Source organism: Lactuca sativa, chromosome 5 (assembly GCF_002870075.4).
Source record: "Lactuca sativa cultivar Salinas chromosome 5, Lsat_Salinas_v11, whole genome shotgun sequence".
Taxonomy (NCBI): domain Eukaryota; kingdom Viridiplantae; phylum Streptophyta; class Magnoliopsida; order Asterales; family Asteraceae; genus Lactuca; species Lactuca sativa.
Window position 1 is genome coordinate 14749078 of NC_056627.2, and position 72089 is coordinate 14821166.

General features: G+C 35.0%; 5 protein-coding genes across 6 annotated transcripts; 4 read left to right on the top strand and 1 right to left on the bottom strand.

Annotated features, from left to right (window-relative positions):
• The first annotated feature begins 1145 nt into the window (after positions 1-1145).
• On the top strand, positions 1146-3998 carry LOC111878107 (B3 domain-containing protein Os07g0563300). 2 transcript variants are annotated; one of them, XM_023874622.3, is made up of 8 exons: positions 1146-1529; positions 1869-1950; positions 2030-2128; positions 2204-2325; positions 2405-2504; positions 2587-2761; positions 3002-3081; positions 3748-3998. In XM_023874622.3, the coding sequence occupies exons 1-8, from the start codon at positions 1411-1413 to the stop codon at positions 3748-3750; spliced, it is 780 nt and encodes a 259-aa protein (XP_023730390.1). In that variant the 5' UTR covers positions 1146-1410; the 3' UTR covers positions 3751-3998. The 2 variants fall into 2 exon arrangements, with proteins under 2 accessions (XP_023730390.1, XP_023730389.1); XM_023874621.3 differs by having other exon boundaries at positions 1150-1529; positions 2192-2325.
• Positions 3999-5393: 1395 nt separating this feature from the next.
• LOC111878094 (cytochrome c-type biogenesis ccda-like chloroplastic protein) lies at positions 5394-8417 on the top strand. Its single transcript, XM_023874611.2, has 12 exons — positions 5394-5596; positions 5730-5864; positions 6166-6221; positions 6305-6438; positions 6535-6620; positions 6723-6754; positions 7147-7308; positions 7377-7449; positions 7533-7633; positions 7744-7836; positions 7980-8026; positions 8120-8417. Exons 1-12 carry the CDS (start codon positions 5506-5508, stop codon positions 8199-8201), a joined length of 1092 nt encoding a protein of 363 aa, XP_023730379.1. The 5' UTR covers positions 5394-5505; the 3' UTR covers positions 8202-8417.
• A 379-nt stretch (positions 8418-8796) lies between these two features.
• Positions 8797-13162, bottom strand: LOC111878098 (ADP-ribosylation factor GTPase-activating protein AGD5). The gene is made up of 9 exons (XM_023874614.3): positions 12880-13162; positions 12297-12355; positions 12110-12200; positions 11961-12015; positions 11574-11872; positions 11286-11469; positions 10628-11097; positions 9813-9862; positions 8797-9409 (listed from the first exon to the last, which is right to left on the bottom strand). Exons 1-9 carry the CDS (start codon positions 12928-12930, stop codon positions 9202-9204), a joined length of 1467 nt encoding a protein of 488 aa, XP_023730382.2. The 5' UTR covers positions 12931-13162; the 3' UTR covers positions 8797-9201.
• A 2495-nt stretch (positions 13163-15657) lies between these two features.
• LOC111878106 (uncharacterized) lies at positions 15658-16900 on the top strand. Its single transcript, XM_023874620.3, has 3 exons — positions 15658-15817; positions 16086-16325; positions 16628-16900. The coding sequence occupies exons 2-3, from the start codon at positions 16110-16112 to the stop codon at positions 16682-16684; spliced, it is 273 nt and encodes a 90-aa protein (XP_023730388.1). The 5' UTR covers positions 15658-15817; positions 16086-16109; the 3' UTR covers positions 16685-16900.
• A 14776-nt stretch (positions 16901-31676) lies between these two features.
• On the top strand, positions 31677-32771 carry LOC111878093 (uncharacterized). Its single transcript, XM_023874610.3, has 2 exons — positions 31677-31993; positions 32306-32771. Exons 1-2 carry the CDS (start codon positions 31774-31776, stop codon positions 32590-32592), a joined length of 507 nt encoding a protein of 168 aa, XP_023730378.1. The 5' UTR covers positions 31677-31773; the 3' UTR covers positions 32593-32771.
• Positions 32772-72089: the final 39318 nt, after the last annotated feature.

Below are 72089 nucleotides of genomic sequence, written 5' to 3' on the forward strand. Positions count from 1 at the left end.
TCAATTTAAGAGGGCATAACTGTTGAATGAGCTAAGGTTTTAGACAATGTGATAAGTTGAGAGGCAACAAAAGTCTAAAAAAACATAAGTTAGTTGTCACTAACTGGCCAGTTACGAGTACGAAGCATAGAAGGCTATGCTAAGACATATAGAAGTGAGTCGACAAATAGAAATTGGACTTAGTTTCTATAATATAAGTGGATTTATTGCTTTACTATAGTTTTGTTTGTACCATTTGTATTACCTTAATTGAGGTTTTATAAATGTATTTGTAAATGAGTTTGAAATTTTGGGACCATAGTTTTATAAATGGCGTTCATTGATAGAAAGTGTTTTTAAAACCATAGTTTATTTTATCGTATAAAAGTATGGGCAACCAACAAAGTTGAAAGAAAATATTGGGGTAGAGTAAACAATGCAAATACTACATATAACACAAACATGGAAAATGCATACAAACAATAAAGCATGAAACAAATACTAGTACTTAAGGCCGGAAGTAAAGATGAAATCATGAGACAAGAGGAAGACGGTAAATATCGTACAAGTCCAAATAATGGAAAGGAAGCTAATACCTAAACTACTAATGGACTACTCACCTACTTTGAAGCCCATGTAGTCACCTACATTGATTTTAACCCCATGTACCCGATAAGAGCAAAGTCCTTCAAGTTTAACCTTACACAATCTTCTCACTTCCTTCTCGGACGTCCTCTCCTTCTTGCATCATCAAAAGTGACCATATCCACCCTCCTAACCACAATTGTCGGCCGTCTCCTATTAACATGTCTAAACTATCATAATTTGTTTTTTTTTCTCAATTTCTCGGTGATCGACACCACTCGCATTGAAAATTTCAATTGCCTACCTCACGTCCATCACAACATCCTCATTTCCATGATTTTCATCATAATCTCATGCTTTCTCTTGATCGACCAACATTTTGATAAATACAACAAAGTTGGTATCTTTTGCTTGGATAATTAAAATTTTTAAATCAATACACTATGAGGATGACTAGAGAAAAGATGAATGAGCAAATGAACCAATCCAGAATAAAAAAACAAGAGAAAAAGGAAGAAATCTATAGGACAGTCAACCAATTGCTTTTAAGAAGTCAGAAAATTATGCTCAGAGTCAGAAGCTAAAATCAGTTGAAAATTCAACACTAAATTCCAATGAATTTTGACAAAAATTGCTCCATTTCCAACAAGTTTTCGGGTCTTTGAATCTTGATATTTATTTTGCTCACTCAACCGAAGAGCCTGCAATAAATTATATTCCCCAAGTTCCCTCTCTACAAAAGGGTGGTTTTCCGGCATTCAAACCCCAAAACCCCATATTCTTTCTAACAGTCTTTCCCTCTCTTTTCTAGGGTTTATTGATCGTAATTACAACTTGCAAGCTTCAATGGCATCTTCATCATCAAAAGCCTCTTGCTTTCAGTGCCAGGATTCAACCTCCAACTGCTTCAGAGACGGATGGAGACTCCGTAATGGAGAACGCGCTCACCTCTGCTATCAGTGCGCGTAAGCCCCCTAACCTCGCCTTCTTCTTCTTCTTCGTCATTTGAAAGCTCAATTTTGTTCGTTTCTTGTTCTTCAATTTGATGTGCTCTGCTTGATGCTCTCCTCATCAATTCGCTCTGTGATTAGCGGTTAGCTCATGTATGACGAAATTCACTGACTTTTTTGGTTAACATCTGTTAATTGGAATCTTGCTTGCGTATCAAGTAATTTTGAAGGATGTTTCTAAATTCAATTGGCTCAATTGCATGGTGTAGTTGATTGCTGCAAAATAAATACGGAGATTGTTGACTGATAATTTGTGCTGATGTTCTTGACACCTTCTTTTCTTGATCAATTTAGCTGTGTGTATGAAGAAGGGAGGTTCTGTGAAACATTTCATTCAAACGATGATGGTTGGAGAGACTGTGAATCTTGTGGAAAGGTGCGTACAATGTATAATTCCGAGACTACACTTCTTCCATTTCCATGTTACCCTTACCTTACATGTTCTTAATTTGCAGTTAGTCCATTGTGGATGTGTTGTGTCATTCAATCAATATTTTCTTCTGGACTTTGGTGGGGTGATTTGCAGAGAATGTTCCAAGAAAAATCTAAAGCTGGTAAGATATATTACAAAGCCAAAACTAAAATTAAACTGAAAATAAAATAATATAATATTACAGGCACGAAATCAGCGATATGCGCGTGAATTTCAAACGGATCCAACAGACGTACCGGATCTTGCCAAGAGAATACAGATTGAACCTCACTATTGGCCAGATGGCATTGTTTCAGACATAAAATGCATCTCAAAAACGTATCCTCTCTCATCTTTATTTAATTTTCAATATTCCATTCGCTGCCATTTCATTATAAAATCCTTAACTGATCATCAGCGCGAAACCTTTTCTGAATCCTTTGTTTGAAAAAGTGTTGACTGCTAGTGATGCGGACATGAAGTTAGGGCGTATAGTGATTCCAAAAAGATACGCTGAGGTGTGATATATTCATATAATATAAAGTATAAACTTTCTTAGCATTTTTGTTTTCCACAAAGGTTTGTATTATAATTGAGCAGGCATTTTTTCCGGAAGTTTCTGCACCAAAAGGGATAATGATGAATATTTTGGATATGGAAAGCAAAGAATGGGAGTTTTCGTTTCGTTATTGGCCTAATTGTGGTAGCAAAACCTATGTTTTAGAAGGCCTCAGAGATTTTATGTTTTCACGCAAATTACAAGCAGGGGATACAGGTAATTTCTCCTATTATGCTTTCATGTAAATTAATAGCAATCAACTTTCATTGATTTGTTTATTATAGCATATGCTACTTTCATTTGCTTCTATTACAACATCTTACTCTGAAAAGATCTACCCAATTATAGCATTGTCATCTATAACCTATTTCTCAATATGTAAATGATTTCTTGCATAATGTTGTTTGATTATGTATTTCTATGGCCTTAATGTAGAATAATTTATTTTCTTTTTAGTGTCGTTTTATCGTGTGGAACCGGGGGGAAAGATGGCCATTGGATTTAGAAAGACTTCAGTTGCGAAACCAGCTCATCAGGTATGTCATATTTAATGATATGAACACAAAACATAATATATTTTCTGTAATGATCAAACCAAATTATAGAATTATGAGAAACATTAATAGGATACTTCACTGGTGTATACAACAATCCGAACTCGTATGGAATGCTTTTAGGGTCCTTAAAATACCAATAAAACTCCGCATTAATGTTATCACTTAGCTAAACAATCGTAATTCTTTGGTAGTGTTTGGCATGATGGAATCAGAGAAGGAATGGAATTGTTGCTCATTGATTCGTTCCATTAAAATGAAAAAGGGTCACCGGTGTATAAACCATTTTTATTTATATAGTTTTGATGACATGAATCTTTTATAAAAATATTTAAAAGTTTAATTGAATTACAATTTGACTTTCAAAATTGATCTAGAAAAAATATATTTTTTATTATAATCTTATTTGGGTTTTGGTGAGTTTATTTTATTTTTGTAAATAAAAAATCACCAGTTAAAACTAAATAACGTATTTCATAGCTAAAAAAATTACATATTTTTAACATATTATATAATAAAAAACTCATGAAAATTTGTTCTATTGATGAAATGTAAGGTCTTGTTTAATTTGTCTATTTCTTACTTGGATGGCTTATTATTTTTGGTCAATCTGTTAATTTACGTGGGGAATATTGAAATTTTTTGCAGTGAAAAAGCACATTCATCCCTGCAGCAAATCCCTGCAAGTCTGCATTTTATGTGTCTATGCTAGCGAAGAAGATCTTCACTCAAGTACTTGCTGTCTTCTTAAAATCATAATCTTCAGTTCTTGTGAAAGCATTTTTGATCTTAAACTTTAAATGGTTACCCTTTGAAAGTAGAGTGTAACATAGACAAATTGATGCTCTCTTATTTTGGTGAGATAATACTAATAGTTTCCCTTGTTGGGTTTATAAGAATTTCTTAATCAAGATACTTTTGATCTCTGAAAATGGAAGATTTGGTTCTGTATAAGTTTACAAGTCCATTTATATGAAAAGGGGCAATATAAGTTGTATTTATTGATAATGAGTCAAATGGGTATTGTAGAAATATATCGGCTAGAACGGAAACAAGTTAAACGGGTTGAAGAGCTCCAAGATTGTCTAAAGTGTGGGATGCTTACATTACAACCTTGTGAATTGTTTAATATAAAAGAAAATTTGAGATTATTATATTTAAAATATATGTAATCATATTGTGGTCCCATATATGAGAACAAAGGCGATGTATAAACCTGTGGCCACTATAGATATACTAAGTTGCTTACTCATAGGTTGAATTAGGGTTTATGTTGGAGTTCTGGATACCTCTTGGATTGTTTGAATATTTTCCGAACTGATATTTCTATCCTATGTCTGGGTTGACACGTCCTCAGCCCAAAGAATATTTTAGCAATACTCATACAAGACCAAAGTAGAACGAGCTCACTCTGCAAGTCAGACAATTATGGAAAAATGTGCATCAAATTCACAACGTTTTTAGCTCTTTTTATGGCTAAGCTGCTAATAAAAATAACATCTCTATTAACAGCTTCCCCGAGAAGTTTGACCCATAATGGCGGCCTTCCGATCCCAAGGGGTCTTCTTGCTGAACTCCAGTAATAGACCAAATATGTGTGTCTTCTAGATACAATATTGCTGCTTGACCATATATGAATTCTATCTACAATGATATAGAAGGGCACATCAATATGACCTCATGAATTAATGCGGATCTGTCAACAAAGTTAAAGGCATTAGAGAAGTCCACGGTAAGCATGGAAAACCGGAATCTGAATATATATGATTACTTTTTAATCATCTAACAATATGATTACTTTCGAAAGTTACATCACCATGGAAATATTTGATTTGAAAATCATTGTTTGTGTGTACACTCCAAACATAATTTAGATCAATTTCAACCACAAAACACTAAAATGATGACTTTTTAGTACTAAAATGGTGTTCTTATTCTAACCACACTAAAAATTTAAATTTAAAATATATAATATTTTCTTTATCATTATTATGTTTTATCATAACACAATAACTATAATATTTTTAATAGCTACAATGAATACTATCTTTTAAAAATGTCAATATTTCTCACTATATTATTAATTGGTATTTACATTTTTGTATTTTATTGTTACTGGTGTTTTTATATTAAATGTTAATCTCATTTATGGTTTCATATCTTAAATCTTAAAATAAGAAATACCAACCAACGTAGCAGCAGGTTAGAAGAAATTTGCACTCTATTTTTATGTTATAGAGACTAGAGAGTATATATAGAGGTCGATTGGAGTTACTCTTGGCGCATCCAAACACCTATAAAATGACCGTTGCTAAAATAAGATGTGGTTCACGTAACGACTGCACTCGACTCTTCCCCCTTTCTCTACAACGAATATCACTCTCTAACTAGGAAGAAGCAGCAGCTATGAATTTGATTATTAATGGAAACTATGGCACCCATGGAGCTCCATATGGCCTCATCTCAAGCTATCATCGCCCACAGAGAAGCATATCTGGTTAGTTAGGCTTGCTTTTGCTTGCCCTTATTATTATTATTATTATTTCTCATCTATTTGCTAATTAATACGATCATATCAACTTTTCTCTTGTTGTTCATGACATCATCTGTGATCTTTTCTGAAATCAAAGGAACATATGTACTGCCAGTCAAAATGATGAAGAAATCGCTCAGTAAAGACGATTCCTCAAAAGAAATACAGACGTCTTCGAAAATTGACCAGAAATTAAGCTTTAGAATCACCACGCTAACGACCGCCATCTCAGGTACTTATCTCGACAGAAATTAAGCTTTAGAATCACCTTGTTCCTCTGTTTAATTTTCTGAACATTGTAAATCCACCAATCCTTTTAACCTATCTGGATTACGTTATTTTGATATGTTGATTTGAAGGGGGTTTTCAATGTCCTTAACTGATTGCTGTGATTTAAAGTTGCATTTAATCTATCTGATCATGATTCGTATTTTAGGATCAAAATAATGTGATTTCAGTAATCAAACCAAAACTAATTATATATCTAACTTACATCCCTTGAAATGTGAGCTGTTGGTTTTTTGATGCTTCAGCTGCAAATTTGGTTTCCAGTCATACTGCACACGCATTGGATATGGACGCAATCATGGTACTAGGAACTCTTTCTCATTAACTTTTCTTCTCTTGTTCAAACTTATTGTTTTTGTTCTAAAATCAAGTCTTTGAAATCAGGAAACAAGTGCTTCTTCTGTATACACTTTAGCTGATGGAGGGCTTGGAGATTGGTTTGGAGGCCTCATGTATTCAGCTGGACAGCAGGCAAATGAAGCTGTGCAGGTTCAGCTAGGAGCCCTAAGTTTGACCAGGTTCATCCAATGTCTAATACCATTTTATCATATTTATATATTTTATAAAATTTATTGATATGATAGTTAATACTTACTAGTTATTCTTTTTCACAGTTTGGTAGTTATATTTGGTGCGGGTCTAGTGACTAGCCTTTCCCCTTGCACGTTAAGTGTTCTACCTTTGACCCTTGGTTATATTGGTAACTACATCACTTTTCTAGCATTAAATTTAAACATTCTTTTTAATAAAAATTGCCTCTGATTGATGATGGCTGATCTGTGTGCATGTTGCAACTATTTAGGTGCATTTGGATCTGGAAAAAGTAGAGCACAGGTTATTTATCTTTTTTTTTTGTCCTGTCTCCTTTAACCTTGTGCTTTGCATTTACATAAAATTCAAGAATTTCCATATGGAGTTTTCACAATGATAGAGCAAGTGACCCTTTTTAGGTGAAAAACTTTTGCCATTTAACTGATTTTCTATAGTGATTAAACCATTACACTTTTTCGATCGTCTTTTGAGCTATAAAAAACGTGTAAATGTTTAATTCACTGCAGACAATAGTTAAAAAGTGACTACATTGATAAAATGGCGAAAGTACATTTTGTTATTTTGTATGTTACCCAATATAACAAATGATTGAGTTGTTTGGTTTGGTAATTGGTTTTTTTTATTTGTAATTGAGTCTGATATAAATTAAATAAAAATGTTTTTTTTTTAATTAGATTGTAGGCGACTCTCTTGCATTTGCATTTGGTTTGGCGACAACACTTGCATTACTTGGTGTAGCTGCCTCATTTGCTGGCAAGGCATACGGACAGGTGGGCCAGGGTTTACCATTGGCGGCTTCTGGTTTGGCGGTTATTATGGGACTAAATCTTCTAGAAGTAAGTCGTTTTCCCTCTCTTAACTATTTTGATTATACAGCTAATAATGAATGTATTATTAATTATAGGTAATAGAGCTACAAATGCCTTCATTTTTGGACAACTTTGATCCACGTGCAGCAGCTGCTAATTTTCCTTCGAGTAACTAATTAAATTCAAAAAAAAAAAAAATTCTTATTTCTTTTTGGGCTTAAAGATATAAATTGAGCGTTTTGACTTGACAGGTGTCCAAGCATATTTGGCTGGTCTTACATTTGCATTAGCTGCGTCACCTTGCAGTACTCCTGTGCTTGCCACCCTACTTGGATATGTTGCAGCATCCAAGGTAAGAAGAAGGTATCATTATCAATTATCAAATATCAAATATCAAATATCAATCACCCTTTTTAGACAATCAGTCTCACAGGATGACTTGAGTGTTGCTGTTGAAAACAGGATCCCATAATAGGTGGCAGCTTACTGTTGACATACACAACTGGCTATGTTGCTCCTCTGCTTCTTGCTGCTTCCTTTGCTGGAGCCTTGCAGGTATACTATTGTGACACTGTATATATTTTAATTTTAGTAGACTTGAGTTGGATCTTTTTTTTTTCTTTCTAAAAATATATATATTTGAGGAGTACTAGTAGTAGTATTCATGTGGGCATTATTGATTGTGTTAATGTGTACAGAGTCTACTCTCTTTCCGCAAGTTCTCTGCATGGATTAACCCTATGAGGTAACATAGTATTATCAACAGATTGGGCTCTGTTTTTTACCATTAAAATATATACATATTTCCATGCTGATTGCTGAGCTTTTTTGTTTGCAGTGGTGCGCTACTGTTGGGTGGTGGTGTTTATACGCTTTTGGACAAGACTTTCCCGCCTACTTCCATGACCATGATGATGTAGTTATTATTAGTATGATTATAGTGAATTATGTGTGTTTAAGGATGCAACATGAATTATAGAACATTGTATATAGTTTCATTGTTGTCCAGTCCATCACATCGCTTTAAGTCATTATAGTCGGATGTTGAAATGCATAGTTAATATATATTTTGAGTTGTAATACTCAGAATAAAGACTAACTATATATATATATATATAAGAATTTGTTTAATTTAATAGTAAGTTGGGTTGGATGGATAACGCAGGTAATACAAATTTTTTTTAACATTATGTTTAGATGAGATCAGCTTTTTTCTATTTATAAAAGATTGGATTGGTTGGGAATATAGTCTTAATTAGGAAAGCACAAAACAAAACAAAACACAGCCTACTATGTTTGAGTGCACTGGATTAGGAACGGCTGAAACTACTGATGTAAATGGGTCAACATTGCAATTTTTTGTATTGCTGCATACAAAAAAGTTTGATAGGGCATGAATGTGAGTGTCACCATCAAGACTCAAGAGTATACCTCCTACCTACCTACAAAGCTCCTAAAAACCAGACACATACATTCCTAACCAACCCACAGCATCAATGCACAAACAACTATTCCTCTCATCAAAATAGATCGTTTTGATATTCACCAAAGCAATCAATCATCTGGTTAGAGCTTTTTAACTTGATAAGCTTGTAACGTGTAATTATATGTCCAGAATTGAATTTATTCGGAAAAAAAAAAAAAGAGTAAGGAAAAGAAAAACAAACAGAGTTTCTTTACTACTATGCCCGACTAATTTCTATTTCCCCTGATATATCTGAATGAAAATAAGTGAAAAAAAAAGTTTTCTACAATTAGTTTACATTTTCGAATACGTTTCATAGTAAACTATATATATATATATATATATATATATATATATATATATATATATATATATATATATATATATATATATATATATATATGATGATGATGATGATGATGATGATGGAAGTTGCATAAAAAAAAAGGTGATGGTCATGGTTTTGAGAAAAAGCCTTGAGTCAAGGACGAAAAATCATAGTCTTTGGCAGACTGTGTAGGAGATAGAGATGATGATGTTGGAGTAGTTGATGATTGTGGCTTCTTTGATGATCCCACTCTCACTCCCACTCCCATGTTGTTAAAAGAATTTTGATTTGGCCCCATCCCATTTGTACTTGCATTTTGCCCCATGTTGTAAAAGCTGCAAAAAAAAAAGGTTAGTTGATTAATGCTGATATCTCAACAAAAACATGGTATGTAGAGAAATAGCAACACACTTTACTCTCACCACTAATCTGGGAAATGTAGTTACAACTTTTTATCTGTAATAGCAATTTGTTTAGAGCATGACTATAGATAGGAACATATACTTGTTTTAAGGCTCACAAGTTTCATTTTTAATATTGACAGCATTGGTTAAAAAAATGTAAGTAGGTTGTTATTTTGTGTAATATGTTGCTGTTATTTATGGGTAAACAATAAAGTAGATTTAACAAGTTTCGGGTACATGTTGCTATTATGGGTAAAAAATTGAAGTAGAATGTCTGTTTTGGTGAAAAAGAGTGAAGTATATTGCTATTTCCTGCAACTTGTCCAATACATACCTGGAAGTTGGAACCTGTCCACCAGAATTTGCTGCTCCCATGTTTTTCATCTAGTTGTTCAACACAAGATCATCAGCATGCAACCAAACAAACATCATAACTAAATTACTAATTTGGTCCCTGTTTTTTTTTTTTTTTTGCAATTTTGGTCCTTGAGGATTTCATAAGGCTTCTGAACTTGGCCCTTATCTGATTCTTTTACAAATGAGTATTTCACCCCTTATCTGATTCTGTTACAAATTTATAATTTCTACTTTTTATAATATTATTATTATTATTATATGTGGAGCCACTTTAATATACTAATAATACTAAAATTAAATATTTATTAAAAATTAATAAATAAATCAGATAACAGGAAACAGATACCAAAAGCCTTATGAATCCCTCCAGTCCTCCACTAAGGACCAAAACCAAAAATGACAACTAAGCACAGGGACCAAATCTGTAATTTAGTCATACATTTAAATCCGGAAGTAGCATAATCGGAAGAATAAACTACAGCTTTGATCCCTGAGTATATAACTGGTTTTGCAATTTTGGTCCCAAAAAATTCTCTTACAGTTTTGGTCCTGTTCCAAGTAAATTGACTGTTTGTGGTCATTGAATATAGCTGATTTTTGTAATGCAATTTTGGTCTAAAAAATATAGTTATTTTACTTGATACAGGGGCCAAAAAACATTACAAAGACCTCAAATAAGGACCAAAATTGAAAAAATTAGCTATACTCATGGACCAAAAATGTAATTTATTCTAAAGAGGAAACTAGGCTGCAAATAAATTTTCATAGCTTCATGGATCATAAATCATTTACCTCCTGCAAATATTTTTCTTCATCTTTTCCCACAGCTGGCATCATCATTCCAGTTCCAGGAATTTGGTAGCCAACATTTGGCCAGTTCTGATTGGGTGGCAAATTTGTACCACCAGCCGCCACTTGCTGTTGCCCGTTTCCAGGAAATTTATGTAAGCCGCCAGATTTAGCTGCAGCCGCCATGAGCAGCTGTTGCTGTTGTGCCAGCATGGCAAGTTGCTGTTGATGAAGAGTATATGGTGTGGTTGTATTATTATTGCCCTTTTCAAAAAGGCTCAAAATATCATTTTTAACATCCTTCTGAGGCTTTAATGGTGATGCATTATTATTATTATTATTATTATTTTGTGACATTGGAGATTTAGACGAATCTTTGAATAAATCCTCAATTTCAGAAGTGGATTTGGCCTTGTTATTATCTGCAGGTTCTGAAGAGCTTCTTGTCCCTGTAGCCGATGTTTCTCCAACAGCTGCAAGATGGTTAGAATCATGGAATTACATAATTACCCCTCCGTTCCTATATCAGATGTTTTCATTTCCATTTATTTATGTCCCATTAAGTAAAAAAGAAACAGCAGCTAAGGCCCTGATATTCTAGTTTTTATGCCATTTATAAGGATAACCGATTTAACTAAAGGTAAGGTAACAAAGGACATACATTGGAATCCTGCCCACATATCATCTGTAGGAGTTGCTACTGACCCATTATCACCAGAACAATCATGCATAGAAAGCATGTCAAAAAGATCAGTTGCAACCTCAACTTTAGGAGGAGAGACAACTTCAGCATTCTCCTTTGCCACCTCACCACATGAGCCTGCTGACTCAGCTTTCCGTATCACCTGTTAAAAGTTTTCAACTATCTGTTTATAAAAACAGATTACCATATTATCATACAAAAAAAAAAAAAAATTCCTTCCAACAAGTCCTAAGAAATTTGACATACGGGTTCAGATGCTTTTGGAGGCACAGGGAGACTGATTTTTGTAGCAGGCATGTTGGTTTTTGTGACACGTGTCTGAAAGATTTTCTTTTCGTTTGATGGACTTGATCTTTCAGTAGGTTTCTGAAATTGTATAGGGGCTTTGTTTTCTTGAAACCTCGAGGGCGAACTGGGTATTCTATCTTTAGCAGCCCATCTCTTTTCTTCATACTTTGCCCTAATGAAGTTCTCAATGCCAACCCTGTCATAGTTTCGAGGTAGTTCTGCTTCCCAGTAACTATTTGCTTTCACATTTCCCATTGCTGGATACACAATGAATGTCAACTTATTATTCAATTTTAAATCTTTGTGAAAACATATTTAGAAACTCTAGAAAATGAACTGTCTTACACTGGATAAATGCAACCTGATCGGGTAGCCATGTGTCCAGTGTAGCAGATCTCACCTGCATTGCCATTTGTCAGTAAATAATGCAACAAAAAAAAAAACAGACTTTTGTTTCTATCAAGTAATATAAATGAGAAAGATCTGATGAGTACCTTTGATATGTGGACCCCAAGGCTTCTGTGGATTCCAGAACATTGCATGCATATAAAGATGCCTAGATTCACACTAGCCCATCGAGGACCTCTGCCAAGTCAAAGGCCAGGATTAGAAGTGGGATATAGAGATAACTTGACAAAAACTCAATGTTAGGCCCTGAGGTATCATGAAGTGAACACATACTTAGCTTTGCAGTCAGCACATTCCCTATTCTCTGGCAACTTAAGAAGCCCTTCAAGAATCTGTAGACAAGCATTGCATAAATATCAATTCATAGGAAGCATTAAAAGATTACTGGAGCAACAAGATGCGAGGAAGATGAAATAGGAAGTATGTCTTAAATCTAGCAGATTTCAAGGCGAATACAGAGATGTGGAAAAGCCAAATCAATACAAACAGATGTTTGGTTCAGGTTCTGCAGAATTTAGATCATTGACCATGCAGGAAAATATGAGATCATAAAACACCATTGATTTGGTAATTGGTCCCCTTCCAAGTTCCAAATATGCATCAAGTATCAAACCGTAGCATTCATCCGCAGAATGTAGCTATCATAATGTTGTTATGAAGATAGATAATCTAAATTCATGTTTAAAAAAAACTTGCAGATCTTCGATGCTATCACACATCAATGTCGTCAATAAACAAGTCACATATAAAATATATGAATAATGAGAGCACCAAAAGAAAAAAAAAATTCATGATCCAAGAAATCAAACATCAAATCCAGATGTAAAAGTAAAGGTGACATGAAATGAAAAAATACTTTTTTGTGCTTGGCATTGAGCTCCTTGGATACGTTGGCCTTCTGGTTCATATTTGCCGATAAATAAACTGAAAATCTGAATTATCTACCAGAAGACAACGATCATCTTCGGCGATTAAATATATGAAATTCAGGAATTTGGAGGTTCTGTTGTGGCTTAATTTCCCTTTCCCGTTCCGTTTTGGTCTTGCGGGCAACGAACGTGTGAAGGGATTTGCGGGTCGGGTGAGGGGTAGGGGTGGGGTGGGATTTCCGTGGGTGCATTATGCGTCTTAAATGGAGTCCACGCGTGTTCAACTTTTCTATCTCTCTGAATCTTACGCAATTTAATTCAATATATGAAGATAAACATATTCACAAAAATACCACGTGCTATTGGAGAATAAAGTGTTGTTTGGTGTAGGACGTAGTAATTTGAATTGCAATTCAAAAATAATATGTAATGAATCTAATTTCATGTGTTTTTTTAGTAGGTAACGGAATTAGAATTAATTTCATGTTATGTTTGGTTCGTAAGAAATAGAATTGAAATTGATCTAAAATGACAGAATTGTCATTTTGCTTTAATTTGCTTTGTTTTCTAAATTATAAATGTATATTATATAAATTATAATTTTCTTTTTTTAATTTACTATACCATTAAACTTACTTTTTTATATTTCTTCAACAACTGAAACCCAAATATGAAACGAAATCTTTAGCGGCTTCCATTTCATGTTCAAGATTCTTCTACATGTTGTTTTTTTCATCTTTTCATGTCAATAAACAAGAGCATAATTTTGTTACCAATCTTTCTAAATTCAATAATAACAAAAAGGAAGTTTAGATTTCACACACCTTTTATGTTTGTAGTAAAACTCATATTTGTATAACAAAAACAGCACAATCAAATTTCACAATGTTGTGAAATAAAAAGGAGATTACAGAAACAAATCAATTTTAACAATCATTCAGTTAACAAAAATAGAAAGCTATTCCAACAACAAAGATTTTAAGAATCAATTTTAACAAGCATTCAATAAACAGTAACAATGGTTTTAAGAAACCATTGATTTTGACAGAATGTTGACAGCAACAACGATTTTAACAAGCATTCAACTAATAGAAATTGACAAACAGGAAGAGAAATCAATTTTTAGAAGATGAGGTTGAGATAACAGGAAAAAAATCGATAAACAGGAAGATAAACCGATTTTAAGAAACCATCGATTTTGACAGTAAATTAAGAGCGTGAGAGGTAGCGAGATTGAGATCGAGGCAACAACAATTCACTTACCTGGCGGAAGAATCAGAGAAGAGGTTGATTTTGACGAAACGAGGTTTGTCGACTGATTTTGACGAACAAGTTGTATACATGAGATAGGGTTGTACACGTTTGTATAATGGTAATTGTAAACTTTTCTTAAGGGTATTTTTATAATTTGTCACTTTCTTTGATAAGAATGAATGTTTTCTATCCAAGTTTGGAATGAATCCATTTTTCTTCATACGGTAGAAAATTTATTTCCTTTAGCAATAGCCTAACTAGACACATGAATTCAAGGGAATTGAAATCCTTTTCCCTCGAATTCCATTACTTTTATGCCAACCAAACGCACCATAGGAGGTAAAGTCATTATATAGGGACCAAATCTCGAAATTAAGGTTTCATGAAAACAACAACTATACGTGACATAGCTAATCCTATGCTCAGTGTAGCTCTACGCGTAGCGTAGACCTACAATTATGAATTTCCAAAATAAGCACAAGGGGAACGATATGGGGAATGAGTGTTACACTTGTGACTAATTAGTATTTAAGCCATGAAAATACTAATTAGCCATAAAAATATATAACACGAAATCCCCCACCAAAATGTATGATTATTCACATAAAAACTAAAAGGTAAAAAAGAATGTAGTTAATCTCCAAAATGTATTAGTATACGAAAAAAAATATTTAATTAAAAATCGTATCCATGTTTTTAAATGCTACTTTTTATAGAAATTTTGTTCCTATTAATACAAATTTAAAATGTAAATACATATTTTGTATGATTTTATAAGCATAGAAGTTAAAATAAATATTTAGATGTATAAATATATTTTTAAAGCGTAAATACATATATTTTTTTATAAATATAAATGCATTCTTCATAAATATTAATATATTTTAAAACGTATAAATACAAATTGTTTATGTATTTATAAGAAATATAGTATATTTTTTAGAAGCAATTTTCTAAATACGTAAAAATATGTAAATTTATACTTCTTAAAAAGACATATTAATATTTCTAAAAAAATAAACTAATATTCTAAAAAACATAAAAATACATATTTATACCTTTCTCTCTCTCTCTCTCTCTCTCTCTCTATATATATATATATATATATATATATATATATATATATATATATATGAATATTTTTAAGTATGCAAAAATATTTATTTATATTTCTATACTTCTTTAAAATATAAAATTTTATATTTACAGTTTTAAACCATATGAATTGAAATAAAAAACTCGTAAAATAACATTTGAAAAACACAACATGATATTTAATTAAATAATTTTTTTTAATATATATATATATATATATATATATATATATATATATATATATATATATATATATATATATATATATATATATATATATATATATATATATATATATATATATATATATATATATATATATATATATATATATATATATATAGAGGTGATTCAATTTTTTTTTATTATAATTTAAAAACTAGCATAACCAAAAAAAATCTATAAAATTCCAATTTGTTTGAGAAATTTAAGTCATTATCCCTTTGGAATATAATTCTAGTTTGGGTTTTTAGTTCGAGAACATCAAAAGTTGAAAACCAAATTTGGCAAAGGGAATTCCAGAGGTTACCTAGGAAAAGTTTTGATCGGGTTTATCAGACTGAAAAAAAAGCAACCGTAAGTTGTTCACCCCATCGCCCTCTCGCAACATGTAGATTCTGTCTTTCAAACATAAATTTTGCTACGTCTTTGATTTACAGTTTAAACCCTAATTGCAACCCTTTATGATCGGCACTTTAAACCCTAATTTCATTTTCAAGATCATCTGTTAGCCTACTAAGTCGATGCGTTCCGAGAAGGAAGCATTAGCAATTGCCCCTATAAATCCGCATCTAGGGTTCAATTTCTTGCAGGTTTAAATAACGCTGTTTTCATATATGTGCAGCGTAGCTTAGCAATAAAATCAGGAATGGAGCAATTTACGCTTGGTTCCTTTGAAGATCCTAGTATGCAGAGTGTTTATACGACTCAGCCCAAAAGTGGAGGAAAACAAATGGGACCCAAGGAGAAGAAAGCTGCAGTTCACGAAGAAATTAAGAAAGTGAACCAGCTTCCTGCACATAGCACTTATGCAACTCATCGCATGCGGGTTCTCAATAAAATTCTACAGCTTTTATCTGTTCAGGTATGGAACTATGGATAAAAGAAAGTTGCTTTTCTAATTACTCATTGCTCATTCTACAATCTGTAACCCCACTTAGTGAAAGCAACTCTGCTGCAATTCTCCAATTCATTGATGAACAGAAAATAGAAGATGGAAAATCATCAAAGATTATTGATAAATGATGCTAACAGGAAATAAATATTATGTTTGAGATTGTCATTATCTTCTCTATACTCGTTAATCATTATAACCATTATCAGATACTTATTATAACCACTATCAGGAAATAAATATTGTGTGTTTTTTTTCTCTTATAAATCCAGAGGACTACATCACAAGATGAGGAGCTAGAGTTGCTTTTTGCAGGGCTTTCCATCTAAAACCTTTTGGCTAGTTTCCTAAAAACATTCGTACTTGTTTCATAACATGCTGTGTGTGTACATACTTATGGTGGTCATCTTGTTACCAAAAATAAAAAGTGTGTAGGATATTGTGGGAGGTTGGTTTGTGAAGTGAAGATCCTGTATAATGTTTTTAACAAGTACCTTTTTGTTTTTATCTAATGTTACTATAGTCAATGTTTCTCGCTATAAAAATTTCTTAGTCATAGATTAAATGTTATTATTAACTCTAAAGTTATTAATCAAATACGTATAGGTTTTTACCATGATGTCGTCTGCAAGTCATGATCGTTTTAATAAGCAAATATAGATTAAACAGTATGCGGAAAATCACAGTTTCATCAAGATAACATGTGGTGTGATATATATTTCTTGTCCCTGTGGGGCAACATCTTATGTTGTCTGTCTTTAAAATATAGTAATTCATAAAAATGTAATCATGCCTAATGTACAATATGGAAAAGGTTAATGACTTGGTAATGTATTATGACTTTAGAGGGTAATGTATTATGTTTGGCATACAAATTTAGTCACTAAACTATTTTTTTGTACACAATTTAGCATTAAAACTCTTTTTTGTTTAAAAACTACCATTACGAGATAGTATTGTAGGTAAATGTTGATTTGACATCAACTATAGTAAATGTTGATTTGACATCAACGTGGTTGAGATAGATGTAATACATAATTGTCGGCTTATATTCGGTGTGTAAGCCATCTAACATGGATATCTTCTGCAAATGAGATACCACTTGTTTGTAAGTTATTAGTCATCTCATTTATTGGTAAATGATTTTAAACTCAATATTACATTTATATGTAAATGTTTTTTTTACAAATGAGAGAATCAATTCCAAAAGTAAACATTTTTCTTTTTTGAGATTCTTGAAAAACAAAAATAAAAGGTTGCATGGGAAGTGCCATTCGATAGAATAAGTCAAAATCGATTGTAAAACCACTTACCATAGGAGTCAGAGCACATCATATGCCTTGTCCAAGATATTATAATTGGAGAGAGTAAGGGGCTGTTTGATTTGAACTTACTCGGTCCGGTAAGAGCTGACTGCTGACTCGGTCAGCAGTCAGGCTGTTTGGTAAACCCAAAATTTTGCTGACTCGGTCAGCATTGCTGACCCAAAGAGCTTACTCGGTCCGTTCCAAATATGTGGCTAACTGGAAAAAAAAGCTTGTTGCCCTCTTCTTCCCTTATCTGCCCTCGTGACCTAATAGAAAAATATGCAGCAACAAAACACGATTCTTTCACTCCAGCTTCCCTTTTCAGATAGAGAACAAAACACAAATCGACGCATTAGTCCGATCTCCTCCTTCTCCGGCCAGAGCTGCGTCAACAGTAAGCATCTGTTTCATCTTTTTTTTTAAACAACTTGATCGATTGATTCTTCATCTCTATATGAAGTATGTGACTTGCAACTGATTTTTGTTTCTAGATATGCGAAATCTGAGAAAAAAACCATGGTTCGTTTTTCTGATTTTGCTCCTTTATCTGAAATTGTGTTTATATCAATTTTTTTTGTTCTTCCCTTTTTTTTTTCTAGCTGTGAAATCTATCTGAAATATGTGACTTTTATTTGATTTTGGTTCCTATTATGCCAATTCTATGGGGAAAAAATTCCTTACTTCATCTTTCTGATTTTGATTCTCTGTCTGAAATTGTGTTTGTATCAGATTTTGATGTTTTTTTTTTTTTCCTACTGTGCAGTCTTATGCTTCAGTTCAAGCTTGTTAGTTTCTGTTTGCTGTTCTTCCCCTTTTTTTCTACACTGATTATTAGGGAGCCATGAAACTGAAGCTATCAACACAACTGTCCTTCTAGGTGTTCTAGACAATGGGAATGATGCAGAGTGGTTTAAGGCGTTAGCTGGTGATTGGTTTAAGGAGGAAGTAGAAAATCTGTAGAATTATGTATGTATGTTGGTACTTCATAGAAGAAATCATCACCCTCTTTGAATCTTGAAGAATGCAATATATAAAGTTGTCAATTGGGTTGTTACTCATGTTTTTGGAATAAAGAGAATTGTTTTGACAAAAGTTTACACAAGCGTAATTGTGAGAATTGCTTTTGTATTAAATGATATTGCTATAACTAAATAGATTCATGTTGTGTTGCAAACATAACATAAGGGTAAAATGGTCATTTTGATTATTCAGCAAATTCATTCAGATGCATAACCAAACAGCATGGTTTCAATCAGATGTAGATTCAGTCAGAATTTCTAACCCAATCAGCTTCTAACCCAGTCAGCTCTAACCCAGTCGTCAAGTATCAAACGACCCCTAAGACTACCGGTTATGAGCATAGTGTTATAACACAAAAGAAAAAGTCACCTCACATGTCATGTCATCTCTATATCATAACACCAATTAAGGTTCATCATGTTATAACACCAAAAATATTTTCATGTCATTACTTTTTTCTTTTGTTTTTCTTCTTTTTCAAGTTTTTTTTTATTTTTTTTATTTATAAAAACAAATATAATTTTATAAAACATACTATTTAAATAAACCATAACATTTAAATTGAAAAAAGACATTACAATACGGAAAAAGAAATACATAACTTTTTTTTTCTAAATATACTATTCATCATTATCGTTACCATCATAGATATGATCCGCCAAGTCTTCTCGAAGTTAGCTGTGTTTTTATGCATCTTGAATATCAATGATTTTATGCAAATGTTTTGCTGAACCTGGTTCAAATTTTGTGTCTAGGCTCCGTTGGCATATATTGTGTAATATTTTGTCATTTATCTTACACCACTATGTTATGTATTATGATACATGCATACATAATATGTTGTAGAGTTTTTAACTCAAATGATGATGCCACATGTTTTACTATGTGCTACCTCCCCTTTAAAATTCTAAAAACATGTTTCACATCCTTACATGTTGATTCTTGTTTTCTCTTGCCTAATTTTTCTCTTCGTTCCATTGGGTGTCAGAATGTCTTCACGAATGTGGGATATGCAAGATATATTCCATTCGTAAGGTAATACCCAAATTTATATTTGTTTCCATTCACTGTGAAAAGAGCACTTGTGCCTTTCCTGACAAAAGATTGGTGAATATTGGTGACTGATCAAGAACGTTGATGTCGTTGTTGGAACCCGAAACCCCGAAAAAAGCATGCCACGCCCACAAATCTTGGGAAACAACAACCTCTAATACCAACGAATGCACTACATGAAAAAACACTTGCATATTGCTCTCTCTACGCCTAGCGACAATTTCTCCATTTCCAATGTGTGTAATCAATGATTCCAAACATACCGAGAAAACCATATTTTTCTTCATGTGCTAGATATAGTTCTTGCATATCATGCAACAGCGTTTCCACAAATAAACATTACAGAATGTTTCAACAACACCTTTTGACAATCTAAGGTGCTATGTGCCAAACATAGTCTTGCTAAGGTGCTATGTGCCAAACATAGTCTTGTGGTTATGCCACGGGCCGCACGTGGTCTTCCTGGTCAAGCCTGGGGCCACTCCCTGGGTCTTACATACAAGTGCCAAGGGGCACCCCTTGTGGCATTCAGTTCCTGGTACGTAAATCTTATTTGAGTATTTCTCTTCTTTTAGCCTTGGACTCGGCGAGTCACAGGTCCGACTCGCCGAGTGGATGCGGGACACAGGGCACGTTTAAGTTGTCGACTCGGCGAGTCCATATCCTGGACTCGGCGAGTCACAGCTGTTGGATGAAACCCTAAGTTTCAGGGGTTTGCACCCTATTTAAGCAACACCTCCGCCCCAGGCCAGCCCCCATTCTCTCCCCAGAGCTCCCAACCCTCATTTATGCTTGTTCTTTGAAGAGTTGAAGCTTTGTTGTATGCTTTTGAAGGTTTTGAAGAAGAAAGGAAGTAGATCCAGAAGAAGGGAAGCCATCCAGGCATTATTGTGTTCTTCCAGCAGTTCCTTTGAGGTATAACCCGTTTTCCCCATGATTCTATGCTTAGTACTTCATTTAGGTCATTCTTGGACAAATCCCCAAGCTTGTATGTGCATTATATGTCGTAATAAGATGTTTGGTCTCTGGATCTAGGCAAGATTGAGCTCCAGGAGCTTAGATCTGTTAGCTTTATGGCCCCATGTTGCTTGTTCACCCTAGATCTACCCTTTTGAGGCATTTTGAGCCCTAAAATCCATATTGGTGAATATCCACACGTAAAGTTGGAAACTTTATGTGTGATTCGTGTCCTAGAAGTCCAGATCTGTGAATGGCATGGACTGGAATCGAGCAAATCTGTGTATTTAGTGGGTGCATGGCAACGACTCGGCGAGTCGTTCATGTGACTCGGCGAGTCTGTTCGCGAGTCTCCGAGTTTGTTCCCTTTTCGTAGTGTCGAGTGAGCAGTGAGTCACGGGGTGTGACTCAGTGAGTCGGAAGCTGAACTCATCTATGGAGGTACTCGGCGAGTCAATGCCCTGACTCGGCGAGTTCAAGGCAATCTCCTTAGATCAAGAACAGACTCGGCGAGTTGTTCATACAACTCGGCGAGTCGCAGCATAAGTGTTCATCGGATGAAGATGAACTCGACGAGTTGTTTATACAACTCGGCGAGTAGGATGAAGGACTTGAATACCGGTTTAGAAGGAGAACTCGTCGAGTCGTCGCCTAACTCGACGAGTAGGAACGGGATCCAGGACAATCGTTTGGGTGGTGACTCGGCGAGTTGGAAAGCCAACTCGGCGAGTCGGGTCAACTGAAAGTTGACTCTGACTTTGACTTAGGGCATGGTCAGGGGTAAAATGGTCATTTTACCCAAAGGTCAGTGAGCAGTGTTTGATTGAGTATGTTGTGGGAATTGCAGCCGGAGGATTTTCGGAGCAGTAGCAGCAGCAGCAGGCAGTCAGTTCCCGATCAGATCAACAGCTACTTCGAGGTGAGTTACCTTCCAGTAGCGGTGGGTCTACGACCACAATGCCAGCCCACCAGTAGGAGTTGTATGTTAGATGATTGTCTTTGTGATATCATCTAGGTTTGCTACTGCCTGATATGTTGTATGCTGGCATGATATGTATATGTGATAGTTGTAGAGTTCGGTTGTTAGGACCGAAGGGTAGGTCGGACACCCCAGATATGTCTGACAGTACGTGATGATATGATTGCATGCTGGCTTGTTATGTTATATGAGGTAAAGGTAGTAAGAGGGGACTAGTCCCCGAGGATCGGTTGTTAGGACCGATGGGTAGTCAGCACCCCAGAATGGCTTGACACGGGTAGTCAGCACCCCAGAATGGCTTGACATGGGTAGTCAGCACCCCAGAATGGCTTGAAACGGGTAGGACGGCACCCCAGAATGGCCGTACCGGGTAGTCAGGCACCCCAGAATAGCCTGGCAGTATGTGTGTTATGTGTTCATATGGTATGTGGTATGATGGGGGAACTCACTAAGCTTTGTGCTTACAGTTTTCAGTTTTGGTTTCAGGTACCTCCTCAGCTAGGGTAAAGGAGCCGGCGCGGTAGCAGCATGTCACACACACACTCTCCGGTTTCCGCATTTACGAGCTTCACTGGGATTTGTACTCTGATATTTTGATTGGGTGTATGAATTGGCTTTTAGACATGGTTCACTTTGTGTTATGGTTTGATCAAACAATGTTTTTTAGTTATTAATATTTTCTAAAGTAAGGTTTTAAAACAAAATTTTTGGTCGTGAAAATTGGGTCGTTACACCCTTGGTCATGCAAGTATCACAAAGACAACTATACATACTACTCTACTAGGCTTCTCCGCATATAGTGTGCCAGGAGCCACCTCCTGGTCTTTCATACACAATAGCACACAGTGCGCCAGGAGCCACCTCCTGGTCTTTCATACGTATTGCCTAGGGCTAACCCCCGGGTCTTCCTATCATACATAATAACATACTGTGTGCCAGGAGCCGCCTCCTGGTCTTTCATGCATAATGCCTAGGGCTAACCCCCGGGTCTTCCTATCACACATAATAACATGGGACGAAATTGTGGTCGTAGACCCATACAAACAGTGAGGATACTCACCTCGCACTGCTGCACTTTGCTGATAATCCTCTGGCTGCTATCCGACAACCCTCTGAACCGCTTCTCCACTAGATCCTCGAGCTACTAATATCAATATAACACTTAGTTCCAAACTAAACTCTGGAAGTCAAACTAAGTCAACTCTGGTTAAAGTCAAAGTCCTATTCAAAGTCAACCTTCCAGTTGACTCGACTCGCCGAGTCAACCCATAGACTCGCCTAGTCCTTAAACTCCAAAGCTCTCAAAATAAAACCCAACTCGCCGAGTCACCCCAAGACTCGTCGAGTTCAACGATCTCTGAGTCCCATCCAGATCAAATCACTGAGTCACCACTCAACTCACTGATCTGCGTCTTAACCAGAAGAGGTTGGGGGGTTCTGCGATCTGACTCGTCGAGTCCAAGAACAGACTCACCGAGTCCTAGGCAATCTTCAACAGACTCGCCGAGTTGTTCTTCCAACTCGTCGAGTTCCTGCCTATCTTCATACAACTCGTCGAGTCCACCCATGTGACTCGCCGAGTCTCTTCAGTTCTCAATCCATACAGTGGCTTTTCGAGTCATGCAAGTGCTCCAACCCATAGATCCACTCTTCTCAAGTCTATTCCTCACGCAAAGTTGCAAACTTTACGTGAAACCAAAGAGCTATAGGCTTAAAACACTCTAGGGCTAGGGTTTGAGACAAGCATGCTTCACCAACACACTAAAGGCTGATACTTAATGGGTTTCTGGACCAAGACAAGCCTAGATCTGAAGTAGCAACCTCAGATCTGAACTTCTAACTCGAAATGGCTCCTTAACATGTCAAAGTGGCCCCAAAACATCATCCAATAAAAGATCTAGAAGCAACAAAGGAAAAGTGACAGATTGTTACCTTCAAACTGATGCTCTCAACCAAAGAGTTGAATCCTCCAGCTCCTTAGTGGTCAAATCCTCCAAATCTTACTCTTGCAAAAGCCTCAAGCTCACTTCCCTCATTCTCTCACTCAAATTAGGGTTTGGAATCGTCTACAGGAGCTTCTGGCCTTCAAGGGGGGCTGAGGAGAGGACATAAGGTCCTTTAAATATGGTGCAAACCCTAAGATTAGGGCTTTTCCCGTCCAGACCAGACTCGCCGAGTCCACGAGCCGACTCGCCGAGTCGATCACTTATTCTATGCCCTGGATCCCGCTCCGACTCGTCGAGTTCCTCCCTGGACTCGACGAGTTGACTCTTGACTTAGAGTTATTTACTTTCTTTTCTTGGTCTTTCTGATTCTGGGTGTTACATACCTGCTTTCCAAGATGTTGACTATCCGTAAAAACACATTCCTACTCAAACAAAACCTTCTTTTGAAATCCTTTGACTGGTAGACTCAATTATGTGCAAAGTAACCGCGATATAGTTGTTCATGTCCTTCCTTACGATTTTTATTTGAAATCGCATGTCTTGTTAGTAGAGGTGCTACATCTACTTCTAGTATCTCGTTATTGTAATACTTTTACATCATGGTGATGAACATATCATCATACACGTCATCGAACAAGTCGAATGGATCCATACTTTTTTTGTAGATGTATTGAAATTATATAAAGTACAAAGAAAGAAAAAAACGGTGTGAATAAAATTAGGTAAGATGGTATGTATTTACAGGTAAGAACAAAAATAATTTGACCGTTCAACGCTCAACAAATTTTAAAGAGTTTTGATTGGTTTAGTTCGTCGTTGATCTACGTTCTCATTGCAATGCTTCATACCATAACATGTTTTGGGGGCGGTGTGCCTATGTCCTCAACGCCGTTAAGGGTATGCCACGTTGTCTCCTATAACGACTGCAAATTCGGGCTAGAAGATTAAGATATAATAAACGTAAAAAATGACTTTTAATAGATGATTATTTAGGATAAATAATCTTAACTAAAGTTATAGTATATGTGACAAGGATTCCGTACATATAAAGAACGCTGAAACCCGACTTCGTATGAAGAAGTTACGCTTCTTCGAAGTTTCGCGATTAAACCGGCACGACTCTATATATCGAAGAAAGTAAATTTTTGATAAATTATTTTTTAGCCTTAGTGGTCTAAACGAAAGTCATAGTAGTTGTAAAACCGAGAGCGTGCATATAGAGAACGTCAAAATCTGACTTTGTGAGAGGAAATTATAATTTTTTGAAGTTTCAGCGCAACAATGCGGACACATAAACTGTAACATCCCAAGTTCAGAAGTGCAAGTTCAGGGTTCAAAGTGTAAATAAGGATGGTCAACTCGGAGAGTCCATGGGTAGACTCGGCGAGTTGAGTCGTGATTCTGGTCGCGTGTTAATAGGCCAATTCGGCGAGTCGGAGGCTGGACTCGGCGAGTTGGTGCTGAAGAGAGAAAAACCCTAATCTTCGGGATTTCACCCTATTTAAAGGACTTAATGTCCTCCCCTCAGTCCCCCTTAGCCCTTTTGAAGTCCAGAAACCCTAAATCCGTTTGTGAGAGCCTTGGAGAGCAATTGGAGCCTTGATAAGTGCTTGGTGAAGAGTCTTTGAAGATTAAGAAGGTTGGAGCAAGGGGCTTTGCAGAGATTTGGTTCATTCCTCAGTTAGAGCTTTCTTTTGAGGTAATAATCTATTGCTTAAGCTCCTTGATCCTTTGTTGCTTGAGTGTTGGGGCATTTCTAGAGTTATTTGGGGTTTGGAGGTTGGATCTGAGGTTGCTACCTCAAATATGGACTTGAGATGGTCCAGAAGAGCATAAAGTCCCTGTTCAAGAGTTGTTGATGAAGCCTTCTAGTCCCAAACCATAGCCAAGAGTGTATTATTCTTAGATCTCTTTGGATCACGTAAAGTTTGCCACTTTACGTGATGGATGGCTTGTATAAGAGTAGATCTATGGATTTGAGACCCTGCATGGCTTAGAAAGCCTCTGTATGGGTTAAGAGCTAGAGGTACTCGGCGAGTCACATGGGTGTACTCGGCGAGTTGCACGAAGATAGGCAGATACTCGACGAGTTGGAAGATCAACTCGGCGAGTTGGTTGAAGATAGCCTTGGACTCAGCGAGTCTGGTCGTGATGTCCTAACCTTTTCTGGTTAAGCTGTGAATTGGTGAGTCAGGGGATGACTCAGCGAGTTGAGTACGGTTAGACTCAGAGTTGTGGGACTCGGCGAGTCTTGGGGCGACTCGACGAGTTGAGTCGTGTTATGGGAGTTTCAGAGCATGGGGACTCGACGAGTCAGCGGGTTGACTCGGCGAGTAGAGTCAGTCAGGAGGTTTTACTTTGACCGAGGACTTTGACTTTGACCAAGAGTTGACCAGTTGACTTCCAGGGGTATTTTGGTAATTATGGGTATTTATTGAGTTCAGTCTTTTGGTATTGATCAGTGGTGGAGTTCGTGTCGGAGGTTGGAGCAGCGTGATCTTATCCTTTTCAGTCAGCAGTTGTGGGGTGAGTTATCCTCACTATATCAACAGGGTCTAAGGCACTAAGGCCGTCCCTTTATCGGATTGTAATCCGGGTATTGTTGTTATGTTGTAGCTTTGCTATGTTGCATCCTGGTAGTTAGGATGATATATGTTAGAGACCTGGTTAAGGTCGGTATCCTGGTATATAGGATGATGCTATGCTAGTGACCGGTTAGGTCGGTATCCTTTCTAGGATGAGGTTATGTTATGTGATCTGCTAGATCGGTTTGATTGGATGTGGATTGTTATATGATTATATGTTTATGTGCACATGGTTGTTGGATTGGGGTTGGGTTGAGGCGGGACCTGCTTTGTGCTGTAGGCCAACATACCCAGGGCGGACCGGTTATCCCGAAGGCCCAACGAGCGGTCCGGATAGGCTGTAGGCCCCACGAGGGCGGACCAGACATGCCGAGGCTCGGAGAGTGGACCAGGCCGACTGAAGGCCCGGTGCGGGCGGACCAGTCATACTGTAGACTCAAAGAGTGGACCAGGTGGATTGAAGGCCTGATGCGGGTGGACCAATCACACTGTAGACTCGATGTATATGGCTAGACTCGGAGGGTGGACCAGGTGGACTGTAGGCCGGTGCGGCGGACCAGTCACACAATAGACCTGAAGTGCATGGTTGTTATGTATCGGTTATATGATATGGTTATGTTTGGATGGCGTTGGTATTTTGGGGGTATCTCACTAAGCTTTCGGGCTTATAGTTGTGGTTTAAATGTTTTAGGTACTTCAGGAGACTGTGACAAGGCAAAGGCATGATCGTACCGCTCCTCGGGTTTTATGTGTTTACTATGTGGTTTCTGGGAAATACTCTGATAATAATTGTATTGAAAACCTTTCTGTGTTAACTTTATGAAATTAGGTTGTTTTTGAAAAGTTTTAATTGGTTGGAATTTTTAGAGCATTACATAAACCAAAATCAATATCGGTCGATTGTTAGGAAAAAACAATCTAAATGAGAGTCGAAGATCTCGTTAATAGGAGTCCATTAATATAAAGACAATCAAGAACGAATGCCGTATGATAGGGTTATGATTTTTACATGGACTTTAACAGTTTAAGCATGTTAAAAATATAGCTTTAAAAATAAAGTGAAAATTAGCTGACAGAGTCTAAACGAAAGTTGTAGATCTCGTCGATAGCTACATGTGGATATAAAGAACGTTAAAAACGAAGCTAGTATGAAGAAAATATGATTTAAAAAAAAAAACTGAAAATGCGTGCGTGTGTGACGCGCCCCTACAAGAGGCGCGAATCGCACTAACACTCCACTAGATTTCCGCCACGTGTCACACTATGCATGGAGCCACATCACCCGCCCAGAAAAATGCACAACGCACCTCCCCCAAATTTGCCTATAAATGCTAATTTCAAGCCCCATTCACTCCTATTCCTCTCACACTCTCTCTTTCTCTTTCTTTCTGTCTCTCTCTCTCTCTCTCTCTCTCCTCTCTCTCTCTCTCTCTCTCTCTCTTTCTCTGGAGTTTCTCTTTGTTTTTGTCCAACATTGTCTCTAGAATTAGGATTTTGGCGAAGCCTTGAGGTCTCTAAGAGCCCGAAATCTAGTAGCTAGCAGGTCGGAGTTCTGCAAGTATAATTTTCGGACTTCTGTCTAGGAAATCTCTGTAAGTTAAAATACACTAAACTTTATTTTAGTGTAATTTATATTTATATTCATAGCCATTGTTATGAATCTATAAATAAGATTTATCAGTGATTCCAAATCATTATACTGATTGATCTACTTATAGGGATAATGTATAGACTGGATTTAGTGATGTGTTTAAAGTGAAAATTCCAAACAGTGTACTCTGTATACCAAACAAACCCTACCTCCGATATGATCATACCTGGTTGTTCCTTACTTGATAGAGTATATACTGGATTTAGTGATGTGTTTAAAGTGAAAATTCCAAACAGTGTACTCTGTATACCAAACGAACCCTACCTCCGATATGATCCTACCTGGTTGTTCCTTACTTGATAGATCTTGATGTAGACATTGAAATTAGTGAGGAATCTAGACTATCATTAATCACCAAGAATTTAAGAATAAGACTTAGTAATATAAACCTAGGCCGCGTCAAAAGGAAAAGCCAAGTACCAAAGCAACGCGCTGTCCGACTTTTCAGTCATCCACTTTAACAAGTGAGTGTATAGTTATTTTCATCTTACGCATAAATATGAAGTATTTAGATAATTAAATGTTATACATGCTTATGTGAAAAATTGTTATGTGTTAGATGAAATATTATAAGATGATTTTTATACGATTTACTGTATATGTATTTTCTTACCTACAATATATTGGGTAATAATGAGTAATGATGGATGAATAGAATAAAGAGAGAGATGGATGATGGGAGATAAAAATAATAAAAGGCCTTAACATATTAGTACTACAGTACTAAGCGATGCAGCCATCTAACAAAGTATAGATGACAACCACCGAACTATTTGATGATAGTCTCGTGGAACGCATGCATCGATGGACTTCATGCCCATTTGATGTACTCTACTTTCTACTGACACGTATTGCGGATAAATCTTTATAATAGTATTGTCAGCAACGATGATTAAAATAATCATGAGGATAGATCCTTAGGAATGAAAATAGAAAGAAACCTACTGACATGTATTGCAGAAAAATCTATGTAACAATACTGTCAGCAACGATGACTAATATAACCTTTAGGATAGATCCTTAGGGAAAAATAAAGAAGAAAACGAGGATGAGCAATCAAGTTAATTGTTTGATAATTAAACATATTAACTATATTATTATGGGTTGAAAATCTTATGTACTCACTAGGTTTCCCAACCCGACCACTCAACTTCTTTGTATCGTAGGTAGCGGTACAAAGGTATATGAATGATGAAAGATTCAAAGAGATGTAGACTAACAGTCTAAGATATTGTAATGTTTGTTTATGCTTATGTTTTATATCAGTTATGACATCCCAAAATTTTTATAAATCAATGAAAAATATTTATTTATAAATACTTTGATTGGACCAAATTCCGCATATATAAATAAACTATGTTTTAAATAAGCATAAATAAAAAGTTTTAAAATGACCGTAAAAATAGGGATGTCACAGCTCATCAACGACGTTAAGGACCCATACCGCATGGTCTAAGCCACAATCACATGAAATTTTGGTTGCACCTTCGTATTTGAGCTGGAGAGTGTAGAAGAAGATGATATTGTTGGAACTTCATTCGCTCAAAATTTAGGTCATGACTTACGAATATAAGTTTACAATTGGGAAAATAACATAAAAGCCCTTAAGTTTTCACAAAAATGTCAGTTTTACCCTTGGACATGTTTTATGTCTAGTAAAGCCCGAAGTTTTGTTTAATTTGTTCATTTTTACCCTTGTAGCCAGTTTTCAGGTAACCTACCGGTTACCTAATGCCAGTAAAGCCCTCGAATTTTCAAAAATATTCGGATTTACCCTTAAGTTTTTCAAAAATATTCGGATTTACCCTTACCTTGATTGTTATTATTATTATTATTATTATTATTATTATTATTATTATTATTATTATTATTATTACATTTTTAATTGTATAAAAATATTTTATACATACATTTTTAAATGTATTAAAATATTTCATACGTTTTTAATACATTTTTATACATATTATTATTATTATTATTATTATTATTATTAATACATTTTTAAATGTATAAAAATATTTTATACACACATTTTTAAATGTATACAAATATTTTTACTAATATAAATATATTTTTAAAAATATATTTACTTGTATTTAATATTTATATATACATTTGATAGCCCATGTAAACCTGTAGAAATGTATTTATACATATTTATATGGTTTTTGCAAAATCAGTCATTGACAACATTTTTTACTTTATCAAGTTTTTTCTGTTCGATTCAACAATTATAAATGAAGATTTAGGGTTTTGAAATGTATATAAATACTAAATACAAGTACATATATTTTTAAAAATATATCTATATTAGTAAAAATATTTTTATACATTTAAAAATGTGTGTATAAAATATTTTTATACATTTAAAAATGTATGCATAAAATATTTTTTTACAATTAAAAATGTAATAATAATAATAATAATAATAATAATAATAATAACAACAACAACAACAACAATCAAGGTAAGGGCAAATCCGAACATTTTTGAAAAACTTAAGGGTAAATCTGAATATTTTTGAAAATTCAAGGGCTTTACTGACGATATGTTATCTGGAAACCGGCTACAAGGGTAAAAATGAACAAATTAAACAAAACTTCGGGCTTTATTAGACATAAAACACGTCCAAGGATAAAACCGATATTTTATTGAAAAACTTAAGGGCTTTTATGTCATTTTCCCTTTACAATTACATATTAGATCTATCTTAGCAACGTAAATATCAAATCAACATTTATTCATAAAATTTGGTTATAATGATAGTTTTTGAGCAAATAAAGAGAGTTTAATGGTAAAACGTATACAAAGTTTGGAACTAAATATATTTCCGTGAAATATTACATTATCATTTTTAGTTATTAACCTTATCTATGTAAATAATATTTAATTATTTTTCTCAAATAGACAAAGATAACAGACATAATCTAAAATTTACCATTATTAGGGGAGTTTTTGAATGGTTGAAGAGATTTTAATAATAAATTATATAAAAAAATTGTTGACTGACTAAATATATACACACATGACATGTACCTTGTAAGTCATTAAACTTCGTTGATTATGGTTAGATTCACTAAATATTAGTTTTGCTTTTTCCTATATTATAATATTCCAATTAAGTTTTTCTTCTTACAAAACTATGATTTGAAATACAGTAGCAGTAGTTTTTTTTTGGGTGTTTTGGTTTATTTGTGTTTATTATTATTTTTTTTTTAGTTTTTGGTAATGTTAATAAGTGTATTTTAGTGTTCAAATAAAAAAGTTAATTTTTTAATTAAATAAACAGTTTTTATAAGTTGTGACTTTCTTCTAACTTATCTAAAATGCTTCTAATTTATTTAAAGGTATTACTTATATATGAAAACCAATTACCATTTTTTAACCCTAAAACGTAATCTTAATTTTTTTCTTCATGACAACGATATGTATATGAATTTATTGTTATATTTTCAGTCATTTTATATATAAAATAATCTAAACATTTTTTTTTTCTAAACTTCATTTTATAACACATAAGCTAACAATTAATAAGCAATTTAAAAAAAAACATAAAAAAATTTAAATAAGCAATCCGGACGCCACTATAAATTGGTTGGCCATTCTACAGTGTTTGGTTTTCTGTTTTAAAAAAAATAATAATAAAGTAGTATACTAAAAATAAATTAAAAATTGGAATATATCGATGGTTTATTGATAATTGATAAATTGCAAATTAAACTTAAAGTATTAAAATATTACATAAATAAATCATTACTCTTACGCAAAGGAATCGAAGGCCGTGATATAAGTATGTTTTCCGCTGAGTGCAACAATTTGCGCTTATTAATAATCTTAACCACTGACTACGGATAGGAAGTAGGAAGATCCCCCACCCCCACCCTTGTCTCCTCCCACCGGGAACAACCAACGCCGGCTCCATGGGTATCTGGGACGATATCAGATCGGTCGCCGTCAGATTTATGAATCGGAGTACTTCAAACACCTCCTCCGATTCATCTACAACTTCCCGTAATCGCTTCCTAACCAAGCCGGTTGTGGAATCCCTGCCTGACCCCGATCGTAGGGAGACCATAACTCGAGTTCTAACCGGCTTCGGCAAGTTCGCCGTCGATTCTGCTGTTAACGATTCTCTCAAAGGTTAGTTATATGATCTCCTTCATGAATCATGCTACTGAACTAGGATTGAGCTCCTGACTCTATTTTTGTTTAAAATTATTGCTTTTGGGGATTAGGGGTAAGAAATCCCTGCCTGTGTTCCAACTTCCAATTTTAATGTTTTCTTACGAAGTTACATTGGGATTATTCAACAATTCTATCTAAATGGTCCAATTTGAGATTTTAGGGATTTATGAGTTTCATTGTAACGATTTTGGGTACTTTATAGGGTTCTTACGAACGACTCAGTTGTTCGATTGCATAATTGATGATTCTGTTTCTGGTTATGTGAAGGTCGGATGCAAGTGTATAAGATAGTGAAGGAAGGATTGAAGGATGAAGCTCCTGTAGAACCAGCGAATTTGAACAATAAAGCACCACATACATTAATGATGGAGGAGATGCAGGCTCGGATGGAGAAAATGGAAGAGGATTTGCATATTATAAGGCTGGATGACGAAGATTCAATCTTATGTGCCAAGGATTTGGATCCTCGTAAAGATGAATCCGCAGAAGGTAGTGAAAAATCATCTCCTGCAAAAACTGATGTGAAGAAGATCTTCATTCGATCGCGCTTATAAAGAGGGGGATTGTAAAATATATATGCGTTTACACTTTACAGGTATCGGTAGATTGGATTCTGTATTCTTTTGCATTTTTGTTGATGTTTTAAGTTGCATCTATAAACTCTTACTTTTTTTTTTGAATGTTTATATGTGGCATATGCAATGACAGTTTTTAATTAATACTTGAATGTTTATATGTGGCATATACAATGCATCGTTCTTCCATTGAAGTGGATCAAGTTCTTGGTAGCACTCAGCTATTATAAATACTTGTGTTCAATCTAACTTTTGTTATTTGTTTCACATATTATTTGCATCTTTTTAATTTTTATTGGAAAAATTTTATGCTTAAAGTGCTTTATTTTTTTGTTATTGTTATAATAAAAATAATATACTTGGTTGAAGTTAAATTTAATTTTTAGATTGAATATATATATAAAAAAATTATAATCCGAATATCTAGTTTTAAAATCATGATATTATCCTATTCGAATCCAGTTAGACCGGATCCAACACTTTTCAACTGAATTCGGATAAATACGATATGGATACTGTGAAATACTGGTTTGACATTTTAGGCTTTTATCCGACTAAGATAAAAACAAATTAGGGATCGGATATTTATTTTTATGTTTTATTATAAAAAATATTATTATTTAAGAACTAAACTCAAATTAAACGCATATAAAAAAAGTAAACTAAATCTATATCCCATGCCAATCAAGTCAAGCATTTTGATGAGCATGTATAATGTTTTATTATCTATTTTTATTAATATACAGATTATAAAATAATAGCAAAAATATAATAATTTTTTACATCTTCAAGGGATTGAACCCAACCCAGGTTACATGTCAAATAGAAAGTTCACTTCCCAAGCAAAGCTAAGGCAAATTTTAATAGTTCACTTGAACACAAGTTGAACACACTGTTTTATAAATGCTGTTAATATATTTATAATATAAATTAAAAAGTAAAGCAACAGCGTGCTACATATGAGAACAAAAATGGTGTTGTGAATGGTATAGCAATCTCGTACATGCAAACATGAGTAAAGTTATGAAATGCATATAGTATACAAATGATAGATTATATATAGAAAAAGTAAATGACTATAGATTTTCATAGAAACATTAAACATCACAAAATCCCAAACATGAACCATAGAACCATGATGAAATCCCAAGCATGTGAACCACATAAACATCCCTTTTTCAATATTATCTTAGAAAGACAGACACAAAGCTACTAAAACAACATATATGCACCTAGTTAATTAGTTGCATTTTCATAAAAATCAATGCATGTTCGACATCCACAATCTTCAAACCTACACATGTTGCATCCAAAACAAACACAACGAAGGCACCCTTTGCATCTTATGTTTTTGCGGCATCCAGTTCGGATCCTAGAGCTTACCCTCTCTTCCAGGTCCTCACACGTCCACCTGGATCAAACAATGTTATCAACATATATCATGCAAGTTATAAACATTACAAATTACAGAATTTCATAAGATTATGTACATATCTAACTCTAGATTCTAACATGGTCTTCCTTTTATAGAAATATATGATATGAAATAAATGTATATGGTATATGAATTTTAGTAACTACTAACAACCTGTAAACAATAGACAAACTAGTGAAATACATTAAAAAATACATGTTTCGTGTGATTATGGAACCTAGGAAAGTAAATAGATATATATTTAAGATACGTAGGTTGTGATGACTTACCTCCCAGGTATCATGTCACTACAAGTTCGATTTTCTCTTGCAACAGCATCATGATAGAACCTGGATGTTTCACGTGACCGAAGTTCAAATCGTCGCACCTTTTTGCAGACACTACAATTCAAAAATTGGTCACGGTGGACATCTTCATTGTGTGGTCTTTTGTACACATCTCCTTTGTAGTATTTTAGGAGACAAGTTTTGGCTATTTTTATTTTTTGACCATCACAATTAGCAATCCAAATTTTTGTTTTCCAATTTGACACGTTGGAAAGTCTGGAGCCATGTTTTGCAAACTCGATAGGTGAATTAAACACTGTCAAAAAGTATCATAATTAAATTCATTTCACATTATATAAAAACATGCAGTGGATATATATATATATATATATATATATATATATATATATATATATATATATATATATATATATATATATATATATATATATATATATATATATATATATATATATATATATATATATGTGTGTGTGTGTGTGTGTGTGTGTGTGTGTGTGTGTGTGTAAAGAAAGTTTAATTGAACGTGCCTTGTTTGCAACAAAAACAATTGGCATGAATGGCGCCCTCATCACATATTCTTAGTATGCCAGTGGTGTCTCCAAATTGCTTGCTTGTGCAACCACATGTTATTTCAATGTAATGTGGTGCTCGATTTCGAATTGAACCAACAAACTCCCTTAATTCTTCATGTGAAAATATAGTGTCGGGAACATCTACCAAATTTAGTTCTGTTACAAATTGAAAAGGCTTATCAAATATGATGATACTTGTAACTTGTAAGTAGTAGTTAATGTATTTTAATAATTACCATCGTTTTTATAACATTTTTCAGTAGTTAAAAAGGTGGACATGAACCCAAAACAAGAAGTAGCCAACTACTTGGCTTGAGAGAGGCCATTCAATCAAACATAAATCACTTTCATTCATTTTGATTTTCATTTTTTATATATAAAAAAGACATACAGCTTCAATTGAATTCAGAAAAAAATACGCGATAAAATAACTAACAATCACAACTAATGGAAAAAACAATTCCAACTGCAATCTAACATAATTACCAATTCAAGGCAATACGATAGATTAATTTATGTAGATTACATATGTATTAGCATGTAAACTCTTCTAAAGATATTAAGTAACATTCCAAGGGTATCAATTATTGATTAAGTTAATTTTAAGAGAGATATTTGAAAAACTAAAAGGTTGGTGATATTTCTATTTATGTTTTTTCTTTATCCACTTAAAAAATATGTGTTCTCTGACTTTTATACCTTTCATTTTAATTGAAAAGAGAATTAATGATAATAAAATCTTTTTTTTAACCATGGATTAATAAAAAAACATAAATAGAAATATCGAAGACGAAAGTGAGCTTAGGGTTTTGATGTTTGCCCAATCCCAAATTAAGAAAACTATTTCTAGTCGTTATAGAAAAATCCACATCATGAATTGCAGCAAGTGTCACCATCTATGTAAGATTTTCTTACAAATGTGTAAAGGATTCTTTTGAAATATAGCATAATTCAAAGCTCATTTTGATTCTATAGATAAAACTTTTCCAAATTTTGAAAGATATGACCTTGATGTCAATTAAAATTAGGGAAAATGCCTTACAAGCCCAACAGAGTTTTCAAACCGTTCAAAAAACATCAATCATATTTTATATGTTCAAAAAACTCAACGAACTTAACCTTTTGTCTAAAAAATCCAACGAAATTTTCAAAACGTTTAAAAAACCCTAATCATATTTTGTCTGTTCAAAAAGTTAAGCTCTTTGAGTTTTTTTGAAGAGACAAAACATGATTGAGGTTTTTTGAACGGTTTGAAACTTTATTGGTCTTGCAAATCATTTTCATGATATAGTAATAAGCCACGTTATCTGTTTCTCTTCTTTGACTTCCATAGAATTGAACAAAAATGTAACTTTATTGGGTTTTTTAGACAGAATGTTAAGTTCGTTGAGTTTTCTTGAACAGACAAAACATAATTGAGGTTTTTTGAACGGTTTGGAAATTTGTTGGACTCTTAAATCATTTTCCCTTAAAATTAACTAACACAATGCTAATTCCGTATGTTTCATTTTCCTGTTAGATCGGGAAAAAATTCCTTAGAAATGCACCGTTGATTTATATCTATGTTGATATCAAACACTAAAGTTAAATTCCTAGTAAGGAAGCAACAATAACAATAATCATTAGTAACAAGTAGATCTAATAATGGATCAAACACTTAAAACGAACAATAGTGACTAGATCAAAACAAATTAAGCAATTTTAAATGCGTTTGAAATCGGGCACATGTATTTTAATATAATTAAACATGATTTATAAAGATCGAAATAACTACAGAACGATAATGTAGGGGAGAAAAAAAAAATTATACCTTGGGCCATTCGCAATGTGGGTAATTTGCACTTGTGTTCGGCGAGACGTTAGTTTAAGAATGAATCTCAAACACCGCTATCCGGTATTTATAGATGGCAAAAACGTAAGGGTCTTCTCTTAGGTTTATGTTATAGCGTCGGTGCGTGTAGCATATTTTCCAAATCAACTTCAAAAATCCTTGACGATGTCGTTTTTTGGAAATTATATTGATGTGTGCAAAATGCCTATGATATCCTTAATTAATTTATTTTTGTGTTCTTAAACTTTATATTACGTGATACTAAATTTAAACGACCAATTCCTAAAACATAATTCCCAATAAACATGAAATTTGCAATAAGAGTGTACCTTTGGTTTGTGTAAATTGTTATACTTTAAATTGTAGTGTCCAAGAAACCACTTCAAACTTATAAAACTTGATATCATATCTTCATTTTTGTAAGCAAAATCAATTTTGTCAAACAAAGTAAGTCCTTAAATACATTACATACGAAGTTGTTATGTTACGGATTAATTACAACATTCAAACGAATAAAAATTTAAGTCAAAAAGATCAATTCCCAACATATTTTTTGAACGCTACTCTATTCCTAAATACATATATATCCCTTACTCATAAACTACTCTTAAATACACATATGTCGCTAATGAAACTTGAACCCTCGACCTCAATATGAGAGAGCAACACCTAATATCGTTAGGCTAGAAGGCCTTTGTTCAAATAATTAACTAGAAAAATGAATATTTAGTAGCCAATTAATTGACTAGACATATATATATATATATATATATATATATATATATATATATATATATATATATATATTGTAACTTCCAGAGATTTGACAGGTATTCCCGAACCCTCTTCTATCTTTTCCTTGTCATTTATAATCCTTGGGGTTGGAAGTGAAGAGCCAAGATAAGTTTAAGGACCAAGTTTGCAAACTTGGGCCAAAAAGGGAGTACGCTAAGTGTATTAAGGCCCGCCTTGGTACGTTGGGCGTACAATTGTGTATGCTAGGCGTACTAATGTCTGGGTGAAACCCTAATATTTAGGGTTTGGGGCCTATATAAGCAACATAATGATCACCAATACCCCTCTTATCTCAGCCTCTGCAGATCAAACTCGTCTTTCCCAAACCCTAGCCTTCCCTTTTGTGTGTTTAAGTTCATTTGTGTGTTCTTGAGTGCTTTAAGAGGAAATCATTGCATCAAAGAGTTGAAGGAAGAGACCAAGCTTGTAGATCTAAAGTTAACTCGTGCTCAAGAAGCTCCAGAAGGTATAAAATTCCAAACTATATGCTTATATGATTAGATCTCTCCATTTTCCTTTAAAAGACTCATTACTTGTCCCAAAAACCACAAGGTAGTGCATGTTGTGTTTTGGACGAAAAGGATTGTCCTTCTAGAAGGGACCTTAAATGATAAAAATGTGGTCCCATTAGCTGAATGTGTCCCATGCATGGAAAATAAGGTCTTAATGGATTAAGACCAAGCATTAAGAACTTTATGGACGTCCAAAGTGATAAAATTCACGACTTTATGGATCCTAGGCATGATAGGTCTCTGGATCTGGAGTTTGGGCTTAAGTGCTTAAGCCATTAAGTGCTTAATGAGGTTTTGACAAATTGTCCAGTACATCCAGCGTACCAGGTAAACCACCCCGATGGTGGTCAACATTGGATGATTACGCCCCGCGTACCCAAAGGAGTACGCCCCGCGTACGTCCTCTGTTGGGCTTTTAACAAATGGGTTTTGGGTTTTGGGTTGTTTATGGACTAAATGGAATTTGGGCCTTTGCTGGACTTTGTAAATAAAATATTTTGGGCCAGGTAGTGATAGTGGATCATAGGGTTAGGCCCAATTTGGTAAATTGGGCCGATAATGGGCTTTTATATGGACTTTCAAGTCAAGGATTGAGTATTTGGGCCTTGGCCCAATAACGAGAGTGGACTTAATTAATGGTGTGGACATTTAGTCAAGAAGGTTATTTTGGGTATTAATTTTGGTGTTTATTGTGTAACAGTTTGGGATTCCTGGTGAGACAACAGTCAGAGATTTACAGTATTTCAGCACTACTAGTAATGTGAGTTATCCTCACTATATCAAAAGGGTGTAAGGCACCAAGGCCGACCCTTTATGGGTTGTATCTGGTTATGGCATGATATGTTTATTGGTTTGCATCCTAGTAGTTAGGATGAGTTTATGTTATGCTTAGTGACCTGGTTAGGTCAATGTCCTAGTTATAGGGCGGTATTATGCGACATGCTAGTATGATATGTTAGACTGGTATCCTGATAGACAGGATGGTATTATGTGTTTGTGGTATGGCTGTTTTGATCAACTGTTGTCTATAGAATGTTATGTGATTATCTGTTATATATGTGCGCATGTTTGTTTGGCGGTTGAGGCTTATCTGCTTTGTGCGGAGGCCAACAGACCGGGCATTCCAACCTGTTGGTTATAGGCTGTGAATATTCCATCCTGAGGATGATTGGACTCATAGTATATGGGCATTCCAATCTGTTGGTTGTGGGCCTGGGGTATTCCAACCCGATGGTTGACTAGACCCATAGTATGTTGTTTATGATTATATGTATATTATCATGGGTATGGGTATTTTGGGGGTAGTTCACTAAGCTTTCGGGCTTACAGTTTCAGTTTGTTGTTTCAGGTACTTCTGGTGATCGTGGAAGGCGAAGACATGATCGTACTATTCCTCCTACTGTTATGATTTCATGATTTGATATTGGGATACTTATTTATTATTCTGAAAACAAATTATGTAATGTTGATTGGTTTTAAGTGTTTTGGAAAAATTTAAATTTGGCATGATTTTTATGGGTGTTGCATATATATATATATATATATATATATATATATATATATATATATATATATATATATATATATATATATATATATATAGACAGGCTATTTGGAAAACAAAAAAAAACCCTAAAAATCATAAAAATGCATAAAAAAAATACTTAGAGATCACAAAACTTTTTTTGGAATTTTTTTTTATAAAAAATCACAGCTTTCTATACAAATTCGCTGAAAAAAATTATAAAAAAAATTGATATTTTATTTTATTTTTCAGCGAATTTTAATAAAAAGCTGCGATTTTCTATATAAAAATAATTCAAAAAAAAGTTTTGTAATGTCTAAGTATTTTTTTTATTCATTTTTATGATTTTTAGGGTTTTTTTAGGATTTTTTGTTTTCCACAGAACCTAAACCTATATATATATATATACACACACACACACACACACACACACACACACTAGTCGTTTACCCACGCCAACCTTCGGGTGCGAAGGTGGCGGTGATGATGCTCGTTGGTGATTCTAGTGGTTACTGATGACTCTTTTCAATGAGTTTGTTTTTTGATGAAGGTGTACTGTGGTACATAATACGGTGCAATCATTTAGTTAAAATTAATAGTTTGTTGTTGTTTTGAGTCTAACAATGTATTATTTGTGTCAAAAATAGATCGTTTTTAATATAATTATAACATATTTGAAAAAAAAATCATTTTCTCACTGATATAATCATATATCCTCCAAATAGTATATGAGCGACAATTAGTTTCCAGATGATGAATAGTTTTCTTTTGAAATAGGAGAGGTCATGGGTTCAAGTCTCGGTGGAGACATAGGTGGTTATTTAAGAGTAGGTTAGTTAGTTTGTCGTTTAAAAAAGAAATCATGTTTGATACCAACCATTACATGAAATGATACCCATGTGTACATTTCAATAAAAAAGACAAAGGTAAAGATGCTATGTACTTCCAACATGTCGAGTTATTGCTTGAAATGGTATAAAAATAAGAGCTGGAGACTGCAAATGACAACGAGGAGATCAAATTAGGGATGTCAACGAGGGAAAATGGGACGGTGATTACATCCCTCGCCCCCGCCCCCGAATTCCACTTCTGACCCCCGCCCACGCCCCCGATTGATTTTGGGCTACCTTATTTGGGCTAAAAGAAACTATTTTTTGGGTAACAAATAGATATTTATAACATAATTTTACATGTTACAAACAACTTAATAACATGTTTTTTGTTGAATTTTTGTACGTAAAAATTATTTTATTGTTTATTATATTTATATACTTAATATATGTCAATTTATATAATTTATTAATGGGGCCCCGACAGGAGTTTCGGGACGGGACTACCAACCCTGGCTCCTGCCTCCGAAATTAAAACGGGGGTTAACCTTGCCCGTGCCCCCGCCCCCGTCCCCGATTTTTTTCAACAAATTCCCCCATACATGACGGGGGCCCCACGGGATCGAGGTCCCACAAGACTTTTTGACATCCCTAGATCAAATGTAAACATGCCATGTACTTTAAAAAATATTGTAGCATTGCCCTTCTAACAATGTATCCGTGCAAAACAGTCGTGGCATATAGATTGTTTCGGCAATTAGTTCATTCGATGAATAGTTTAATTTCTACAATTAGTCTCCCTTTCGTAGGGCTGTTCACTATTTGGATAAAAACGAATTGTCCAATTGGACAATTTGGATTGGACTATTTGGTTCAGATATTCGGATTTTTGGATTGGTTTTCAACAAAACCGAATTATTATTTTGGATTTCGGATTGGTTTTGGTTTATAAAATAAGAACCGAATAGTCCAAAAAAAAACCGAATAACAATTTGTTATGTATTTATTTTCAATATATCTATAATTGTTTATTAATTTTATAATTTTTTAAAATAAGTTCAAAAGGTTTTACCTAATAAAAGACATTAATATGTACTTTCTGTCAAAAGTTTTTTATCTATTAAATAATAAACTATAATATGCCTTCTTAGTGGTTATTTATAAATTTTAAATCACAAGGAAATAATTTTTTTTTGCTTTTTCTGTAAAATTAGATCATAGTATAATTCTGTGTCCTTTTAAAATGTTATGGTTTTTGAAAACCGAATTATAAAAACCGATCCAACCGAATTGTAATTGGATCGGATCGGATCAGATTTTAATTTAATTTGGACTATTTGGATCCATATTTTGAAAACTAAAATCAATTTGGATTTACTTAATGGGATCGAATCAAACCGATCCATCCAAACGAACACCCCTATTTCGGAAACATGTCATATTATAAAGAACACATTGTATGTTATTTTCGAAAATAATTTCTTAAGGGTTTTGGGTTTTCGATTTTCCATTTTAGGTTTAGAGTTTGACCAAAATTAGTGATATAATTTCTTAAGGGATTCATTTATATGTGTTTACGGTTTGGGGATCTCCCAAAACCGTAAACACCCCAAAGTGGGTATAAATGGCCCATACTCCTTCCTTTTTCCTAGAATCTAACCTAGGCTATTACCTGGAAGTGTTTAGGACTTGAAAACATCATAAAACCATGTTCCATAGGAGTTTACGGCAGTAAACTCATGGAGAAATGGTCCATGAGCCGTAAACTCCATTTAGGAGTGTATTGATGCCACAAAACACTTCCTAAGGCTTAAACATGAAGTATGAATGCTTGGATTAGCTTAGAAGGCTTCAAACAATAAATGGTCACAAAGAGGGTGAGCTTACGACCGTAAACCCTTTTGGTTAAGACCACAAAACCGTAAACTCCCTAATGGAGTTTTCCTTGAACCCCAAACACACTAGCCTTTCCCTACAACACTTAGATGCAATCCTTGAGACTTATAACACCTGCATAAGGTGTTTAGCATGTCCTAGGGTGTCTTGACTTTGTTTATTAGTTGTTTAAAGACTAATTGGATACATATATGTGATATTATATGTTAATTAGGATCATAGAGTGTGTTCAAGACTTCACTTGACACCTAGCAATCCTACAACTTCAGTTCATCCGTACCACTCACTACAGGTGAGTTCATACCCCTTAATCAATGGTTTAAATGTTTTTAAATGCTTTATGGGGGGGGGGGGGATACAAGTTAAATACTTATAGTTATTACATCAATCACATGTGATTACTAGCTACAAAACCAGGGATTTTCTTACTGTTCAAACTGTTTATCAAACTGTTTTGCTTCAAACTGTTTTACAAATTCTTATACTTATCAAATACATTTACTTAAGCTCTTTATACTTATTATCAAATGCATGCATATGTATGTATAGTTATATAAGAAATGTTTAAAAGGCTTAGGAAGGCTAGCTCACTTTATTTCCTTTTCCCTGTTGGGATGTGGTCTGGTAAGGTATCGGGTATCCGTCCGAAGGTCGTTTAAATATTAGTTATATATCATATGTATATATATAGTCATAAAGTTTCTTCCAGTCCATTCAATACCCTTGGGTAGCAAGGGTATACTTCCATGTTCATACGTACCAGTTACATCACTAGTAAGTTACCATAGGGGTAGCACATGAGGATACTGTACATGACGTCTTCCGCCCCAGAATGTTTCCGCCATTCATGGTTTTGGGGTGTGACAACTCTAAATAAAATAAACGATTTCACAAAATAAAAATAGGAATAAGGGAGTACTTATCTTACCACAAAACAACATCTACGATCAACAACCCACCTTAGAAACAAATTATCTAAATCAAGAATTGCTTTTTTTTATCAAATCCTAATTTTATATAGGGAATCAAGAGATAAACCAGTAAAGAAAAGTATTACACAATGAAAAAATATCAAACCCTGTTTCTATGTACAAATATATTACAATTAGGCCCCTCAAATATTGATAATTTCTTTTATTCCATGTTAAGATTTCGTAAGTAATGTTAGAAAATTAGGTTTCGAGATTGCTTGGCTTCACTGAAAGTCATGATTGCATTATCAAATTAAAGTATTTTGATGGTAATCTTAAAATCTTAATTGGGTAAAACTCAATGATGTTCAAGAATAGAGAATGTGTGTAGTTATGATCTCTACATACCAAATTAATGAACAAAAACAAGTATAATACTTTGTTTGAAAACTAACTGCAAAAACTTTCATAAGGCAGTTTCAAAACTGTCATGAAACTACCACAAAATGGTTCCATGCCAAGAGGTCGACCATACAGGTCAACCATCAGGGTTAACATTAGGGGTTGACCATTAGAGGCAAAATTGCCAGGTTCAAAACTTGATCAAAATTCTCAAATTTGGAATTTCATGCATTTTCTATAAAATAGTATTAAGCTAAGGGCTCTGCCCTTGGACCCCACTAAGGATTGCCACTCCTAGGACCCAGCTACCAAGGGAGTTGTCCGGGACCCCCATTGGTTCATGGGTGTAACGTCCCAAAAATATCAACAAAATTTTCTTTTTTAAACCATCAAATTAATACAATCATTTGTTCCAAAACCAATCAGAGTAAAATGTATTTTCAAACATCAAAGTAAAACAATAACAATTAATGCGAAAGTACCTTAAAATGTTTAAACCACTAAACCATAAGCACAAAGTTTAGTGAGTTACCCAAAATACCACATACCATACGTAGGATAGAGAATGATATGGGTCACCCATAGTCTTGTTGTCATTATCATCAATAAGCCAATCAAGGTCTTTTCTTGCCACATCAGAAGACAAATCATGGTCATGCATATAAGTGCCAAGAGCCACCTACTAGTCTTTCATGCAATCATCACAAAAACAACTAGCATCTTACATAGTATAGTGAGAAGACTCACATTGCCGACACATTCCACAACTATTAGCTCCCACAGCTAACAAATGGGTGTTAAACACCTCCTAATACCATACAAGGTAAACCCTAACTCCACATTCTAAAACTATAAATTTGAATAAAATTCAACTCAAACCAAAAGTAACCGATCAAAGTCAAAGTCAAGATCAATACTTATCATCAGCAAGACTCCACATTGTAGCCTCCCTGTGGCCATGTCATGATCACAAAATGCCAAAACAGCTGGGTTGATCCCTATTCGCCACATCGTGGCGACCCGAAGGCCACATCATGGGAACTGGGTCTAAACAGCTAAATTGATTAAGTTGTTTCCTTCATCCTTAAGAGCTCCAAAAGCTCACATCTGATACCCTCCAAGGTCTTGATGGATAATTTTTCCAACTTTATCCATTAAGACATCTTAATAAGACAACCTCTAAACCTAAGTTCTTAATGACCTCATGAAGCATGAACGTATCCATTAAACTCTTAATCGCCAAAGTCATTCATCCATATTTTCCAGAAGGCTTTCCTACACATAATGGATCATAAAAATTGGTGCTTTATGGACATGTTATGTGCTTTTTGGGGTAAAACTTGATCAAAATACAAAATTTTGATTCTCAGCTTTTGCGTTCCATGGATCGCGATCAAATATTAATCCCTTACAAGAAAGTTGTTCGATGTATGGAAGATACAATATCTGCAACTGGACCTTATTTTCATGAAGTTCATGGCCTTCTCTTTAAATCCCATAAGATAATTCGAGGAACACCTGTGAGACGGAGTTGGAGACTACCATGGTTACTAACCTTCAAATTCAAGAAACCGATTTTAGGGCATTTTTCTTTCAGATAAGAAGAAGATGGATCGGGTGACATCCTGAAATCGATGTGTCTCGATTTCTTTCAAAAGAAAAAGAGGAGAAGCGGAGGGTGTTTATTGTCGGTGGAAGAAATGTGGAGTCTCCATGTTTTTCCACAAGAACACATATCCATGAAAGCAGTGGAAATCATCAGAGGGAAATTGAGGCTAAATTTGTAGATGAAATTAAGGAACAAATGAAAAGTGCAAACTTTAACATTCACAATGTGAAAAAGCTCCGATCAGTTCAGATTCACACTGTGAATCTGACTTACTATTATGCACATTGTGAATCTGAAAAGGTTGACAATGTGAATCTGAACAGATTCACAATATGAATTTAAACAGGTTCACAATGTGAATCTGAAGTGAATATCGTTTTTTACATGAATATGAATCTATGTTTAAAAAGTACAAAAATGCATGAATTTTGATATATTTATTAAATTTTTTCTGTAAAAAAATGGACCTTAACTTTTTAACAAAGAAAGTGAAGTGAGTCCAATGTAAAAGTGCACATCTATTTCCTTGGTCGTTGATCATTATGATTTCCGACGCTCACGATTGGTTCCTTGGTTTCTTATTAATTATGGTTCTCTACTGAACCTCACCCTATATATATATATATATATATATATATATATATATATAAACTCTAGTACTTATGTTTGAAGAGTATTTTGATCACAGGGGAACTCTAGTACTTATGTTTGAAGAGTATTTTGATCACAGGGGTATTTTGGTCATTTCATAAATATTACGAGATTTCGACATTTTATCATGTGAATATCATTGATAAAAGTTGTGATGATCTTTGGAATGTGATTAGAATTGATTTTGAATTGCCTGATGTGGTGTTAAAGGTAAAAACGGTAAGGAATGGAAATATGGCGAGGTGTTGAATATCAATGGACAATACGTAAACGATGTTGTATGTTGCTACTTTATGAGGTGGTAACATATTTTGATAATACATGGCATGTAGAGTAGGGGTGTTAATAATTTTGGATCTTCCGGTCCTCTTCCAGTCTAGTGAATCTTAATATCTTATTGTTTTATTTCATCCAATCTCTTGCATAGAGATCTTCATGAAAAGGAAAATCTTTCTTCAATACCATATTGAAAGCTTCCATGGTTATGGAAACATGAAGTTTGAGATATCCAAAGTCTCTATTCTAAACTTGCTAACATAATCTCCAAGTGATTCATATGCATTTTTGGGTTACTCTTTATAAGTCGTTGGTTAGTATTTCAAAGGTTCTAGAACTACATGAAATTTGATTTTTAAATAAGTTAATAAGATGCGAAAAAGATGTAATAGAGTAGGGGAACACTTAGAAGCCATTCAATGCAAATCCTGTAAGTGCCGAACAAAACTGATAAGAAGCACAAGGCAAAAAAGAAAAATGACCCCTTCAAATTACAATAATTTAAAGTCAAATTACCAAAATTTATGTACAAAATAAAAGAGATGAAAAACTTACAATTGAGGTTCATTAAAAGCTTTGGAAGAAGATGAAATTGATGTTGGTATAAAGATGAAACATGACAAAGTTATGAAAAAAATAGACAAAATTGCAAACATGGTCATGTGGTATGTATGTTTTTGGGGTTTTAGTCAAAATCATGACTTTTTTTTGATTCGTAGTCATTTTCGACTAGTTTGTATGTAAAAATGGTCCCTCCGAAAATTGAAATGACTAAATTGCCCTTTTGATATATTTGTTATACTTTTTTCTATTTAATTTAATGTTTTATTAATATAATATATTGCTTTATGAGAGAGAGAGAGAGAGAGGTCCTTTATTATTTTTTTAATTGTTAAAATAAATAAATAAATATTAAATTTAAAAAATGAAAGAAAAAAGAAAAATGAATACCCCAAGGGTATTATAGTCATCTCAATTTTCAGAGAGACTATTTTCACATACAAACCACTCCAAAAAGACCATGAATCGAAAAAACTCGGGTTTTGGACTAAAACCCCAAAAAATTTGCATACCACAGGGATAATTTTTGCAATTTTGTCAAAAAAAATATTTGTATTAGTTTTTCTAGTCACTAGTTATAGTATCAACTAAATATCAACATGCATCATCCAATATATATCTCAAGATGCAACATAGCCAAAGTGTTTTATATAAACCAATGATAAAAATTTATGAGGGATTCATATGATAGAAAAGAAAAGAAAACACTTAATGGTTGATCCATCACACCACTTTCACATGATCCAAAATCTTTTGCAAAACTTTCAACCATTTTTAGTAAAAGAATCCTACAAATATGATCATTTCCTACACCAAATGTAGCCCTCGCAAATTCTTCTTTTGCAACTTCAAGTTCTTGGATTACTAGGATACGAACCTGGTAAAAACAACAAACAAGAAATGAGTTTATATTGTTTTAAAGATTTGTATAGTGAATAGATTATTGGGTTGAATGCAACAAATAACAATGTCCTTTCGTAGATTAGTTTATTATATCATTCTTCTTTCATCTCTTCTTATTTTGCAAAACAGTTATTCTTCCAACAAACCTGAGTTGAGTTGGCCCATAGAAGCATAAGCCTCATGTGAGAGGTAAATCAACATTGGAATTAAAACTCCCGCACTACATGTACAAAGCAATTTTCACTACTGGAATCGAATAAATCGAGAATTTTTTTGAAAGTATGATGTGGCATATAAAGAAATGAAAGTAGACACTACCGAGTCGACTCTTTTTGGGTATAAATTGACTCGACTCGAACAAGTTTGACAACTATGCCAAAGATTTAATAAGAAAACAATTCAAAGTACAATGTTGTAATAGAATGAAATGAAAATAGGATGCTATAAAGACTACCGGTATTGTGATTTACGAAGACGTTTCCTTTCATTCTCCCCTTTAAGTATTTTGCCCTCTCCCCCCCTCAAACAATCTCGTAAGTCTGATATAGTCTTGTCTTTCTCATCGATTACTTGTTGGAATGTTCCTTGAAAATCAGCCATATATTTTTTCACATCTTCAAGTTCCTTTCGAAGCATATCGTTCTCCTCATTAAGTCTCATGATTGTCGCCTAAGAAAAAACAATGAAAGAAAAGCCAATTAATAAAACATATCGAAAAAATAAAAATAGTTTTACTTTATAGTGGTATTTATATTACCTCTTGATCGTTTCTTGAAATATTTTGCTGCACATCAACATCAACAGTATCATGCTTCTTACACTTGGAGCATGTACAGGCCGAGTTGCATCGAAAACATATCCAAGAATCTGGAATATCTGTGTTGTTTAGATCATATTTTTTTAACTAAACAACCTCGACAATATTTCAGTTTGCAATTTTCCTTGGAGCACAAAAAAACATGCTCCTTGTTGCTTCTGCAGTGATGACATGGCCATAATTGTGGCCTCGATGTAGACTCCGGTCTTGATGTGGACCAGAGACGCGTACGTATACCCGTTATCGTTTCCATTAAACTGCATTTAATAAAACAAGAACCTGTGTTATAAATTAAAGTTGGCTTTAATATCTCAAGATGTTGTTGGTATTATGTTGTTTTGTCACATTAAGTTTATAAAACTCATGTAACAGGTAAAATTGTCATATTCAATTACCAACAACATGCATTAACATGATGACTATAATGCAATTACCATTTCAGCTCTCTTTCTCATCCACTGAATCATATCACAACATATGACATATTAGACAAAATGCAACTTTTAATTACTATTAGTTCAACAACTAAGGTATCTCCCACTAACAAATCTGATGTTAATGAATCCATAACATGCTAATATTTCAGATTTCATCCAACAAAACAAAAAAACATATGATTCATCAGCAAAACGAGGGAAGACCGTGTTTCTTCTTTTTTCAATAAGAACTATGAGCTCTGAGCTAAAGTCTCAAAGTTAGGCTTTCAAAAGATTAAGGTGTTAGTTTGTTTATTTGAAGTTAAAAGGTATGCAGTGTGCGGAGTTTCTAGAGCATAAACAAAATGTCTGCGGTTTGTAATAAAAAAACAGCCGTCGAAATAAAATGATTTTTCAAACTTAATTTAATATCATAAACATTAAAAATGCATTTTCAGCAAAAAAAGAAAAAAAATCGCACGGTGACCCATGTTTTTTTTGTTTAGGTTAAAATGGGTATGAAGACCTTTGACGATAGTGACCCATGTCTGTGCCAGGAAGACCTTACACAGGCGTTTTTTGATTCGCTCACTTCCAAAAAACAAAAACTCTGCGAGGGCATATGTTTGTGCGTTGTCTGCGCGACGCAGATAAAAGTGGCTATGCAGATCTTCACAAAAAAAACAAACAGCCCCTAAGCCTTTTATTCATATCCAACCAAACAGTTTGATAGTCACTAATCGAGTTCTGACTTAGTCTAAAGTTCAGACTGCATTTGGTTCTGACGGGCCTGACTGGGTCTAAAGCTCTGACTGCATCTGGTTTGATTGCATTTGGTTTGACTGCATTTGGTTCTAACTGAAACCATGTTGTTTGATTACGTATCTGACCGGTTGTTTTGACTGCTCAAAATGACCAATATACCCTTATTTTTTGTTTTGTGTTGAATAAAAGTTCTAACTGGGTCAGGGCCTGACTAGGTCTAAAGCTTTGACTGCATCTAGTTCTTGGACTGTTCTCAGGATGGTGTTTTCAAGGATTGGACCGTGCAGGCAAGTCATGCGATGATTAGGAATGTTGTGAGAGGTTAAAGGGTTGTGAACTGAAGCGGACTTTGAGGATGAATTCTAGATTAAGTGGGGAAGAGTTGTAACACCCCGAATTCAGAAGACCTAGAAAAGAAAGAAAAGCCTCAAAATTAGGAAGTGACTCGTTGAGTAGATGGGTAGACTCGACGAGTAGAATTGTGTTTTGGGGTTGCGAGTTAATTGACTTACTCGACGAGTCAAGGGACTGACTCGGCGAGTTGGTCAGGGTTTGGAAAACCCTAAATTCAGGAAGTGTACCCTATTTAAAGAACATGAGACTCCTCACTTAGCCCCTTACTACCTTCTCAATTCGACAAACGAAACCCTAGTCACCAAAATTCATTTCTTGAGCTTTGTGAAGATAAAAGTTTACTTGAAGTGCACATCTTGGAGGATTGGAAGCAATGATCAAGGAAGGGAGTGTAGATCCAGCTCTTACTTCAGTTTGATAGCTAATAGAAGGTAACAAGTTGTTACCTTGAGCATTCATTTGATAGATCCCTTTATCTTGAGCTTCATGGCCTTTTCTAGCACATTTGTGGCTAGTGCTTGCATGGAGCACGATCTGAAGTTTGCAACTTCATATCTGGACTCTCCAAGGTCCCTAATGCATTAAAGTCTCAAGCTTTTGAGGCTTGAAGCCCTCCTCCATAGCAAAACCCTTCCTTGTAGCTTAGTTTTGGCTTTTGGGAATTATTTATACGTAAAGGTTGCAACTTTATGTGGAAAGCATGCTCTATGAGGTTGGATCTACCTTTGGGAGCGATGGTTGGCTTAAGAAATCGTCTGAATAGAGTTGTACCTAAGGGGACTCGATGAATTGTTCTTTGGACTCGGCGAGTCGGGTCATAGGTCCCCAATATTTCATGTTTCTATGTAAGGTGGTTGAATCTAGAAGAGGACTCAACCAGTTGGGTTCATTATGGACCTGAAGATCATCGTACTCGACGAGTTTAAGGATGAACTCAGCGAGTCCAAGGCAATATCCCTAACCTATGAAGATGGACTCGACGAGTTCAAAGGTGAACTCGGCGAGTCAGATGAAAAAGGGTCCTAACGTGTTAAAAGTGTACTCGACGAGTTCAAGGAGAACTCTACGAGTAGGATCAAAGTCCAGAAGTAATATGTAGATTGTGGGACTCGACGAGTTGGTGGGTCAACTCGGCGAGTTGAAGTCAACTCGGAGCGTTGACTTTGACTAAGTTTGACTTTTGAGGGTATTGTGGTCTAAGGGTTATTTTGTGTAATGATAGTTCGGGGAGCTGAAGGATCAACAGTTCAGGAATTTGTCGGTTAGCAGTCAGAAGTGTTTCAGCCAGCCTTCAGCAGTGCGAGGTGAGTCTTCTCACTGTATGCATGGGTCTACGGCAACAATGCTGGCCCATTATGTTTATGTTTATGTAAGACCCGGGGGTTAGCCCTAGGCACTTATTGCTATATAATCCGGGTTACTACCTGATGTCGGGCGAGGCCCGAGAAATGTTAAAATGCTAAAGGTCTTTGTGATTCTCGCATGTGTAGGTATGATAGGTTTCGGACTGGGGGTCCGATGTCGGGGTAAGCCCGAAGTATGTTAGATGATAGTATGTTTCCGGACCGGGAGTCCGATGATGGGGAAATCCCGAGGAAGGTTCTTATGTTGTACGTTAGAATATACTTGTTGTCTCTATGATACTTATATGTGCCTGGTAGGGAGGTGAGTATGGGCGAGTTCCCGTATCTCATCACTAGTTGAGTATGGATGGGGTTCCATATCTCGATCTAGCAGAGTAGGGGCGAGGCTCGTAACAGGGAGGATGTGAGTGTGGGCGGAGGCCCGTATCTCACTACTAGCAAGAGTATGGACGCGGTTCTACAACTTCAGTAGCAGACCAGGGGCGGGGTCCAAGTTAGGCGATACCTTAGATCAGGGTACAGTTAGAGTGTGTTTATTTCTATACTAGTATGTTATTTGTTGTATTTATGTGTATAGCGAGCGAGGCCCGGAGATAGGAGGGGCCTAAGAGAGACAGATCTGTATTCCGAGCGGGGCTCAATGCCAGGCAAGGCCCGATGCAGCGGGCGGGGGCCTAGTACGTGGTTATGTGTACATGGTTATGCGTATGTGGTATGTGGTAGGTTGGGGAAACTCACTAAGCTTCGTACTTACGGTTTTCAGTTTTGGTTTCAGATACTTCCGGTAGCGGAGGGAAGAGCTCGGGATGATCGCATGGCACACACCAAGAAGTTTTAGCATGGGATGTTTTTACTCTGATAAATAGAACATGTTTTGAAATGATATGATGATTTGATATATATAAACCTTTAATTATGGTTGAAATGTTTTGATATTTATGGTTTATTTAATGTTTTAAAAAGAGATTTTTGGTCATGATTTTTTGGATGTTACATAGTGAGTTGCACTCGACGAGTCGGGTCAACATGGGCTATTGACCTTAACCATTGAATTTGACTTTGCTCAAGAGTGACCAATTGGATTTCTGAGGGTATTTTGATATAATTAGACATTGGTAAATATAGGTGTTGGAGTTGGAGCTATTCTTGGAGGAGTTTGACACTATTTTCTAAGCTACTAGCGAGGTGAGTTATCCTCACTATATCAACAGAGTCTAAGGCACCAAGGCCGGCCCTTTATGGATTGTATCCAGATTATTGCATGTTATGCTTACTGATTTACATCCTGGTAGTTAGGATTGTGATATGTTATGCTTAGTGACCCGGTTGGGTCGTTATCTTGGTATATAGGATGATGCTATGATAGCGACCTGGTTAGGTCGGTATCCTGGTATTTAGGATGATGATATGTTAGTGACATGTTACGTCGGTATCCTGGTTATAGGATTGTTGCTATACTTTGTGATTTGTTAGATCGGTTTGACTGTTATATATGCTAGCGTATGATATTTATGTGCACATGATTGTTTGTTTGGGGTTAGGTTGAGGCGGTCCTGCTTTGTGCTGAAGGACAACATACCCAAGGTGGGCCGGATAGACGACAGGTCTAGGTGGGATGCTAGTCAGACTGAAGGCCCAACGAGCGGTTCGGATAGGTCGTAGGCCCTGCGAGGCGGTCCACACGTGCCAAAGGCTCGGGAGTGGTCCAGATAGATTATAGGCCCTACGACGCGGTCCAGTCAGGCTGAAGGCTCATTATGCATGTTGTTGGTTATATGAGGTTGGTATTTTTGGGGTAACTCACTAAGCCTTCAAGCTTACGTTTATCGATTATTGTTTCAGGTACTTCTGATGACCGTGGGAAGGCCAAGGCGTGATCGTGTACCTCCTTGTTTTTATGATTGGTTATGGGATATTCTGACACTAAACTATTTTGAAAACAAGTTTTGTAATAATTATTGGTTTTGAAATGTTTTTTTAAAGTTTAAATTTGGCATGATTTTTATGTGTGTTGCAATATCGATTAGGTCAAAATGAAAAGATGTAGTTGGGTCATACACAAATAGCATCAATTTTCTACAAATAAATTCATAGAAAACATCTAATTTCATAAAACAAATACACAAATAATATCTAATTTCAGAAAATACATACATATTTGCATCTAATTTAATGAAAAAAAACAGAGGAAAGATGCTTACCATTAGACTTGCAGGTCGACATTCGTGGAGGAGGGACGGAGGAAGATGCTGGAGAGGAAGAGGTTGGAGGACGACGAAGTGGCTGATAAATGGAGATGGTGGTCTCGCTTAATCGAACTGATGGAAGTTTCAAGCGAATGTTGGAGGCAATTATAGTCAAGGTTAGAAAAGGGAATAAACGTGTATGATTCCAGTCAGCTTCATTTTTAGATGGACCGAATCGGAGGAAAATTGTTGACCGAGTCAGCTACAACGTCCGAATCCATGCAAATCAAACACACTGACTCGGACTGAGTCGGCCAAAATCTCTGACTGGACCCGTTCAGAAGCAAATCAAACGGCCCCTTAATCTGAATAATTATGAGGTTGCCTCTTAATTTTTCAATTAAGAGGCTATCAAACAACCCTAAGCTAGTAACAAATTAACTCTATAATTAAACTTCCAAAATTACCCATCAAGACCTAACTATTCTATTTTGTGACATCCCCAAAGTCATGTTCATTTCAAAAAAATTATTTATGCTTATTTGAAAATTAGAGTATTCATTTATAAAGAATAATATTGCAGAATTTGTTCCCAGAAAACATGATAAATATATTATCAAAACATTTTCGAAGAAATGTATTTTGTTTATATTAAAACATTGAGATGTCATCGTCAATACAGAACCATAAGCATAAACAGACCTTACGTTCATTTACACTAGTGATTTACATCTCCTTTAATCTCTTAGTGTAATGTAGTTTCGTATCGACACCTGTGATACAAATAAACTGAGTGGGTCAGGTTGGGAAACCTGGTGAGTACATAAGGTTTTCAACCCACAATAATATAGTTAATTTGTTTCTTCATATATTTCATGTCAAACAATTAACCCGATTACCCATCCCCATTTTCTTCATTTAATCTTCCCTAAAGATTTATCCTAACAATTATATCCTACATCGTATTTACCTCTCATCTCCTTACATCACATTTTCTTATAAATTTGTTCCTAAGGACTTTTCCTAAGGATCGTCGCATACACAGTACTGATTCGGGGGTTACTCCCTCAATACGTGTCTAGTAAGGGCTAGAGTATCATCGCATAAATACGTAGTTATAACATCGCTTGAACTCGTAATTCATTGTAAGGGCTAGAGTATTATCGCATGAATACATAGTTACAACATTGTCTGAACTCGTAATTCATTGTAACGCCTTGTTCTCGGTACACTTTTGATTTGTTAAATATTCATTTTGTAAAAGCTACTCGACGAGTAGAAGCCCTAACTCGTCGAGTAGATTCCAGATTTGGACGCGGGTCTTAAGTGATCTACTCGGCGAGTCGAAGCCTTGACTCGACGAGTACGCCACTCAGGGGGAAACCCTAATCTTTAGGGTTTTCACCCTATTTAAGCATCATTATAGGTCTCCACCCAAGCCCCCATCACCTCCACAACTCACTCTCAAAACCCTACTTAGCCTTGTGTGATATTGAGCTAGTTCTTGCCACTTTTGTGATCTCTAGCTTGAAGAAGGAAGCAAAAGCTTGGGGTTTTAGAAGGAATGGTTGAGATCCAGAGATAAGGGGTCAGTTCTCTCTTCATAAAGGTATAAAGCTCATACCTTGGCTGTTATTCATTTAGATCTCCTTCCTATCTTGAATGTTGTGATTTTTGGGGCTATTTCCAAGGTCATTCCAAGATTTGAACTCTTGGGGATGTAAGGACTTCGGATATGGGCACTATTGAGACTTATGTGACAACCCAAAAGTTTATATTCTGTAAAACCATCCACATCAATCGAAGTCAAATCCGTTCTTCTAACTTTCAAACTTTTGGGATAAGTTTGAGTATTTCAGGATTTGCACTTAAAGAGATATCAGGAGAGAGGATGCACTAGGGTATTGTGCAACTCTATTTTTCTCAAAACTCGTTGATATTAGAGTTCAATGCCTGAATAAAATATTTTCTGCCAAAAACTCTAGGGTTATATATATGGTTCTTAGCCATTTTGGATTCATTTGTTACATTTCCAACTAGAGAAAAGCCGATTTCTCTCTCAAGGATCTTCACCCGATCACCCCGAATTGTAAGTACTTCAACCTAGAGTGTATTAAAATGTATTATATGCCTAGATAACATGAAAAATCAGCCAAAACACCAAGGAAATGGTGTTCACGGCCCAAGATCCTCTTGGACCGTGAACACTAAATTTAGGGCCAAAGTGTGCCCAATGTCCCTCCAAACCTTGGAACTGAACTTAGAGACTACCCATGACTTGTTTAAACCTCAAAATCATTAAGAAACAAAGGCTAGAAGTGAGTTCACAGCCAAGGATGTTCTTCGGCCGTGAACTCCATTTTATGGTGCCAAAATGCCCTAAATGCCTTCTGTAACGCCCGTGTTTCTAGGCTTGCCATTTTTAGCAATGTAATAGTCTAGGTTAGCCATTGTAACCCCAATTTGAAATAATAAAATGTATTATTTGTGAATTTGTGAATTATTTGAGTTATGTGTTTATTTGCTTAATTATGTGATGTAATTAAATTAAGAATAAAATAAGCGTCAAAATTAAAGTATTAGATATGCCCGATATCTTTGCATAAAGATGTAGTGGTTGAAACAAGGATTCCGGAGATATAAGGAATGCCAAAATCCGAGTTATAACAAAAAAGTTATGACCTGTCGAAGTTTCGCGGCAGAACCGGCACGACGCCGAGTGACGTAAAACATGAATTTAAGATAGAACGATATTTAGCCTTAGTGATCTAAATGAAAGTCGTAGATTTCGTTAAACCGAGAGCGTGCGTAAAAGGAACGCCCAAATCTGACTTCGTATGATGAAGTTATGATTTTCTGAAGTTTCGACGTGGCAGTATGCAGCCCGAATACTCGATTTGAGATCGAGCGATTTCTAGCCTAAACAATCTAAATGAGAATCGAAGATCTCGTTGTTAGTAGCGAAACGATGAAAAGATAGGCGAGAACGGACGTCAGACGAAGAAGTTATGATTTTATAACGAAGTTTTCCTGTCCGAGCCTTCTAAAAATAATTAATAAAAATAAAAGTCAAAATTAGCCGACGGAGTCTAAACGAAAGTTGTAGAGCGTAGTCTCACCTTCGCGTGGATATAAAGAACGTCGAAAACGGAGTTCGTATGAAGGAGATATGAATTTTTGAAGTTTAATAAATATTTAATATTTATTTTTATTTTAACTCCGATATTATTCGAAGAAGGATGAGGCGGTCTATCCGAAGTACGCAACGCGTACTGCTGTACGCCCCGCATACAGCGAGGTGCACTCGAGTAGTCCGAAGTCGTAAGCAATGACGTAGAGGGCCCGACGACGTAAGCGCTGACGACCACCGAGGCGTACGCCCCGCGTAGCCTCGTACGCCCCGCGTACGTGCGAGGGTTCAACACCTATAAAAGGAGGTCCGAAGCAGCCGAGTTTTCTTTTACAAATTCTTCATCTTCTCTCATCTTTTGCCTCGATTTGCGTGCCATTTATACCCCGAAGCCCCGGTATTATTCCCGAGTCCCGAAGCGAGATCCGAAGCCCCGAGAATCCCGAAGAGTGTTATTCCCGAGCTGAATCCCTGCCCGGGAGGAGCCGGTTTTTGTGAAGGTCTTCCAGATCTATGGAGAGACGCTACTTCTATAACCCGTAGTACTGTCGGATCATCTTCTGATCAAGTGAGTGTGTAGTTATTTTCTCTCCAACGCAATATTATGAAGTATTTAATATAAAATACATGCTACGTGTATATATTTTGTGGTTATATGTGTGAATGTATATTCTCTATGAAATACGTGTTATGTGTGTATGCCTCATCTGTTATGTGGAATATGTATTGATTAAAGCATGCTATACAAGTTTTTAAACAATGTATAAAAATGTATATTTTTATCTACTAATATGTTGGGTAGAACATGGGTAGATAATTGGTGTGAAATAAACAGATGAGAGGCCTCGGTGTTATTGGTGTTATTCTAGTCATTCAGCAGAGTATGGATGACGACCACAGACTATTCTAGACTGTCCCGTGGAACACTAGCAGGCTCATTACCTGTAGGTGTTGTGAACGACGTGTTCACCGATGTACTCTATCCCCCACATGGTTGCCTTTAGGACACTTATTGTTGAGGAAGCCCCTCTGCAGTAATGTCCTTCCCAATGAAAATCCTGAAATAAGTTCCTTATAATAGACGTTATTTTTAGGAACGTAAGGTGAGGATAACGGGAATGGGTAATCGGGTTTATTGTTGATTGATGAAATTAAATATAATTATTGTGGGTTTGAAAACCCTATATGCTCACCAGGCTCCCAAGCCTGACCCACTCAATTTAATTGTATTACAGGAAGTGGCGCAAGAGCTTAAGATGGGCGAATCATCAAGTCATTTTTGTTTACAAGTCTGCATATGTATATATTTGTTGAATGACTTGTAATGTAATCGTTTATGCTTTGTGATCTGTATCGGAACATGACATCCCGAATTTTGATTATGAAATGAAATCATATTTCTATATGAAATGTTTTGATAAATATCTATCTTATCATGTTTTGTTTTTGGGAACAAATTCCGCATCTCTTTTAAAAATCAAATGGATTTACTCTAAAAATGTTTTAAAAAGCATAAATTAAATCGGTCTTTTCTGGCCGAGATTTTGGGGATGTCACACCTTCCTTAAGCCAAGAGACTAGCCTAGCACTTTACCTTCATGTGTTTAGGACTCAAAACAATCAAAATACCAACACCCATAGGTATTTACGGCTGCAAACACTTGTCAAAGTGGTCCATGGGCCGTAAACTCAAGTTAGGGGTGTTTTGATGCCACAAACACTTCCTAAGGCTTAGACTTGAATTTAGGATGCTTCCTTATGACCTTTAGGACCCTCATAAACATAAATGGCCATGAGTTTACGGTTGTAAACTCATTAGGGCCGTGAACTTCTCAACAACTCCAAAGAAGGTGGTCTTCCTCATCCTAGGGTAGAGCTAAGGTCCCTAAATCATTCCCTAGCCTTTAAACTTTCACTTACACATGAGTAGCCATGAGTTTACGGCCGTAAAATCCCTTGGGCCGTAAACCATGGTAGTAAACTCATGTGAGTGCCTTTATACCTTCCTATGTTGAATCACATGTGATTCCAACACTTGGTCAAGGTGTTTCCTAGTCCCGGAAGGTGTTTCCTTTCATATAGATGTTATAAACACTATATTCATGTCAATATGTGTCCTTATATGTCATTTAGGACTTATTGTGCCTCGGGACTTCATTCGTGGAACTTCTCATCTATACGCGCATACCCGTTTGAATCACCCACATCAGGTGAGTTCATACCCCGTAATGAATCTTTTAACTATTTTAACTGTTTTAAGGGGGAGAATACAAGTTGAACACAATGATAATTGTGTAAATGTTTGTTATAAACATCTTTCAAAATGCTACTTATGTTATTTATAAGTTGTCAATACATTCCAAAACTCATTTAAAGGTTATGTTACTTTATAGTTATCCAAAACTTCATTTTTAAAGTATATGCATAACTTAGTAAATAAATGAGTCTTTTCAGTAACAGTACAGATAATACATTAATAAACTATTATAGGTATAGTTTAGGAGAATGCTATTCATTACTTCTAGTACAATGAAGCACACCAAGAGTCAGTTCAGTTCACAAGTCTATACAAATACAATACGCTTACGTGAATACTTTTACATAGATACGCTTACATGGAATACATTTACATAAATACAATATCAATACACGATAACATAACAGAACATAATAAGGTGCTATAGCATGGAACAAGTTCAGGATCTAACTATACCAATGAATCACAACACATTGTGATAGTTATATTGGGTATACATGATCATAGTAATGTGGATGTTCGCGGCTTGCACTCATGCAGGGGTCGCGTGTAGTTCCTAGAATCTCTTGACAAGGGAGCGTCTAGCATAGGATCTAGCCATCACATTATGATTATCAGTTTCAGTTTCAGTAGAACAACATGCTAGAATAGGGCTAAAGATCTAGGATGATGCCTTATGTGCCTGCTATATGTGTTCCAGCTTTATGAGAATTACTTGCTAGTATTGAGTAGATAGTAGTAGGATAGCCTATTTAGGTTATGCCTGATAGTATGAGCTCAGCATTGTATGCTAGTACAGTTTCTTGTTATGAAGATAGATTTGCTTGAGTAGTTTCCTGTGTCCGAATACTGCTTGCTTTGTGCCTCGTGGGACTCTGAGTGATACGAGTTAGCCATAAACATTATTTATTGTGTTACATAGCGTAATACAATATTCGCGTAAATTCAGTTAAGGCTCTTGTGAGACATTTCACTCATTCGTACCTATCTAATGTACAACCTTAAGCATGTATTTATAAGCTGAGTCTCCTGGAGGGAGAGCGAGAGTTTGTGTATAGATCTATACGGGGTTGACTCCCCCACACCTGAGTTGTTCGCTACAGTTAGACTAGGCCAGTCTAGGGTGACAAATGTTACCTTAAACAAGTCGGCACCTGAAAAACATCATGACAGGCGGCACAGTCATTATCAAGTATGGTTATAATGAATCACATAGAGATTAACTCCATTATAAATTTACGGAATACATATACTAGTTTGATGATACAAAAACATACATACATACACTGGTATCCGGTCTTAGGGTTTTAAGACCACAACACTTTTATAAATAGAAGATATCGGATTTTCTGGGAAAACATACAATTATACAATACCTCCTACTTACAACAGAAAATATAGGATTTTCTGGAATACTCTCCGTATACATTTTCAAAACAGAAACGCACATGCCTTAACACAAGATTTGATAAAAAACTTTCAAACTATTTTACAAAAAATATCAGATTTTCTGGTGTTTACTGAATGATACAAAACTTTTCATTCAAACATGCTTATGAACTCACCAACATTATATATGTTGACGTTTTTAAAATAACTTGTATTCTCAGGAAATCGTTAAGCAGATGGACATCAGGAACATGTGAAATTCATTGCATTTTGTTACTATCATAAACCTTATATTTTTGTGATGTAACTTTTGTAAGCAAATCACAATGATGTAACTCAGTATTGTTGTATTATTGTGTGTGTGATGATGATGCTTTCCTTGTTTCAATTATATGCATTGTGATGATATTACAAGATGAAGTCACCCAACCCTCGGACATTTCTATCGTTTCTCCGGTTCGGGGGTGTGACATAATCTCCATGCATGACATCAAAACTTGGCTAAAGTCTAGATCCAAACCATTACAAGGTCACCTTGACCTGGTGATTCATAAAGTTGCAAACTTTATTAGATTAATCCATAGCAACATCCAAGAACAAGGAGAAAAAGGAACAAAACTCAATATCTAGCTACATAGAGGAATAAAAATCGAATCTTGAACACTTACGAAGGTCCAGAAGAGTGCCAAACTGAAGATGAGAGCTTTTGCTTGCTAGATCCTTTCCTCCTTCTTCCAACCTTCTTCTTCTTCTTTTGCTCCAAAATGCCACACTAGCTCACAAATGAGAGGAATGAGGGATTAGGGTTTACAAGGTCCGAAATGAGGGTTTGGAGGATGATAAAAGGCCAGCTCCCAAGGACTTAAGGAGCTTAAATAGGGTGCAAAACCCTAAAATTTAGGGTTTCTCATTCAGCCTCCAACTCGTCGAGTTCCCTTCACCAACTCGCCGAGTTGGTGCATAAAAATGTGCGGTCTAGGAGCCTTCAACACGACACGTTTCACATTATCAACTCGTCTTGTTGGTCCATAGGGAGGAGATTTATTCCACAATTATTCCCCTAAATTATGGGTGTTACACAAACCCTCTTTCTATGTACAAATATATTACAATTAGGCCCCTCAAATATAGACAATTTCTTTTATTCCAAGTTAAGATTCCGTAAGTAATGTTAGAAAATTGGGGTTTTGAGATTGCTTGGATTCACTGAAAGTCATGATTGCATTATCAAATTAAAGTATTTTCATGGTACTCTCAAAATCTCAATTGGATAAAACTCAATGATGTTCAAGAACATATAATGTATGTAGTTATGATCTCTACATACAAAATTAATGAACAACAACATGTATAATACTTTGTCTAAAGACTGACAGCAAAACTGTTGTAAGGCAGTTTCAAAACTATCATGAAAACTGCCACAAAAAACGGTTCCATGCCAAGGGGTCGACCATACATGTTAACGTTAGGGGTTGACCATTAGAGGCAAAATTTTCAAGTTTAAAACTTGATCAAAATTCTTAAATTTGGATTTCTATGCATTTTCTATAAAACAATATTAGCTCAGGTCAACTCGACCCTAGCTAAGGGCTCTTCCCCTTGGACCCTGCTACGAGGGGAGCTGTCCCGGGACCCCCATTGGTTCATGGGCGTAATGTACCAAAAATATCAACAAACTTTTCATTTTTAAACCATCAAATTCATACAATCATTTGTTCCAAAACCAATCAGAGTAAAATGTATTTTCAAACATCACAGTAAAACAATAACAATTAATGTGGAAAAGCCATCACGAGATGTTGTGCAATCAATTCGGGTCCTTCCATTTGGAACTGGAAGTACCTTAAAATGTTTAAACCACAAAACTGTAAGCAAAAATCTTAGTGAGTTCCCTAAAATACCACATACCATACATAGGATAGGGAATGATATAGGTCACCCATAGTCTTATTGTCACTATCATCAATGAGTCGATCATGGTCTTTTCTTGCAACACCAGGATCCAAATCCTGGTTATACATACAAGTGCCAAGAGCCACCTACTGGTCTTTCATGAAAGCATCATAAAGACAACTAACATCCTACATATAACTGTTAGGGCCAGACCCTGGTCTTGCATACAGTTGCCAGGTGACACCACATGGTATTTCATACATATGCCAGGGGCCACCACCTGGTCTTCCATGCAGGTATCATAAAGAAAACTAGCATCCTACATAGTATAGTGAGAAGACTCACCTTTCCGAAACATTCCACAACTAATAGCTCCCACAACCAATGAATGGGTGCTAAAAACCTTCCAATACACCACACAAGGTAAACCCTAAGTCTACCTTCTAAAACTAGAAATTTGACCAAAAGTCAACCCACGCCAAAAGTGAACGGTCAAAGTAAAAGTCAAGGTCAATACTCATCAGCGAGACTCCATTTCATGGCCTCCCTGTGGCCACGTTGTGGTCACAAAATGCCAAAACAGTCGGGCTAATCCCCAGTCGCCACGTCGTGGCGGCCAAAAGGCCACATCAGAGGAATTGGGTCTAAATAGTTTAATGGACTAAGTTGTTTTCCTTTATCCTTAAGAGCTCCAAAAGCTCAGATCTAATACCTTCCAAGGTCTTGTGTAACGACCCAAAAATCATGACTAAAATTTCTTTTGAAATATTACTAAAATCATATTTATAAAAACATATCACCGAAGTCCGAAACTGATTGGGACTTTGTCCCTGCATCGGATCGAAGTCCGGACTAACTGGGGCCTTGCCCCCTACATCGTACCGAAGTCCAGAACTGACTGAACATAGCATAACATATCAACTAGCATGAACACATATACTGCATACTGCATACTGCATCAGGTCGTAGCCCGGAACATATAACACATAAATCCTGTCTGAGCCACGAAGGCATCAAACATACTAACTACTGCATTGGACCGAAGTCCAGAAACTACTGCTAACTAAATGGGCCGACATTGTCGCCTTAGACCCGTTTCTACTGGAAGGAAACTCACCTTCACCGCTGAAGTTCTTGTTGATACCCTTCTAACTGCTATCAGACAACTCTCGAACGGCTGCTCCAAAAACTCCCCGATCTACTAATACCAAATATAACACTTAGTCCCAAACTGTCCTTCAACAGTCAAACTAAGTCAACTCTAGTCAAAGTCAAAGTCCTGGTCAAAGTCAACCCTCCAGACTGACTCTACTCGCCGAGTCAGCTCGTTGACTCGTCGAGTCCTTGCACTTTGAAAATTCTTAGAACGCGACTCAACTCGCCGAGTCACCCCAAGAATCGTCGAGTCTAATGATCTTCGAGTCCCATCCTGCTCAACTCACCGAGTCTCCACTCAACTCACTGATCCGAGTCTTAACTAAAAGGATTTGGGGTTTTGCGACCTGACTCGCCGAGTCTAAGGCAATCTTCAACAGACTCGCCGAGTTGTTCTTCCAACTCGTCGAGTTCCTGCCCATCTTCATACAATTCGCTGAGTCTACCCATGTGACTCGTCGAGTTACTATGCGACTCAAGTCTGATATCTAGCCCGACTCGCCGAGTCAACTCCCAGACTCGCCGAGTCCATTTATGCATTCCCATGATTTCGAGTCATAGAGCTTCTCCTTTGCTCCAAACTATAGATCTGGTTTTCTAAGACTATCTGAACACGTAAAGTTGGTAACTTTACGTGTGTCTATGATGCAATGAAGCCAAAACACTACAATATAACTATTAAGGAGGCTAATTGGGCTAGAACAAGGTCATGGCTACCAAAAGATGTATTTCTTGAGCTCCTGGAGCTCAAGGATGTCTAGATCTACAATATGAACCGATACAACTGCTTCATCATTACGAATTTATGGTTTTTGAGCTCAAAACCATCCATTTGGGGGCAAACTAGATCTAGATGTACAATAGCCAAGGTGAGAGCTTTATTACCAGAAAGTGATGAGGTTGAGATGCTAATCCTGGACCAACAAGCTTCTCCTAGGACCTCCCAACTCCTTCTCCTTCTTCTTCTTCTTCAAAGCTTGCAAATTACTTCTCCAAGGCTAGATCTTGCTCTAAAAACGGATATGGTGGCTAGGGTTTGGTGTTCTGGGTGTGAGGGGTTGTCAAGGAACCCTGGGGAAGGGAATTAGGCATTTAAATAGGGCACAAAGTCCTGGATTTAGGGTTTTTCTCTTCTGACCAGACTCGCTGAGTCCTCTTGCCGACTCGCCGAGTCGGTCACTTAATCTAGGACCTGGATCTCGCTCCGAATCATCGAGTTCCTCCATGGACTCGACGAGTTGACCCCTTTGACTTAGGGTTTTCCTTTCCTTTCTTGGTCCTTCTAATTCTGGGTGTTACATCTTGCTGGATAAAGATTCCAACTTTATCCATTAAGACATCTCAATAAGACAAAACCTCTAAACCTAAGTTCTTAATGATGTAACATCCCAAAATCGGACCCAATTTTTTTTTGTTTTAAAGTATGTTACTTGTAAAAGTAGTTATCAGTAAACAACATTACAATTCTTTTAACATAAAATCATAAGCCATAGTCTCGAACCATTCCAGTACATTGTATAATATCAAAGTACAAATCCCAAGTTTCAAAAGCTAAAAATAATGTGAGAATGTGTGATGCACTGCTACGCCGCCAACTCTTTCCCCTTAGTAGAAGAGGTACCTGAAACCAAAACTAAAAACCGTAAGCACAAAGCTTAGTGAGTTCCCTCGTCATACCCATACCAAATAATGCATAATCCTCGGTATTTGTCAACCGGTAACTGTCAGGCATAACCGGGAGCTGGACTCCCCCTCGGTATCTTTCAACCGGTAACTGGGAACTAACTTCCCCTTCGGTATATTTCAACCGGTAACTGGGAACTAACCTCCCCTTCGGTATCTTTCAACCGGTAACCGGGGACTATTTCATCCCTTCTACTACTAACACGTAATAAGCACAATAAGCATATCAAGCATAATAATCATATCAAACATGGTAAGCATATCACATATCAATCCCAGATAATTCTCACAAAGACAATTATCTAACCAACACTCTTACTGGTGGGCCGACATTGTGGTCGTAGACCCACCCCTACGAGAAGGAAACTCACCTCAAAGTCGTGTAGTGTCTGAACTGTCCTCGGTGTAAAAATCGATTCTCCTCGTCTCCTCAATCCTTACACGACAACTCTTCTAAGTTATCCATTCAAACTCATAACCCTCCCAAGTGTCACTCATGCCCAGGTCAAAGTTAAAGTCAAACCCTGGTCAAGTCAACTCTTTGGTTGACAGACTCGCCGAGTTGGTCTACCAACTCGTTGAGTCCCCATTTCTACAGAATACAACGAGCCCGTCCCTACTCGTTGAGTCTAGCAAGAGCTCGACGAGTTCTCCTTCAATCAACACTTCAGCCTATTTTCAACCGACTCGCCGAGTTCGTCCTTGAACTCGTAGAGTTCATCTCCATCATAAGAATATGTTCAGTCTATGACTCGCCGAGTTGTATGAACAAATCGTCGAATCCATCTTCATGGGTTGGGATATTGCCTTGGACTCGCCCAGTTTGCTCATACACTCGCCGAGTCCCATGATTCCCAAGTCCCTAATGAGCCTAAACAATTGAGGGACCTTCCATCTTAGCATGTGCTCCATCAACAGAAAGGATTTGGTGGTAAATACACCCTGACTCGTCGAGTCCCAAGAGCGACTCACTGAGTCCATACTTGTCCAAAACTATACAGTCGATTATAATGGGTCTTAACGCATCAAAACCATAGATCTGGCCTCCTAGGGTCCATTTTATACGTAAAGCTACAAACTTGATGTACATGCATGGGGCCTTTGGCTAAAAAAGCCATAAAAGAAGGTCTACAAGATGCATGGGGTGTTTATGGCAGCAAAGTTGGTACCTTTATGCCATAAAGACCCCCAATAGTTCCACATCCGAAGCACAAACTCACTTCTACACCCAATCCCGAATACAACTTCACTAATGCTTAGAAAATGTAAAATATACCCAAATCAAGATCTAAGCAATGAATAGCCAAGGTTTCAGCTTTATACCTCAAATAAGCTGGAAATGTGCCCAAAACTCTGGATCTTCTTGCTTCCCCTTGATCTCACAAGCCTCCTTCTCCTCTTCAAACTTCAACCATACAAAAATGGCACCACAAGCTCAAGAACACACAATAAATGGCTAAGGTTTCGAGTTAGGGTTTTCTCTGGGTTGGGAGGGACGATGGGGGCTGAGTTGGGGTGTTATAAGGTGTTTAAATAGGATGCAAACCCAAACATTAGGGTTTCATCCAGAAATTCCTACTCGCCGAGTCGGTCTCCCGACTCGTTGAGTAGGTCACTTAAACCTCCGATCAAAAGTCGAGTCTACTCGACGAGTTGGGCCTCCAACTCGCCGAGTCCCAAAGTAAATTACAAAATGACTTGAATTTAACTACCTACCAGGAACCGGGTGTTACAAATGACCTCATGAAGCATGAACTTATCCATTAAGCTCTTAATCACCAAAGTCATTCATCCATAATTTCCAAAAGGCTTTCCTACACGTAATGGATCATAAAAATTGGTGCTTTATTAACATGTTATGTGCTTTTTTGGGGTACAACATGATCAAAATACAAAATTTTGATTCTTAGCTTTTGCGTGCCAAGGATCGCGCTCAGATATTAAGCCCTTACAAGAAAGTTGTTCGACGTATGGAAGATACAATATCTGCAACTGCACCTCATTTTCATGAAGTTCATGGGCTTCTCTTTAAATCCCAGAAGATAATTCGAGGTACACCTATGAGAGAAGTTGGAGACTACCATGGTTACTAACCTTCAAGTTCAAGAAATCGGTTTTAGGGCATTTTTCTTTCAAAGAAGAAGAAGATGGATCGGTTGACATCCTGAAATCGATGTGTCTCAATTTCTTTCAAAAGAAAGAGAGGAGAAGCGGAGGGTGTTTATTGTTGGTGGAAGAAATGTGGAGTCTCCATGTTTTTCTACAAGGACACACATACACACACACACACACACACACATATATATATATATATATATATATATATATATATATATATATATATATATATATATGAGAAAAAGTAAATATACCCTTAAGGGTATATAAGCTTAGATATTCAAACTCACCATACTACGTCGTTTTCTATTATATATACATTGTAATTGTCCAACATTCTTACAATTCGACTTCTAATTTGATTTACTTCCCAAATTTTTACAAATTTCATATTTATCTTTCTCTCACATAATTTCCATTTTCAAATATAATATATATATATATATATATATATATATATATATATATATATATATATATATATATATATATATATATATAGCTTAGTAGGTATTTGACAAAAATATGTGATGTAAGAGTAATATAATAGTGAAATTTCGAAAATCTTAAAAGTAAATTAAGTTAAGGAATGAAGTTTAAGAACATTATAATGAATATATCAAAGAAAACGACATATTATGGTAGGTTTTGGTACCTAAGCTTATATACCCTTAAGGGTATATTCACTTTTTCCCTATATATATATATATACATATATATATATATATATATATATATATATATATATATATATATATATATATATATATATAGTCAAGATCAAATAAAAATGAAATTTTTTGTAGTAGTGTAAGAAATTTTTTTATATGCATATTTTCTTAGAAAAAATTGAAATGAATCATTAGATGATTCAAAAGTAAGATGATTCACATGAAAAAATTCCGAAAAAAACACTTTCATGATTCATTTTTAGGTAAATTAAGAAAAAAATTCACTTTTATGACAATTTTAGTTAATATCATCAAAATCATCATAAAAATGAATCATTGAAATGTTTTTTCGGGATTTTTTGGTGAATCATTTTATTATTGATTCATTTGGTGATTCATTTGTTTTTTTCGCCAAAAAAATAAGTCGAAAAAAAATTTCTTACCGGATCTATATATATATATATATATATATATATATATATATATATATATATATATATATATATATATATATATATATATATATATAGCAGGTTATAAACCGTGTACTACACGGGACCAATGTAAAATAACTTTAAAAGTTAATATAGGTTATGAATAATAATATATTTCCAAACAATTATTTTTTTGGAAACTTAGATGATTTGTCTGTAACTGTAAAATTGTTAATTTGAATTAATTTTGCAATGTGTTTTTAAGACATAATCAATTATGTATAGATTAATTATAAAATGATTATGTTATATATAAAATATAAAATTATAAAAATTGAAAAAAGAATACATAAACAATCTATGATGGACAAAATATTTTATGAACCTTAACAATAAACTAGGCCTACAGTACAAAAGAAAATTTATTGAAAATTATAAGGTAAAAAAACAAGTTAGACCCAAAAGTGGATGAATTAACAAAAATCAATGAATTATGCCGATCTAAACTACAAGTAGATGAATTAACAAAATACTAATTACTTGCTTAAATTGATATTCCCATAATAAACAAACAATGAACTATTGAGTTTTATTTTAACAAATCCTAACAACATTCTTATTAGAACTTTAGAAGTAAGTAACTATTTATAACAACCAGATCCATTATTAACAATTATTAACTTAAAAGTCACATTCTTCCAATAAAGAAAGGTTATAAAGAAAGGTTAGCATGTAATATTAGATTTCAATAAAGACTAAAGAATAAAAATACCCATAAATGCGACTATAAAGCATAACTAATGAAATAGTACATACAAGATAAAAACTAAAAATTAAAAAAAAGGTTAAAAACTCAAAATCAAAGATATACTAAACATTGCGACCATTCATTCATGACTTATTAACCAAATAGAAAGCAATGGACTTAAAACCCAATATAACATCTAAAATCAACTATAAAAGAAGGACGAAAAGTTATATATGGGAGAGAATCCAGTGTAAGTCAACATAGGGGCAGTATGATCTTTTCTAGAGTAAATAAAGTACAGATAGAAAAAGTAGTTGGGGGAATCTGCTGGAGCTTTGGGGCTGAATGGAAGTTTGTTAAGTAGTAGACGTAGACTTATTTTTCATGGTCTTTCTCTCTCTCTCTCTCTCTCTCTCTATTATATATATATATATATATATATATATATATATATATATATATATATATATATATATATATATATATATATATATATATATATCCACATATAATCATTCCCTAAAAAAGGGAACCAACTTTTAGATTTTATTGATTTTGATATCATCTGCATCAAAATGTTTAAGTGATCACATATAGATGATTACCATTTACAATTAGTCTGTAAATCCAAAAAATCATTATATCATAAGAATTTGGAGTAGAAATTCTATGTTTTCGTGTCTCTATCTTCAATGCCTTGGATAATCAATAAGCATCAGTTTTTATTCATATATAAAGACAAAAAAAATCGAAAAAGACCAATAAATTGTGTTTAATAATCAAAGGAAATTACATAAAAATATTTTAATGCATTGTACTTACATCATCATCCATTACATGTGATACTTCCAAACTTCTAACACTTGCCATAATTATGGCCACATCTGCAACTATCATTGGACTTAATCTCTCCATGAAGTCATATGGTTCCTATAACAAAATGAGAAAAGAAATTAGAATAGCCAAAAATAAAGTTAATCTATGACAAAAAGAAAAGGCTAAGAAAATATAATCACATTAATACATCTAAGCATTTAACCCATATGCTTGAGTAATTAGCACATTAAGAAAAAAGATTATTAATTATTAATATACCTTTACAGTAGGTCTAAATTAAATACATTCCTGTTTCAAATTGGATCAAAAGGGTCGGATCCAATTTCATCATAGATTCTAAAATAAGAGTATATGTATCATTATTTTGCGTAAAATGTCAAATTCTAATATGATTATTTTCTAAAAGGTGTTATTACAATTAAAGAAAAGTGTTATTTCAATAAACCAAATAGAAAACACAACTAACCTTAGTAACGAATCAATTTGAAATTGACTATCGATCTACAAGTTTGGTTTGACAGAAAAAGGAAAAATTAAACATCAACAAATCTTATAAACACATTAAACAAATTTCAAGGCTTTAACATAAAAAAGAAAAGTTCATATTACAGTACTTTCAAAACGTAATAGAGTCAAAGTAGCTTGTTATTTTAACATAGTATAAAATACATTATTTAAAGTACCATGCTATAAACTAACAAATCAAAAAGTAAATTCACATAAACAATCAACAGCAATAATAAAAATCAAAATTCAATTGCTAAACAGTGAATGAAGGAAGAATCAAGAATATTAAAACTAATCTATCAAAAAAATAATGCAAAAAAACAATAATCAATAGAAAACGTATAAAGAATGAGATATAATTAAATAGTAACCGGTGGTTTTTTGCTATATTCTTTTGATTTCGTGGTGATAGATGGAGTAACCAAACCAAAATCATTAGACTACAATAAGGACGATGATGGTATATAACATACAATTGACTACAATAAGGCATGGATGATTATTTCTCCTTGATTTATTGGGATTTATATTCGAATATACTTTTTCACAGGTTTCCTTGGATAAGAATGGAATTTAAATTTCAATTAATGATAAGATTCTTGTTAGTTTTAAAAGATATTAACACCAGTCAAAGGTGTAAAATCGAATGGTATCTACCCTAATAAATGAAAATGACTTTACCACATGTCATTCTCTCATAAAATTAGCCACATGTCATTTTTTCATAATTTGAGATATATTTATTTTCCACTTGTCATTACTTTAATTTTCATTTTCAATATATCATTAATTTAGTTTCCATAAATTAAACCTATATTAATTTCAAATTTTAAATTTCAAATAAATTTACAGTTCAAACATTTGTGTTTATCATTTTGTTATAATTAACCCGTTTAGTACACACTAAACACATAATTTTAGTTTATTTATTTTTTGTATGTTTTTTTTCTCATAATTTTCATTTATTTCAATTTCAAATTCAAATAAAATTTCTATTTAATCATTGGTACTTACCATTTTGTTTTAATCAACCCGTATAATATACGGGTCTCACAACTAGTAAATGAATAGAGTTAATCTCATTCCGCCATGTGTCAAGCTATTAAATCAATAATACGCCACATGTCATTATTTTGGTTCCCTAATTTGAATTTTATTTTACAACTCATATTCATAAATACTCATAAATTTTTATATGGTACAAAATATATCAAAATATGTCAATATTATCCACCGCACTTATCCCCCGATTAAAAGATATTTACAAAATTTGGTTACACTTATTATGTTCACATTTTTCTTTTATAATTCCTTATTTTTTAATAATATATATTTATTTTAATAACTTAATTTTCTGATTTTATTATCAATTTTAATTTTGTAACCGTGATTTCCACGGTTTATAAACTAGTGCTCTAATAGAACGAATGTTATAACAAAAAAAGAAAGTAAGTTGTTTCTTATAAACATCTTCATTTGCCTTTATAAGAATATAAATGACACTCAAAATACGTGATTATAATAAAAAAGAAAAGACAAGCTCACCATTCTTTGATATTATGAAGCTAATGGCCAATTGGTGGACCTAAACTTCACATACCTACTCCTTGCCCATCTTCTTATTCCATGACCAACATCCCAATGGGCTCCGTTAGACTTGATATAGTTAGACTTCATATAAGAGGCTTAAAACTAAGAAAAAATAACTCATTAGGTACATATAACTCATATTTAGAATCAAATCATATGAAAA

Bases quoted from the DNA above. Each gene is read 5' to 3' on its own strand.
- LOC111878106 (XM_023874620.3), top strand. From the start codon at position 16,110: ATGGAGCAATTTACGCTTGGTTCCTTTGAAGATCCTAGTATGCAGAGT. The intron at 16,326-16,627 runs GTATGGAACTAT...TTATAAATCCAG, and splicing joins TACAGCTTTTATCTGTTCAG to AGGACTACATCACAAGATGA.
- LOC111878093 (XM_023874610.3), top strand. From the start codon at position 31,774: ATGGGTATCTGGGACGATATCAGATCGGTCGCCGTCAGATTTATGAAT. The intron at 31,994-32,305 runs GTTAGTTATATG...GGTTATGTGAAG, and splicing joins TGTTAACGATTCTCTCAAAG to GTCGGATGCAAGTGTATAAG.
- LOC111878107 (XM_023874621.3), top strand. From the start codon at position 1,411: ATGGCATCTTCATCATCAAAAGCCTCTTGCTTTCAGTGCCAGGATTCA. The intron at 2,129-2,191 runs GTAAGATATATT...ATAATATTACAG, and splicing joins CCAAGAAAAATCTAAAGCTG to GCACGAAATCAGCGATATGC. The intron at 2,326-2,404 runs GTATCCTCTCTC...ACTGATCATCAG, and splicing joins ATAAAATGCATCTCAAAAAC to CGCGAAACCTTTTCTGAATC.
- LOC111878098 (XM_023874614.3), bottom strand. From the start codon at position 12,930: ATGAACCAGAAGGCCAACGTATCCAAGGAGCTCAATGCCAAGCACAAA. The intron at 12,016-12,109 runs GTACTCATCAGA...ATGGCAATGCAG, and splicing joins TTGGGGTCCACATATCAAAG to GTGAGATCTGCTACACTGGA. The intron at 11,873-11,960 runs GTAAGACAGTTC...TTGTGTATCCAG, and splicing joins TCAGGTTGCATTTATCCAGT to CAATGGGAAATGTGAAAGCA.
- LOC111878094 (XM_023874611.2), top strand. From the start codon at position 5,506: ATGAATTTGATTATTAATGGAAACTATGGCACCCATGGAGCTCCATAT. The intron at 5,865-6,165 runs GTACTTATCTCG...TTGATGCTTCAG, and splicing joins GCTAACGACCGCCATCTCAG to CTGCAAATTTGGTTTCCAGT. The intron at 6,439-6,534 runs GTTCATCCAATG...TCTTTTTCACAG, and splicing joins GGAGCCCTAAGTTTGACCAG to TTTGGTAGTTATATTTGGTG.